Source organism: Camelus ferus, chromosome 31 (assembly GCF_009834535.1).
Source record: "Camelus ferus isolate YT-003-E chromosome 31, BCGSAC_Cfer_1.0, whole genome shotgun sequence".
Lineage (NCBI taxonomy): Eukaryota > Metazoa > Chordata > Mammalia > Artiodactyla > Camelidae > Camelus > Camelus ferus.
The window spans coordinates 4,635,728-4,707,359 of NC_045726.1; the positions used below are offsets into that span (position 1 = coordinate 4,635,728).

Here is a 71,632-nt window from a genome sequence, read left to right on the forward strand (position 1 = left end):
GTTTCCAGGCTTCGAAGGGGGCTGTAAACCAGCCCTGTGTTGGCGACGTAAAACCAAACCCGGCCCTCGTTTGCGTGGTGCGGCCCGCTGGCCGCTGCTGTTGGAAGCTGACTGAGGTACCGGAGGCGGTTTCATCACTCTTTGCGCGGCGTTGCCGCGCTGCTGCTTTCTCCTCCGCAGGGCGGGGTTGCCAGCCTGGTCTCGTCGCGGTGCCTCTCCGGTCCTGCCTCCCGCTGAGGAGGGGGCTGGGGGCCCGCGGCCCTGGTTTGGGCTTCGAGGTGAGACTTCCGCTGGAGGACCCGAGCCGCCGGAAGACGCGGCGTTTCTCGGATGCGGGAGGAGGATAACCTGGACGAGATGCCGCGTGCCGCATGCGCCAGGGCTGGCGGGAGCGACAGGGACGTGCGTTCCCGGGTTCCCTGGAGGACCAGACCGCGGCCGTGCCTGTTCCTGGGTCCCAGGACTGTAGGTATTTACCACAGGGCACGGTGGGGCCGCCTCTTGTCCGGGTCGTGCGACGTCGCGTAGAGACACACCTGGGAGGGCGGTGACACGTGCGGGGAGCACTGGTCACGGGGAGGGGGAGAGCTGGTGGCTTCGTTCCTTACACTCCAGGGATTGTTGGGAAAACTTTAAAAGAGCATATATTACTTTAAAAATCAGATGGGAAAAATAAAGAGCTTAGAAGGTGAGAAAGAAAACCATTAAAAAGTATATCCTACGGCCCTCAAAGGAGTGTAGTAGATTTAAATTATACAACTGGTAAGAATGTGCTTTTCAATATCGTGTAATGTTATAAAAATACCATGTAGCAAATTCTTGCCAGTCCTCGATCGCTCCTCCCTGCTTAGATTGAAGAGGCAGACCTCTGGCTGTGCCTAGTCTCAGAGTTTTATTTTAAACGGATTTCTGTGGCATAACACAAAGTCTGTGATACTCTAACTGAAAGTTGTGCATAATGGTCAAATTTAACAATTTTTGCAACAAAATTTTATGACATTTTCTTAAAAATAGAAAAACTTCACATTTTATATGCTATTTTTGGACTTAATGGCTTGCTTACAAATCATTTACTATGAAATGTCAGTTTCAAAGAAAATCTATGAGAAATTACAATGCAGTTACAGAAATCTAGGATAAATTTTTTTTTTTGTGGGTTGAAAGTTTATTAAAAAGTGTAAGTGGATTTTAAATACATTTTGGCGATCTGATAGGTTTAAAGGCACTTTACATGTTGTCCAGTTAAATTACCACAGATGCAGCTTGTTTGATGAAATCTAGTCTGTTTAATAGCGAGGATCATTTCTTCCTGCTAAAACATAGAAAGAATTTATCTGAAAACTGTGAGTCCTATGAAGTTTAATTTCTTCATAAAGATTCTTTTATGAGCTGGGCTAATCTCTGGAAGGCCTAAAATAGAAGAGATAAGTGAATAAAATCAGGGTGCTATTTAGGAAAAGCCTGTTGAAACTTTAAACATTTACACAAAGAGGGTCGGTCATAGTCTGAGATTAGGCACTGAAAGGTCAGGGTTAGCGTCTGCTCTGTATGGGTGGGAGGTCACCACTGTCCGCTGATATCCATAGACAGAAGCACATCAGAGTCCCAGGATTCTTTTTTTTTTTTTAACTCTTATATTCCTTGAGATCATCACTTCTTCCCACAACGCGAATAATTTTTTTCATTTACTCTTTAAGTTGCATATGCGTTCTGTATAGTTTCAGTTGTACAACTTTTTTCTTCTATAATTTGTGAACAGTGTGTGTAATGACGTGAGAAAGCAGGTAAATCCACAACCCAGAGCCGACCGGTCTTTGAGGATGATAAAGTGCACGCTCTTCTTCTGGTGACTGGACTCTTCCCAGACACACAGTCCTCAGGAACTTGTTTCTCTGCTGCTTCTTACCTGGTTAAAGCTGGACTTTGTGACTAATTGATCCATTATAATAGTATTATTCTGTTTGGCCCTTGCTGATACTTTTTCCTTCAGAGAAAGAGACTGATAGCTTCATGAATTTGTACTTTAGCTCATGTTAATTCTGTGAAGTTGGGAAAGAGCTTTTCTTCGTAACGTACTGATAACCTACCAACACTGTTCAGTACGTCTGAGAACTGTTCATGGAGACAACGAAATTTAGCTCCAGTGTGGTCCTGTGATTTGTCTAGAGAAGTCAAGCCACTTTTAGTGGTAGTTCATAATTTTTCAACTAATACCCATTTTTCAGAAACCCAGGAAGACATCAAACAATGCTGCAACTCACAAAATTAACACAAAAAATAAATCGGTACCTAGTGTTACTCCGAGGATGCCTAGCGTTACTGCACGGAGAATGTTGTACTCACCACATCCATCTGTTCTGGAGAGGCCAAGGAGAAGGATGCTCTGAAGTAGGGGCTGGGAGCTGAGTCATCAACATAAAAACCACATCCAGGAACCAGTAATACCTAAGAGAGTTCATGGGAAACAGGTGATGTGCCATTAAAGAAAAACTAAGAGAAAATACAGATAAATTATATCTCAGAGGAGGAGGACTTTTTAAGCTTAAAAGCAATAAAATCAGAAGAGGAAAAATCAACTTGTAGAAAAATTCTGTGTGTCATATGAGAAACAAAACTAAAAGCATATAAACTGGAAGTGTTTACAATAAATACGGCAGTTCTGCCTCTCATCTCCATGTGCTATAAAGAATGCACAGAAGCAGGAGGAAACACTAATCTCTTAGCTTAAATGGACAAAGGAGAGATTACACAAGAATTTGAAATGGTAACAAACATGAATAAATGTTTAATGTAACCAGAAAAGTAACATACCTTGAAACAGTGAGATACCATTTTTAACTTACCAAATTTATAGCTGACCTTTAAGCTGGAACTTGGAAAATAACTAGGTGTTGGCCAAACAAAAAGAAGGGGAAGATTATTTTAGGGAGAAGATAAAGAGTGTAGAAGCCCTGAGGTGTGAAGGAAGTTGGTTCATGCAAAGAGGTGAAAAAGCTTAATACAGAAAGTGAAGGAATAAAAATGGTAAGTAATTGTGTTGGAATGGTGGGACAGCTGCTCTTGGTGACCTCTGTGGCTGACAGCTACTTGTTGCAAAGCACGTTTCCCCTGCTTCCTGGGCATGAAAATAGACTGTTCTTGGCCTCTTTCTACTTGCGTGTGTCCATGTGACTGAATCCTCACCCAGAGAGGCAAAGACGTGGATGCTGCTTCTAGGCCTGGCCTGTGAAAACCCCCCACGTGTGACCCACCATGCTCCCTCCATGCTACAGTCCTCGTGGAGTCCGTGTGTTGAAGGCTGCAAAGCAACAAGGTGGAAGGCACCAGGGTCTCTGACTCATGGTGGAGCAGAGGTGTCTGCAGACCATGTCTTTGAAGACCTCATGGGAGTAAGAAGTAGACTTGGGTTGTGTTAAGTCAGATTGTCGTCTAGCACAACCATGATACTCAGAGCACTGAGTGCCTCCTTGTTGTAACAGCATAAATCTGGGCCCTGTTTGCTAAGGTTAGATGACTTGGGAATGAAATGATTTGGGGTAATCCGGGGAAAAGATTCCAAGGCAGAAGATGAGTTTTTTTGTGTCCTGATGGACAATGGAATGAAAACCATCATTTCTCCCAATATTGCGGAAGAGTTTGAGGATGTGATGGAAGCAAGTGTCTGTAAGAGAAGGACGGAGTGGTAGTAATCTCTTTGCTAGACAGCCAGAATCTGGGTTAAGGCAGTGGCAATAAAGTTGGAGATTATTTAGAAAAGGTGAAGTTACCTGCAGTGGGTATATGGAGTAAATGAAGGGGGATGGAAAAAACTACAGTAAAATATGAGGCCTGTATCCTTAGCTCCTAGCTCGGGGATACACAGACAGCCACTTACCACATGTTCTGTATGATAATGACATAGATAAAAAGCAAAGAAAATATGATAAAATTTATTATACTAAAATGTATTTCTTTTAAGTGCTGCGTCCAGCGCAGCCCGGGACTGTGTCTGAGGATGGGCGAAGCAAGACTTAAGAAACAAAGAGACAAAGTAAAGAGCAAAGATGGGACCAGGGGACTCAAGATCTCATGGATCTAGAGTGCTGAAAGCCTGGTCGACATCACGTTTATTAGGAGTATACAGCTCAGAAAAAATGGCCATCAAAGGTGGGGGGTGCTTTAGATATTCCATGCCACAAGCACTAAGTTCTGCTTGCTGGTTAACTGATTAATTTCAGGCCCATCCCTTCCAGGAACAATCACCACCCTCGGGGCATGCAAAATTTCTGAGTCTACCCTTTTATTGCCTCTGGGACATCTCGAGATAGCAGATACTCCCCCGGGCTTAACCGCATGCTTTCATGCCAGAACCAAGTTCGGTTAATGGATGATCTGGCTTTCCAGGACCTTCCACTGTTTCAGCCTAAGGAAATATCCGCCCTTCTTTGTGCCCTTATGGTCAATCTCAGGATTGCTCCTCACAAATTTTCTTTAGCATAATACGTGCTATAGGTTATCTACTACGTAAAACATTAAAACAAAGCAAGCATGTGCATTTTAAGCAAGTAAGTGTGAATGTAATGTTTTAAGCTCATGAAAATTTAGGTGCGGCTTGTTTTCTAGTTGCTTGTTTCCCAGTGGCTTGTTTCCCAGCATTTAAGTATTTAGCGCTTACTATGCGTGCTGGTGTTAGAATTAGAACAGTTCGTAAACCATGAGTCCTGTGCTCAAGTAAGTGGTTAGAGAGGATGAGTGACTTCCCCGGGGGAGTGGATTAGCACTCGGGTCCAGCCGGCCAGTTTCCAGTTCTGACCACTAGACTACCTCGTCTCTTATGTCCTGGCATGGGATGCTGCCAACAAGAACGCCATCTGTTCTTTCATACTTACAGCTTCAAGACAAAAGTGATGCTAGACACAGATCTTAGTGTTTACAAAAGAGTCACAAACATGGTAGAGGAATTAATGGGGAAAGGATTATTTGGTAAATTGGGAAGTTACATAGAAAAAATTTGGACTTCTCAGTTTAATTAATGCCTTGAATGAAATCTAAGTAGATGTGATTTAAGTATAGAAAAAAGAAAAAACTTGGGAGAAATCCTTGCAGGCTAATTTTAAGTGAAACAAGCAGGATATAAACTTTTCTGTGATTTTAATCATGTAAGATAGTTGCATAGCTGTATCAGAAAACCAAACAACTGCATTGAAAAATGGGCAAAAGACCTGGATAGACATTTTCCCAAAGAAGACATACAGATGACCAACAGGCACATGAAAATTGGCTCAACATCACTGATTATTGGAGAAATTCAAGTCAGAACCACAGTGAGGTACCACCTCACACCTGTCAGAATGGCTGTCATCAAAAAGACCACAAATAACACATGCTATTGAGGTTGTGGACAAAAGGGAACCCTCCTGCACTGTTGTTGGGAATGTAAATGGGTGCAGCCACTATGGAGAACAGTGTGGAGTTTCCTCAGAAGACTATAAACAGAACTACCATATGATCCAGCAATCACATTCCTGGGTTACATGCACCCCAGGGTTCACAGGAGCATTATTTGCAATTTCCAAGATACAGAAGCAACCTAAGTGCTCATCAACAGATGAATGGATGAAAGAAGATGTGGTATACACGCACGCACAGACAGACAGACACGCAGAGGAATATTGCTTAGCCATAAAAAGGAATGAAATCCTGCCATTTGTGACAACATGGATGGACTTGGAGGGTATTGTGCTTAATGAAGTAAGTCAGAGAAAGACAAATAATGTACATTATCACTTATATGCAAAATGCAAAAAATAAAATGAATAAATATAACAAAAATAAACATAGAGAAACTAGTTACCAATGGGAAGAAGAAATGGGGGAGGGGTGAGATAGGGTAGGAGATTAAGAGGTACAAATTATTACGTATAAAATAAATAAGGTACAAGGATATATTATATGGCACAGGGAATATAGCCAATGTTTTATAATAACTTTAAGTGGAGTATAATCTTTAAACATACTGAATATGTACACTTGAAACTAATGTAATATTGTAAGTCAACTATTCCTTAATAAAAAAAAATTTCATAGCCAGAATACTTGATATATACAAGCTCTAGAAGATACACCACAAATTATCATAAAGCCTGACTGGTGAAATGTGGGCTATTTAAAAAATTTTCATTATGCTTTTATGAAGTATAATGCTATCATGAGTATCCTTCACTTTCATAATCAGGAAAAAAAACCCTTCTATTTTAAACACTAAGGGCTCATACTTACCACACATTTACTATGTGCCAGGGATTACTCTAAATGCTTTAAACATACTGATTCCTTCATCACCATAGCAACCCCAAGAGGGAGGGATTCTTACTTGCATTTTACAGGACACCACTCAGGGCAGGTACGCAGCACCACAGGTGGGGAAAGGCTGGAGCTGGGATTCAGGCCCAAGGAGCGTGGCTCCAGAGAGTGTTCTCAGGCACGAAACTTATCAGTAGCTGAGATGAATGTGTTGCCATTGGTTTAGACCAGAAGACAAAGTACATAACCCCCAAATCTAGTATGATCTTAATAATGAGATAACATATCTAATTATGTGTTGGGGCAGTGGGCAACAATTAAACATCTCTTGCCATTTTTATTAAGAAATTACTTTAAAGAAAAGATACAGCTTTTCCTCCTGTTTTACCTCTTTTTTAAGGGCTTTCTTTTCAGTCAGTTTTCTTGCATCGTCAATACCCTTAATTTTAATCCATAAAAACAATCCCGCAGTCGGAACATGCCATTCTGCCAAACCTGCAAGCGAGAGAAGAGAGCATTTCCCGAGGCCGTCTCTGATGATACCAGGTGAACTGCTCAGTGACACACCTGTGGTAACTGGAAACCAAGATTGCCAGAGAACTTGCTCCAGTGATAGCATTTTTTGAGTCCTGAAAGTTGGCTCTGTGAGTTTTATCTCAAAAGTGAGAGGGGGGCGGTGACAGGGAAGAGGGGGAGACTGGGGTCTAGTCACGGTTTTAGCCTCAGGGTAGTTGGTGCAGGGAATCTAGAGCACGGGGACCTCCCTCCCTGAGAGCTGTTCCTCAGCCATGTGACACAGCTCTTCAGTTTTAGAAGGGGATTCCTCAGCTCTGCTAGTGTCTCAATAAATCCTATTATTTATGCTATAGTTCAGAAGTCCCGCGAATTGAAGTTTATCAGAATGTAATTAATTATGAAACAAGTACTTAAAATTCAGGACTTCCAGGTGCATTTGTAGTCTTCATGTTTCTCTGAATATAAAGTAGAGAAACCAAGAGGGAACAATAATTATTTTGATTTTAATTATTACTGTTTACTGGCTGTTGATTAAAACCTTTTTTTTCCAACTTCACATATGAAATGGTGGAATAGTACGCTTACCAAAAAGATACTAATTGTGTTTTTACCAGGACTTCATAGGGAATAAGATAGGATGGAAATAAGGAATTGATACTTTTTGTTTACTATTATTCATAGAAAGGCATTTTTAGTGGTATAAGTAAAGCCTTGTATAATTTATTTTACTTTCTTCCTTAATGGAAAATTAAATCTAAGCCATTCTGAAATCAAATTAGCAATGGATTATATAAGATAAATGAGGTTAATGATTAAAAGGCCAATTGTGTGTGATGAGAAAATCCGCCTTGGGCTGTACTGTTTGTATTCTTTATTGAGTCTAGTTGGAAAAGGAGTGTGTGGTTTATTTCATAATTTGTCTTCTCTTTGGAGCAAGATTTGAAAACCGTCTGAGTACAGATGTTACTCAGTGTTAAGTGGGTTGTTGCTGGTTGATCATTGGATGAACTGGTCTCTTTTCTTTAAACCACAGGTTCTTTGTGGCAGTCAGGTGAAGCAGAATTGCATAGGAGTGTGCTGGGTTTGTGCTGTTACTTCTGAGATTACTTGTAGGGTCACGTTTTCTTGCCCAGCTACTCCTGGACTCTGGTTTCCTTCCCTGAGGATTATTACCAGTGCTGTGTGGTGCTTCTCACTCCCTTACGTGGTGCTACTGTTCATCACAGGACGGGATGTGTTCCACTCACCATGTAACCACTTGTCTGCAGCCTCCAATAAAGCATCCTTCTGCTTCCTGTAGAAATCAGTAACCCTAGAAGAGGAAAATGACAAGAAGGGTGTGTCTAGAGCGTGGACCGCAGAGAAACGAAAGGGCCCTGGAGTCTCGTCTAAGGATCTGCTTTCTGGCTTGATGGAAATGTCGAATTCTTGATGAGGGAATAGAGCATATATATGTGACCTGTCTGGTGGGAAACTTTTTTTAACTATAGTGGTTTTTCTGTTCTTGTGGAATATTCAAAAATGAACACTAGTAAAGCAAAGTTCATTTTTGTGTAAGGTATCGATCCCAAATACAGCACCTTTCTACATGAGCCAGGAAGCCCTCCTGTCCCCACTGGTGGAGAAGCTGTGACACCAGGACCTAAAAGAGGAGACACAGTCACAAGGTCAGGTTCATCCTCTCAGATGTGTTTTCTGGCCAAATGTAAAAGCAGATCACTCTTGATCATGTGCAGACCACCTTAAGATACAGCAAGCTGAACCAGGCTTTGCAGAGTCAGTGATTTATAATAATAATGTTGATCAGTGACAACGACAATAATAACGGTAAATGTAACAAATATTCACCTGGTACTTGTGTGCTAGAAACTGTTGTAACATGAATGTATTTTGGCTGGTTTAACTCTTCACATGAGGCGGGTTGTCATTTCTGCTCTCCCGACGAAGGGACTGAGGCCCGGGGTCACAGTCACTATCCCGAGGCCACAGCTGGTCGCAGAGCCTGGACTCCAGTCAGACTGTCCAGCCCAGACCCACACCAGTAGTTGCCATGCTGAACTGCCTCTCTCAACATAAGCAACACGTCGTAGATACATAAACTTACATAACATATTCAGCCATTTTCTACCTAAAGTGGAAGTTCTAAATGTTATAAACGGATAGTGAAATTTTGTTGATAACACATACAAAAAATATGGAAGAAGCCCCCACCTTGATAAAACGTGGGGACATCTGCATTTTATGGAAGGTATAATATCAAACCAGCGTCCCGTTCTGTGTAAACTGTTCATTTTGAGTTCTTAGGTAGGAGCAATTCTATCCTTAAGATCTGATCCTCAAGATTGCATTAGGGATGGGGGCCAATAATTTTTCAAAAGCTTGTGAAGAAATTTATACATTCTCCAAAAATAATTTTACTTTATTTTAATTAAATACATTCCAGCCGATGTCTGCAGGGGAGGGTAGCACATGTGCAGTGAAGCCAGGCAACAGGTCCCTGCAGGTGTGGGTCCCTTGCTCTGACTCAGGACAGTGAAGCTACAGCTGTGTTACTTCACCAGACCTGTTCTGTTCTGTCCCACACAGTTTTTACGGGGCTCCCGGCTAGATGCTACAAGATGAGTAAGATCTCGGACTCTCCAGAAGTGTGGTCTACACTGTGAAACAGCACCAGCTTAATTCATATCTCTTTTGCTTTTCACAGCCAACACCTGTGGTGTCTGGTCTCCTAATTCTGACCGTCTGGAACCGGAGACTCAGTCAGTGGTTTCTCTCCCTGCCGCCTTCACTCAGTTGTATTTGCCAACATCTATTTTCCATTATGTTCTGATTATAAAAATTTCTGTTTCCTAAATTGTCCTTACCTGGGAGAAAGTGCTGGGGTGCAGTGTTGAAACTTGTGTGTGTAGAACAAGTCTCTCGATCAGGAACTTTGGGCCAGTTATAAACCCTATTCTCAGCCTGCACACAGAGAGAAAAAGGCACAGGGCCAGTGCTGTCTCAGCAGTGGGTAATGCACGAGGAGGGGACTTGTGACCCGGGGACAGACGGACCTAGACAGTTAAACCCTTCTAATAAAACAGCTTCTTATTTGGAATACACATTTACATTTCAGTGTACACTTAAAATACAATGCGTGACTGACCATGTATTTCTAAATGTGCTCTTTCATATATGCAGCCAAAACCCTGACCAGTCCCTCCACAACTCTAGATCAGTAGCCAAGTACCCATGACTGTCAGAGATGGATAGGGAGAACAGACTTGCATTAATGTTAATAATCAGACGGGCCTGTGTTAAGGCAAGTGGTATACAAGCATCTTAAGTGAAAAGACCCATTTGGACTGCAAGATACTGAGGGGTGGCCTCCATCTCGTTTAGACCCAGCCTGAGGGTGGGGCCGGGGCCTTACCCAGAGGAGAGGACCTTGGAAAAGGAGTCAGCTCTGATGACACGCCCATCAACATCCATGGAAAGAAACGTTGGCTCCCAGGGCTTGAAATGGAAGAAAAATAACGGTTGGTTTGAGAACTGTCAGTGACTGTGCCAGTACCTCCTGCAGAGTGGGGGGGGGAGTGGATTTGGGGAACAGCAGCACAAACATCCTTAACGTGGCCTTACTTTCAGCCCTATGAAGTGGTGTGAGAAACAGGTGCCTGTTCTGTTAGTATCTGCCCGTCTTCATGGCTCTCCTGCAAACCCACACACACGCGGTCTCTGCTTGCTCAAGATGCCATTACTGTGCATTTAGGGAAACCTCAAACAGGACCTCTTTGTCCCAAGGCTTGAAATCCCAGGACTGACAGATGTAGAGGAAGGGTTCAAGAAAAGCTCGTTTGGAAAGGACCGAAACAAAGAGGGCCATCTGCTGTCAGGGCTGTTTAGAAAGAGAAGGCTCATCCTTAGAACCACTAGAAATGCAAAGAAGTTGAGAACGGAGATGAGAAGTGTGGTCAGTGTGGAGTTCTGAAACCTCTCCTTTTACTTCAAGAGATAATGCAAACCAGAAAGGGAGTCAGGCTCGTGTAGAGGGAGGCAGGCAGGCAGGCAGATGTGATATTCAGGCAGACCATACAGCGAAGCCAAGAGTTCTGTTTCTTTTTAGTAGATTTAAAGTAGGGGCTGAATCTGTGTGTATGTTCCCTGCAGCCCTGAGAGCAAATAAAAATAGTGTTGGATTTTGAGGAATCAGGCGTTGGGAGTCTGTACCGCTACTGGTGTTCACTGGGAAGCAGTGCTCGAGGAAAGTGGTGGACATACAGTGAAAAAGAACCTACAGCTCCATTGTTCTGCAGGTCAGTTCCGGCCCTGAAGATGGGGATGCCAGGTACACGGATGGCATGGTGCTGGTGACGCCCCACGTCCACCCACAATGACATCATGACCGAGCTCAGCCCTCTTCCTCCAGCCTGAACAGCTCCCAAGTCCTCCGCCATCAGTCAGCCACTCCCAAGAGCTGGAGGTTGACACCCAGGATGACATTCACGTCACATTCCTGGCACAATGTGCAAGGAGCTACGACCTGGGTTTGGAGCTCAAGAAGGCCCTCAGTCCTGACTCACGCATTCCTCCACGCGCCTGGCACAGAGAACCGGCCGCTATTCTAAAGGTAAGGAACTTCTGGGAAAAGCAGAAGAATATGAGAAATGAAAAGACTCAGGCTGAAGTCAGATCAGTGCGGTGACTTACAGCCGCGCACCCTGTGCCATGTGGCCTGAGTTCACGCCATCGCTCACCTTGTTGAACTGCAGAAAGTAGTAGGGATCGTCTTCTACTATGAGGAAGTCGTATTTTCTTGCCAGCTAAAAAAGGGTAAAGCAGCATATTTATTTCCTAAGAGCTATCTAAGATGAAAATCACCTGGGACCGTAATTCTCTGTACTCATTCATTCTTTCAAGAAGCTGTCGAGTGCCTGCTGTCCTGGGATGAGGAGGAAGCCAGGCTGTAAAGGTCTGTCCTCACGGAACTTATGTTCTGGGGGGAAGACAAAAGCCAGTGGACAGTGAACAGAGGAATAGTCGGTGGGAGGTTTTGAGGGCTGGGCCGACCGTTGAACAGGGTGGCTACTTCAGGTCAAATCACGGGGAGCCCTACCTGCCAAGGTAACATGAGACCTGAGGACGGCAGGAGGGAGCCGGTACCTGTGCAGATGTCAGGGAGGAAGATTTTAGACTGAAGAATGGAGAGGTGAGGGTCCTTGGGTGAAGACATACTTGGCGTGTTTAAGGGCCGACGTTTACAGAAGGAGTAGGTGTTTAAGGGGTGGAAGGAAGACCGTGTGGCTGCAACAAGGATCTAAAAGACGTAGCCTGATGGAGGACCGGCTTGCGTCGCTGTGCACCACAGGTACGGGCCTTGGATCTTATCTGAAGTGTGGGGGAGGCCACTGTGGCTGTAGACGGGGGACCCTGAGACTGGGTGTAGGTCTCCACTCCAGTGGGAGGCACGTGGTGGGTAGGTGTGGAGTCAGCCCGCAAGGGAAGGGGGTGAGGAGGTGGGGTGGTTGTGGTGGTGGGCTTGGGTGTGTCTGGCAGTGGCGTCCATGGGGTGCATTGGAGGCAGGGGTCAGGGGGAGAGAGGAAGGTGGGGATAAGAGGTGGTGGTTCTTGGGGCGCTGTCTGTGGAGACAGTGTGAGGGGCAGTAGGGGGAGGTTTAGGGTGTGACTGGACAGAATCAAAAGTTCTTTCCTGGCCATGTAAGTCGGCAGAGCCTGTTGGACATTTGCGTTGGTGCTGGACGGATGGAGAGGTTGGGTAGAGAAGTCTGGAGTCAGGGGACAGGCGTTTCCATTGTAGAATGAAATTTGCAGCCATGGGACTGGATGGGGCTGTGCAGTGGGAGGTGGGTGTGAATGAGCTGAGAGCTTGGGACGGAGCCCGGGAGCGTGGGAAAAATGAAGGCAAGAGCATGTTGGGAATTAAGAAATGTAGGAGGAACTGTATGAAGTCTTTCTTACGTTTCCACTGCTCATGATTAAATTCTCTGTAGTTTAACATGGGTTTGGTACTGGTTTTAAAAAGCTATTTGCAGTGAAAGCCTCGATAGCCGAGTCAGGTGCATAGAAGAGACATTACAAAAGGCATCTTCTCTTCTTTTTCAAAGATTTCTGGGTGTCTCAAGTTGTGATACTTAGAAAAATGTTTATAGTGAAAATCTTAGGCATCACAGTCAGGGACCTAAAGGAGCCTTCGTGAAAGGAGCATGCCTCCTATTTTTTAAAGAATTCCTTTGTAGCCTGAAATGACAAGTAGGAGAAAAGGGAGGAGGCGAGTTGAAAACACAAACACAAAATAACGAAAATCAAACGGGTCAGTGATTAAACAGCCTCATATAATTTAACATCACACCATTAACACCACCCTATTTCTTTTAATGAAAATACCAATTAAAAGGAAAGAAAAATCTCCTCGTCAGTAAGAGTGTTAATAATCTGTAAATTTATTGGGACCCTTGGCATAGGGTCTCTTACTAAAAATTACCTTCCCGAAGAGCAGGAGGGGAACTTGCCTAGTGCTCTTCTAAAAAGGCCGAAAGAAGATAGCCGCGCCGCACTTGCTTTTAAAATACCTCATAGATTTCCTTTTTGCGGTTGCTTGTTAGTGAGTGTCCAGTAGGGTTGTTGCCATTTGGGATGGTATACAGAAATTTGGGGGTGTTTTTCTCAGGGTTCTTTGAATCTTCTGGTTTCCATTTGGAAAGTATTTCACGGAGGGAGTTTGGAATAATTCCGTATTCATCACTGGCAACGTTAATAATGTTGCAGCCCAGTGGTTGCAGCTGTTGAATAAACAGAAAAGAAAGCCCAAGATTCAGACAGGATTACAAACCCGAAGTGCTGCGGGTTGTTACAGTGTTCTCACTGATCCCCTCAGACACAAGTCTGCACTCAGCTCTACACCCAGAGGGTGGCGGTTGTATATTCTGATTCCATGGTTGCCCTGGGGAAGAGTCCATTATGGTTCAAAAACACCCCCTGTCAATTCCCAGGGGGAAGTTACCCATCCTCGCGCACACCTTTCGGGCTGGACCATGGGGCTGGCCTTGGCCATTAAGTTGTGTGCAGAAGTGGTGCATGTTCCCTCCAAGCAGAACTTTTAAACCCAGCTTGTGGCTGTGTTTCCCTTTTCCCTCTGCTCTAAGACAGCAGTGGTTCTGATGAGGCTGCTTCTGCCAGTCTGGGGCTTGGGGTGAAAGTGACGTGGGACAGAGCTGCAGTGGCCTGGCCGTGGACATGTGAGAGAGAGGGAGGGCGTGGTCTTGGCAGCGGTCACCTGTTATACATCATGACCCAGCCTCCTCCAACTGAATTGTTTTTATAATGTATCAGTAGAACTGTTTTCATAAAATATGTGTTTAGTAATGAATGTTTATGGACAAAGTAACTTAATCTTATAAAGCATCTGTGATGCTCATATTCAGAATAGTTATAAGCAGAGGTGATTTTCAAAATACTGAACAAGTGGCCTTGCATGGGCACGTCAGACACAGAGCAGGCTGCAGTGGGGTCCTGGAGCTCCCCTGGTAGGCCAGCATTCATTTGCTCTGTACCGTGGAGGTTCAGGGTGGTCTTAGAAGAGGAGCCAGGAGCCAGGGTGGTGCTGGGGCCCCGGTGGGGGTGCATCAGGGCAGCGGCTCACCGAGGAATGTGGACGTGCTTTGACTCGTTTTGCAGAGTTGCTCATTTTGAAATCGCAAATAGTGGCCTTGCTTACGGACATAGTTTTACAAAAGTCTTGTGTCTTCAGGTTGTTTTATGTCATGGAAGAACGCAGAGGAAAAAACCCAGACTTAATAAATAACAGTAATTGAGTGAGAGTCTCAGAAAAAGTTTTTAAACGATGAGCAAACACGCCCCTAGCGGTCAAATGTAGAATTACTCAGTAAGTGAGAATGATCCAGAGCCTCCTCATGGCTCATCTGAAAGGTCTCAGACTTAAAAAGCACATCTGCGTGAATAAAAGAGGTCAATTTGGGCCATGAAATAAAGCCACAGGGACTATCAGCACGTCCCTCACAGCCTGGCACGCAGTCTCTGTCTGGGCTGAGAAGACGTGTGCACGTGTGCTGGATACATAGACGCATGTGTATTCTTAAGTCTTAGGGGTTGAGGAAAACAAGGAACAGTATCCAATTGTTAAGAAAAGGTAATCCTTTTACTTTAGTTTTTAAAGTTGTGGTATGTATGTATGTATGTATGTATGTATATATATAAATGAAACAAAAAACTAGCCACTTTAAAGTGCTGGAGTCAGTGGCATTAATTACATTCACAGTGCGTGTATCCATTGTCACTATCAATTTCCAAAATCTTTTCATCTGCCCAAACAGAAACTCTATCGATTAAACAATAATCCCTCACCCCCTGTCCCCCAGGCCCTGGTAACCTCTAATCCACTTTCTGTATCTCTCAGTTTGCCTATTTTAGATTTTTCACATAAGTGGAATCTTATGATAGTTGCCCTTTTGTGTCTGGCTTTTTTCAGTTGGCATCATATTTGCAAGGTTCATCCATGTAGCCTGTTACCAGAACTCTGTTCCTTTTCCTGGCTGAATAGTATTCCACCATATGTATACACTACATTTTATTCATCTGTTGATGGGCACTTGGGCTGCTCCCACCTTTTGGCTGCTGTTAATAATGCTTCTATGAACATTTATGTTTCTACTTGAGCCCCAGTTTTCAGTTCTTTTGGGGTCCATACTAGGAGTGAAATTGGTGAGTCACAGGGTAATTCTATGTTTAAGTTTTTGAGGAACTGACAGTTTTCCACAGTGGCTTCACCTTTTACATTTCCACCCGCAATGGACTAGGGTTCCAATTTCTGCACGTACTCACCATTACTTGCTGTGTTCTATTAAAAAAAAAATAATGGCCATCCCAGTTGGTGTGAAGTCGTATCGCACTGTGTTCTTTTCATTTCTCTAATGACTAATGATGTTGAGTACCTCTTCATGTACATATTGGCCATTTGTATGTCTCCTTTGGAGAAGTGTCTATTCAAGTCCTTTGTCTGTTTTGAATTGGGTTCCTTGTCTTTCGTTGTTGACTGTTAGGAGGTCTTTATACACTCTGAATGTTGAGCCCTCGTCATGGACATGATTTGCAGATACCGTCTCCCATTCCATAGGATGCCTTTTCACTTTCTTCATAATGTCCTTTGATGCTCAAAAGTTTTAATTTTTGATGAAGTCCCAGTTTATCTATATTTTTATCATTGTTGCTTGTGTTTTCATTGTCCTGTCTAAGAATTAGTGCCAAATCCAAGGTCAAGGAGATTTGATGTTATGTTTTCTTCTAAGAGTTTATAGTTTTAGCTCTTAAATTTAGGTCTTTGATCCATTTTGAGGTAAATTTTTATATGGCATGAGGTAAGGGTCCAGTTTCTTTCTTGCGCACGTAGAAATCCAGTTGTCTCAGTACCATTTGTGGAACTGGAAAAGCAGTTTTCATAATATAAATTTTACCTCTACTTAGTCATGTTGAGGAAATATGCCTTTCATCAATTGCTTTATATATTCATTTTTACAAAGATACTAATAAACTTGAGAAAAAAGAGACTCCATGAAGTTAGAATCAGTAGAGCATAAAGATTATCTCATTAAATTCCCTGTACTCTGAGCTAGAATTACGTTTGTAGCATTTGTGTTACCTGGCTATTGAGAGTAACTTGGAGCACCTGCAGTGACAGGCAGCGCTTTGCCTCCTTAGAGAGTTGGGTGAGGCTGATCGTTAGAAAGTTCTTACATAGAGTTGAAATTGTTTCCTTGTACTCTTTGCCCTTTGGTTCCAGTTCCATCAACCCAAGGACACGCACAGACAAATCTAGCTCCTCTGTCACATGGCTGACTTTGATCTACTTGAGGACGATTCTCATGTCCCTGTGGAGTCTTCTCTTTTTGGGCAAACAGTGCAGTCCCCACAACCATTCATTATATAGTATGATTTCCAATTCCCCATTCACTCTGATTACTTTTCTCTGACTGTGAGCCAGTTTGTGTACACATATATCTGAAAGTGTTGTACTCGAACAGTGGTGTGTTCTGACCCGTGCACCACAGAGCCGGTACCGGCTTCCTCACTCTGGATGTTAGAGTCCCATTAGTTAACCCTGGAGTGCAAAGTCCTTATTATACCGTGTTAGTTTACAGTTACATCACATTGACCCATGGTTATACTTAGGCATATGGTAATAAAAGATGGTACTGAAAAAATGTTTTTGTAAACTGAGTCACATTCAAGTGAAATAGTAAGAAAACTGGACATGATTTTGCATAACCCCATTTTAGCACCTGTACACTTAGACTTTGTGAAAAGAATTACATAAATCAGAGTACAATATAATGTATTTTGCATATATTAAAGATTCCCTGTTGACAGTTGAAAGGTGCTGTTTTATTTTCAGTGGACAGATAATTCTAAAGGTGTAATGGTTTCTTTTTACTTCTTATAATAAGAAAGAGAGTTGCCTTTTGTAGAAATGTGTACTCACAGCATGAATTGTTCCTGCATAAATCGGTTCATTTACGAGGATATTATCTCCGGGATTAATGATCATTTCAAACACCTAAGAAAAGAAGCATAGGTTAGTGTGGGGAGTATGGTTTCCAGTCTCAGAACCCCCCTTTTTTTAGTTTGAGCTCTCTTGGATTCTGCAGTAGGAGTTGGCAAGCTTCCTGTAAATGCCAGATGGTTCATATTTTGTGGACAGTTACTCGTCTCTGGGTCAGTAGTGAGAAAGGTGCCGTGGACAGCACATCAGCCCTTGGATGTGGCTGAGATCCAGTAAGACTGTTTACAGAACCAGACAGGGCTCATTTGGCTCTCAAGTCACAGTTTGCCAACCTCTGCTTTACAGTAAGATGGGAAAAAAACCCATAATGATTTGGCTCCTAAAATTCATTTATTCCCTCTTTGAAAATTGATTAAATATTTGCTATAAGCCAGGCTTGTGTAAGATAAGGAGATAAAGTGATGAGAAGAATGACCCAGGCTTTTCCCTCCTGGAAGTACTAGTTCATGGAAAGCTAGACACTAATCAAATAATTACTCAAATCAATATGCATTTAAAAACAATGATGAGCATATTGTCTCCAGATGCACAGTGTTCTGAGAGCTCGTGGTAGGATGACTCGGGCTTTCAGGTAACTTAGGGCATTCAGAGAAGGCTTCCTGGAGGAAGTGATGCGCTGATGTAGGGGGTGACAGTAGGTACAGATTTTGAGAAACTGAAAGAATTCTGTTTTGACATGGAGTGTCAGGAGGAGAGTGGGCAGAGACCACCCCATGGGGGCCATTAAGAAGCTTAAGTAGAAGGTGGAATGGGGGTCACGTGACCAGATACCCATTTAGAGACGAGCATTCTGGCTACAGAATGGACGTATAAAGAGGACAGAGAATATGGGTGGAATTTGGGAAGGTTTTAGACCCATCAGGGATGTTTTCCTGGAAGTCCTAGGGGAAGATAAGGATAGTCTGACCAGGTGGGACTGGAGAACCCTGATGGGTGTCTAGGAAGTCAGAGCCAATGGAACATAAGTGTGGACTGAAGTGAGGGAGGGAGGGAGAAGAGGTGTCAGGAGGGGCTCTGGGGTTTCTGGCTGAGGAGGCAGGTGACAACCCAGCGTTGTCTGTTTCTGAGGGTGAAGGTGGTGAGTGTGTTTCAGTTTGAGGTGCCTTTGAAACAGCCTGGGATGGGTGGGGTCAGGTGGCTAGATGGACATGTGGACGTGAAGGGCACTTGGGAGTTACTGGCGTGTGCGTGATTGCCTGCACGTGACTCCTGGGGAAGGATGTATGTGAGGAGAGAGGAGGTTTGAGGTCCCAGCTTGAGGAGAGCCCATAAATATTGGGGTGCAGCTGGAGGGCAGGGCAAGGGCTGGAGGGGAGCTGCAGGTGTGGTGAGTGTTCTGGAAAGGTTGGGAGGTCAGCCACAGTGAAGGAGACTCCAAGGCCATGAAAGAGGAAGCCCACGAATCTCAGGAGACCTGTGGACGAGAGGATACCTGCTGATACCAACAGCCAGATGGGATTTCTCCAGCCTGAATCAGAGGGGCAGGAGGCTGAGAAGCTGTTTAGAGACAGTCCCTGGGATGCTGTTTTCTGTCCGTCCCAGATGCACCTCGTCCTTCCATGTTGGGCTTCTCTACGTCCTGGTTGTAGCTCTCACTTGTTTACTTTGCCTTTCCCCCCAGTAGTTTCACACTGTGGATTTCCACCAAAACAGAGACTTCTTCCCTAAGTCCCCTCAGACTTACTAGTCTGGTCACTTATAATAAAAAGAGTTTCTGTGAGTGCCACCAAATACATGTTTAAACATAAAAAAAAAAAAGACTTCTAAGTCTCACATGAGTTACAGAAGAATCCTTCCCTACCTTGTGCCGTTTCACTATCCCCAGGTCAAGCCTCTCTGTCCTACATTGTAACAACTAGATCTCGTGACAAACAGCACGGCTGCTGTGGACTGAGACAGAAGATGTGACTTCTGTTTCCTGATTTGGCCCAGGGTGTCCCGTTTACTTTTCCTCATGGATTTTTGGCATTTTATGACAAACAAGATCCTCTGAAAAGTTTCTAATTGATTCAGGATTTACAGGACCTCCTAGAACCGAACAAATTACTTGGGTGGCAGGTGTATTATCAGTGGATCAGATGAAGACCTAAGCACGTACATTTCCCATGTAAGGGCACATGGAAAAGTCACATGTCCTAAATGAGGAAGTAGGGCTGTTTATTATCTGGCAGCCCTGTTTAATAGATGTGGACATAAACACTGCCACCTAAAATAATATCCATCCTGGAGAATGAAGTGGAAGAGATAGTAAACCAGATTCCCAGGACGTCTCTGCAATAAGCATGACTGTAAGCAAGTGAACTACGGATGTGTTTGGCCATCATCTCTATGACTGGTATGCAACAGATAAAGAAGAAACTTTCTTGAGCATCTTTCTGGAAAAAGGGAAAAAAACCTCATAGTGTACCTCCCTAAGAAAATAATTTCACTGAAAAGAACTTTTTTCATACTAGTTTGGAGAATCACAAATGTTTCTCTTCAAGAAAAAACTCAAAAACAGCAGCTAATCCTTCCATTTTTCCAAAAGAAGTACAAAAAGAGGGGAAAAAGTGGTGAAGTTCGATTACTTGAATACATTACTCTGTAATAATAATTTAATTAAACTTCATTAAAGCTAACCAGATGATAGCTTTCATATTTGCAGTAAAAAAGAAGAGACAGAAAGCTACTCTGGTTTGAGATAAACAAGAGTCTGTCTTTAATCTAGATGTGAAAGCTGAATATACAGCCTCTTTATCCAGGACAAATTATTGATGAAAAGGAAGAAAAAAAGCATGAAACTGAGAACCTTATATGCAGTCTCTTTATTGTGGGAACCCCCCAGTGGTGGGTACTTCTGTGGAGTTGCTGGAACCCAGGAGAGGCAGATAGAGTGAGAGACAGAGAGACAGACAGAACTAACCCAGATGAGAAGTCACACACAACCACAGACACACACGGAGATCTGAAGAAGCACAGCCAGGAGGCAGACAAGCTCAGGAGACAGCGGGCACAGACCATGACACAGCAGACATGCGAAGGAATGACATTTCATCTCAGGACTACCAGGATATCCCTCTGAAGAACTGAAAAATCATACTGAAATTTTAGAGCCAGAAGCATAAATCAAACGCAGCCTGAATCTCAGAGCCAGAGGGAATTAAGCAGTGCTCACTAAGCTGCAGGTCAGAGTTGAGCATTCCCTTGATAGAAATGTCCTAATGACTCAGTGCTCTGGGTCATGGACAACAGGATCTCTGGTTAAGAGAAATCAGGTTGGTGAATGTCTTTAAGTTCTGTTTCTAAGTCTAGGTGAAGGCAAGAAAGACTTAGTAACCAGTGAACCTTGATCCTCTTTGTTGGGGAGAGAGGGCTGTATTCATGACCATATTTGATTCTATGCTTTCTTTCCTGCCTTACCTTACAGAGGCCTTCTTGGCTGCCACTCATGACACATATGTCCATTTGTCCTTCGCTGGATGGGTAGTGGATGGTGGGAGGGTTATGCAGGTGTACTTGTAACTGTTTTAGCCAGGATAGCAGCTCTGGGATTCTAAAGCATGAAATATATTTTAAAATTTACAGTAGTGAAAATCATTATCAAAGTAGACAGGTACTAAATGGTGGCTTTATACCAGGCACTTTGTACATTCAATTTAAAAATCCTCCAACACTTTTTGACGACATTGAGACAGGGCAACAGCCTTGGAGATTAAGAAATCCACATGAACTTAATCAGCCAGTGGAGAAATGACATGACGTCGGAATCCACAGCTCTCTTACTGCAAAGCCTGCACTTTTTCTTTTACATTAGAGTACCTACTGCATAACTGAATTTTTGTTTTCTTAGAGTTCCTTGGGCTGCCTAGAAGTTCAGATTTGGTAAGTTCTTTGTATCCTGGAAAGACAGACTTACGTGTACCTTATGTATAATACAACTCGTACGTACACAACATGCCTTCTTCCTCAGTCACAGAGAAAACAAGCCTTTAATAAAGTATAATTTATAGACACTCCAGAAGTTACCCTTTGCCACTGGAAGACAACCAGCTAAGTTGAGTCTTAGGGTATGTGTTCCATTTGCCCTTATGAAATTAAATACATCTGAATGGAGGGCAACATGTTTACATAGCTGCCTGTTTGGAAAGAACATAATTATTGAAAAATTGCCCTGGGACCTACAATTGTTGCTTCCTGGCTCATCCTTTCTCCCCAAACCTGCTTCGTTACCTAGCTGTCTACTCTCTCTCTCTTTTTTGTTCAGTCTCAGCTCAAATGGCACCTCCTTCCAAAAGCCGCCTTTCTCTCTCCTGGTTGGGTGAGGCTGGGGAGCAGTCACGCAGGGGTGTTAAAGCATTCTGTACCATTGCTGCTCTTAATTATTCTTTGAAAACTCTTGCCCAAACCTTCCTAACTGTTGAGTACCCAGCTTCAAACAAAACAAAACAAAACAAAACAAAACGAAACACCAGCCACTTTATGAGTGGGCAGTAGAACACTGCAGTGAAAACGAGCCAACAACTAGACTGCAGGTCACTTACCCAGCGCTCTGAGAATACTGAAGCGCTGTCTTCATCATCTGCTCGTTCAATTGGATGGTCTGTCCGTCTTCTATGGTGATGACAGCAGTCTTGAAAGGGAACGTGTCCGGATTCGGTGCTCCCGTAGCCAAGGGGATGAGAGATTTCGGTGCCTTTTCCATGATGTCAGCTACAACAAAGAGAGAAAAGAAGAAACACTTCGGGTGAAGACCTTCGTGAGCAGAGCTAGTTCAGCCTGTTGCATTATCGTCAATAAAACTTTGAAGTTGAACGATTTCCAGTGATTGATAGGATGCTAGAGAGAAACAGGATAACTCTTTTTGGATCTGTCTCACTGGTGGGGGAACTAAGGAATAGAGGTGTCCAACTAAGAAGGCAGAGTGATCAGGAAGGCAAGTAGAGGGCCACAGTAACAGAAAACCCCGCACCCTGCGGCTTCCCGGCGCTCCTTTCTCTCCCGTGCACGGACCACCCCCCCCCCCGCACGCTCCCGCACGCTGCGCGAAACCCAGACTCCCGTGCAGGGAAGAGCCTCCTGGACTGTAACAAGGACGTGTCCACAGCAGCCTGTCCTCTCTGTCTTGCTGCTTCTGTTGCTGTCCAGCCTGTTGCAGCCTGGTTCTCGGAGAGCGAGCGCCGGGCCCGTGCCAAGTGCGCGCAGAGCCTGGAGCGGCACCGCGGGGACCCCGGGGAGAGTGCGGCCTGGACTCACCCACGACTCGGATGGCACAAGCTTTTCTGGCCGCGCTCGTGGCCGTGAGGAACCGTGCGTAGTTCATGCCTCGGATTCTAGGCACCAAGCCCCTCCTCCAGTGGTGGAAGGCTAGAAAGACCAAAGAGCCGCGTCAGTCTTGTCTCCTAACCCTCGCCCTGGAAACCCGGCCTCTGTTGTCCCCCGCGACTGGGTCCCGCGCGCGGAGCCGGGAGAGCTCTGGCCTGGTCAGGAACTGGCCGGGCGGGGGCAGGACTGGTAAAGTCCACTCACGGGGGCAGAATGCGTGCCCCTTTCTGCCCAGCACCGCCGCCTGCGGCCCCCGGCCGGGTCCCTCCGTCCGCGCCTCCAGCCGGGGCGGATCTCTCACGCCTCCATCCAGGTCCCTGCACCTGGCCGCACCTCCGGTCCTGTCCCCGCCCCCAGTCGCCTCTCCAGCCCAGTCCCTGCTCCTGGCCGCCCATCCAGCCAGGTCACCGCCCTCCGCGCGCCTCCGTCCTGGTCCACCACCCCCATCCCTGCCGTGCCTCCAGCCCCGACCCCGCCCCTGACCGCGCCTCCAACCGGGTCATCAACCCTGGCCACGCGCTTGCAGCTTGGTCATCTTTCTTGGCCCAGGTATGTGCTTGGAGGCTAGCCCCAGGCACTGCAGCCCTGAACCAGGGCCTGAGTCAATTCAAAACCCAATCCGACTCCCGACCTTGCAGCTGGAGTCGCCTCAAGTAAGCGTGGTGGTGGCCAGGGCACGGCCGGGATCTGGTCGAGGGGCTGGTGGAGGGTCCGGAGTCCGCGGTGCTCCGGGCCTCCGGGGCCATCTGCACGGCCTGGCTCCTTGGCCAACCCGACCCAAAACTGTCCTTCGATAAGTATAACTGTAAACGTTGTCCTGGGAAGTCACCAAGACGACTCAGGTGATTCCCAGCGCCGCTCTCCAAGGTCTAAGCGTTTTAGAGAGAGGAGAGGGGAGTTTTGATTCAGATTTTGGAAGAATCACTCCGAGGGTCTCCTCAAATGTTAGTGTCTCCCCTCCCCTTGGGTCTTTTGACCATTGATTACAGGATTAGGTTGGAAGTATAGATCCAAAAAGATTCATCGCTTGGGGGCCGGCAGCCTGCCCCTTTTTCTTACGGAATAATCCTCTCGACCTTTCATCCTTGCCCCCCCCCCCCCCCCCCCGTTTTCTCTGTGACTTCTCCTTCCTGCATATTCAAAATGGAATACACAGGCTTTCACGCATAGAAACTTAGTCTTTAATGAAAGAAGATTGAAACAATCTCTCTTTAAAAATTCTTAAATAGATGTAAAAGAGTCATTTATTTTTACCACATTCCAAACTGAATTCATTCATTCAGTAAATGTTTATTGAATCCTTCCTGGATGAGTGAGTGCCAAATGTGTTCTTCTAAACATAAATAGTTTGGAGACACTTCTGCCCTTATCTCAGTCCTGGATGAGATAACCCATGGGAAGCTTTATGCAGCAGCTAAGCAACACGAGGGAGTGTCATTAGCAAAGCTGCTAGAAACCCAGGAGGCAGTGGAGTTCTGAATTCAGAGGTTGCAAGTGGTTTAAATCCCACCTGATGGCTTCCCAGCTGGGTGTCTTTGGACAAATTACTTAGTCTTTCTATGCATCAGTTTACTCACAGGGCTGTAGGCAGCACTAAATCAGAGCATCTCCAGGAAGCAAGTTGGACAAACACTCAGTGAACGTTAGCTGTTATTATGAGTGGTAACAATGTTTTTAGCCAACCTTAAGGACTCAACCTCCAAGTGGTTTTGGCTCGAGAACCTGTTTGGCAACTTTTAAGGCAAATTAGATCCTTAGTTTATTCTTGTATACAATTAAGGGTCTTTGTGAGATTGCTTATTTTACAAAGTGTTGCCTCTGAGTGTTTCTAGAAATTAGCTCAAGCAGCTCAGAATAACAAGTAGCTATTATTTCTAACGAAGTTATAGATCAGGGTTAATTAAGAAACAAAACTGGAGATACTGGTGTTACTAGAGACTTCAGGATTTCTTTCTCCTCTAGTGTGATTCCCTCAAGTACTTAACACCAACTTAAACTTCTTCCCTTTCGTAGTTGGAAGTTTGGTGAAAGGTATTTGGTGTTCAGGGCCAAGGATATCACTAAAGTTTAGCATTTGCAAACATGCACGCACAAGTCTGTGCTTACGATATTTATTACATGCAGACTTTTTTTTTTAGTGTAGAAGTAACCCCCCCACCTGCAACCTGGCCCCCTAATCTGTGGTAACAAAACTAAACGAACCCAAACTAAAGAGATTTAAGGCCAGCAAGTTGTAAGATGCAGGGTCTCAACCGTAAACAGTTTGTTGAATTTTCTATTTGGCCTGCTGGTGTGGGATGGGTGGGGTGGTTGAGGGTGCTGATTGACTGTGAGTGAGGTGATGGTGGAGGGTAGGTGGAGAGGCAGGGTGTTACGGAAATGACAGGCCAGCCAAGAAACAAGCACCACTCGGAGGATTGGACTACTCAGATTTATTATGCCAGCGGGCTCAGAGGGGCTTCTGCTTCGAAGCTCTGAGCACCTCCAGGACGTGTGCATGAGGTTTTATAGGGTTAATTACAAACTTGGGGCTATTAGCCAATAAAGCTCGAGCAGCAAAACCAAGGAATCAGTACACTGGAACTTATCTGTTAGGAACTGATCACATTACTGACACTTGTTGAGCTTGGATTTACGAGTTAGCTTGTTAGCCCAGTAAACTGACACTAAACTTCAGATTTACGAGTTAGCCCAGCAGAACTTAGATCAGTAAACCATCACTTATTACACTTAGATTTATGAGTTATCTTGTTAGCCCAGCCCGGCTTTTCCTTCACAGGGCAGGGAGCCATCCTGGCAGCTTGGGGGATGCAGGGACCCCCAAGGGTTGTGCTTAGAAAATTCAAGGCAGAAAGTGGCCCCTGTGGTGGGAAAGGGGAGGCAAGCATTAAGTGGGGAACGGCTTACCTGACAGTCGGAAGCTGAAAGCTGAAGAGGTAATTGATTGCCAGAGGAATCAAACAGACCAGGCTTTAAAATCGTTGGGAGCAGAAGGCATTCTCTCGAGGGAGGAGCTGAAGGAGCAAGGTTCACAGCTTGGGCTGCCTTTTAAAGACCTGGCTTGGGACTCCTTGGGACAAAATTAAAGGGCCAGAGCTTCTGGATCCAGGCACTTTCTAAACACTTATCGAATGCTTGCTCTGTGCTGGGAGCGGAAGCACGTTTAAAGAGATGTCTGAGACCAGTCAGAGGACTGGAGGCTGGACAGATAGGATCAGGGTGTTGGCGGGGCAGTTCTGTCTGAGAGCTGGAGCATATGCTCCAGGCCTCTCTGCTGGATGGTGCTGGTTTGCTGGTAATTTTTAACATTCCTTGACCGTAGTTGTGTCACCCAGTCTCTGCTTCCATGTTCACACAGCGTCTCACTGTATGCATGTCTCTTTGTTCAAATTTCCCTTTTTTATAAGGATACCAGTCATAGTAAACCAGGGCCCACCTTAATCAGCCTTGTGTTGACCTGGTTAGCTCTGTAAGGACTCTGTCTTCAAATCAGGTCACATTCTTAGGTGCTAGGGCTGAAGACTCCAACACATCCTTTTTGAGGGGACACAGTTTAACTCATAACACGTACCTGTTGGCAGAAGACTTCTTGCTGGCTCTTGGTAAGAGGCCTCAGTTGCTTTCCGGATATCTCTCTGCAGAGTTGCTGAGGGTCCTGCTGGCGTGGACACATGGGCAGCAGGGGACTTGATGACTGCTGCGACCTTCTTCCCTTACCTTTTTCCTCCCTTCCTTCCTTCCTTCCCTCCTTCTCTCCCTCCCACCTTCCTTCCTTCCTTCCTTCCTTCCCCCATTCCTGTTTGTATTTTGGAAATAACTCATATTTGTTACTGGCAGGAAGTGTGAGTTAGGTAGGTGCATACTTGGTAATATCCAAAGGGGAAAACTATAGCAGTTATTTTATGTATTTATTTATTTTTATTTATTTTTTATTGACAGTTGGTTTACAATGTATTAATTTCTGGTGTACAGTATAGTGATTCAGTAATACACGTACATGTATATATTTCTTTTCATATTATTTTTCCTTATAGGCTATTATAAGGTATTAAATACAGTTCCCTGTGCTATACAGTGGGACCTTGCTGTTTATCTATTTTCTATATAATAGTTAGTGTCTGCTAATCCCAAATCCCAATTTATCCCTCTACTCCTCTTTCCCCCAGTAACCGTAAGTTTGTTTTCTATGTCTGTGAGTACATTTCTGTTTTGTAAATAAGTTCATGTCTCATTTTTTTTTTAGATTCCACATATAAGTGATATCATATGATAATTTTCTTTAAATCTTTCTGGCTTATTCCACTTAGTATGAAAATCTCCAGGTCCATCCATCTTGCTGCAAATGGCATTATTTCATTCTTTTTTTATGGCTGAGTAGTATTCCATCATATAAATATACCACACCTTCTTTATCGATGGACATTTAGGTTGCTTTCACATCTTGGCTATTGTAAACAGTGCTGCTATGAATATTGGGATACATGTATCTTCTCAAATTAGAGTTCCCTCTGGATATATGCCCAGGAGTGGGATTGCTGGATCATGTGGTAGCTCTATTTTTAGTTTTTAAAGGAATCTCCATACTGTTTTCCATAATGGCTGCACCAAACTACATTCCCACCAACAGTGTAAGAGGGTTCCCTTTTCTCCACACCCTATCCAGCATTTATCATTTGTGGACTTCTTAATGACTGGTGTGAGGTGATACCTCATTGTAGTTTTGATTTGCATTTCTCTGATAATCAGTGATAATGAGCATTTTTTTTTTTCATATGCCTATTGGCCATTTGTACATCTTCATTTGAGAAATGTCTGTTTAGGTCTTCTGCCTATTTTTGGATTGGTTTGTTTGTTCTTTTTCTTATTAAGTTGTATGAGCTGTTTGTATATTCTGGAAATTAAGCCCTTGTCAGTCGCATCATTTGCAAATATTTTCTCCCATTCCATAAGTTGTCTTTTTGTTTTACTTATGGTTTCCTTTGCTGTGCAAAAGCTCGTAAGTTTAATGAGGTCCCATTTATTTATTTTTGCTTTTATTTCTGTTGCCTTGCTAGACTGCTCTAGGAGAACATTGTCAAGTTTTATGTTGGGGAATGTTTTTATACATGCCACATCTTCTTATTCATTCATTCATCAGTAGCTACTTAGGTTGCTTCCAGTTTGCCTACACCAATTTACATTCCCACCAGCATTGTAGGAGGGTTCTCTTTTCTCCATATCATCTTCAGCATTTGCTATTTGTAGATTTTCTCTGCCCATTTTAAAAATTGAATTGTTTGTTTTTCTTTGGTATTGAGTTGTATGAGTTCTTTCTGTATTTTTGATTTTGACCCCTTATCAAATATATCATTTGCAAATATCTTGTCCCATTCAATAGGCTGCCTTCTAATTTTGTTGATAGTTTCGTTTACTGTGCAAATCTTTTTAGTCTGTTGTAGTCCCATTTATTTTTGCTTTTGTTTCCCTTACCTGAGGAGACACATCCAAAAAAATATTACTAGGCCTGATTGGTCAAAGTATGTACTTCCTATATTTTCTTCTAGGAATTTAATGGTTTATAGTATTACACTTAAGTCTTTGATCTGTTTTGAATTTATTTTTGTGTTTGGTGTGAGAAGTAGTCCAGTTAGATTGTTTTGCATATAGTGGTCCAATTTTCCCGACACCATTTATTGAAGAAACTTTTCCCCATTGTATATATTCTTTCCTCCTTTGCTATAGATTAACTGTCCAAATAAGTATGGGATTATTTCAGGGCTCTTTATCCTGTTCCATTGATCTATGTGTCTGTTTTCATGCCAGTACCGTACTGTTTTGGTTACTGTAGCTTTGTAGTGTAGCCTGAAGTCAGGGAGCATGATGCCTCGAGCTCTGTTCTTTCTCAAGATTGTTTTGGCTACTTGGGGTCTTTTGTGTTTAGTCCTGGTTACTTTTAATGGAAAGTAGTATTAAGAGACTAGAATTTGGGGATTAGTAGTACTCATGGCCATTGTATCATCTTTGCTTTCAGGCTTGTTCTGAATTCAGTTTTTTTTTTTTTCCCAGCAAATAATATTCTTCATGGTTTATGATTAAATATATATACTCTTTGAAGGAAATTTGAAAAATACAGGTAAGATCAAGAATTTTAAAAATTATCAATAATATTTGGTTATTAAAATATATATTTTTCAAAAAAAAATTAAGAGTTAATACTGATATTTCCATGTGTAATTTATCACCATCTGGCTTTTACTGACATTTTTTGATTTTATACTTGTAGATCTTTTCTTCTTACTTGGGAAATTCTGGTTCCTAAAATATGAGCAAAATTACTCATTTGATTTATCCTATTACATATAAATTAGTTCTGAGAAGGCTATTGAATGAAGTTCAAGATATCTTTGCAGGTCTGCAGCTTTATTTGCCCTTAGGTTATTCTGCTAAGGTTGTACAATCAAAATGTTAAGAGTTATGTCACCAGCTTGACATGACTTAGGTATATTCATTTCTGTTTTCAAAGTTTAGGGATTTTCCTGAAGTTATTATTCTGTTTGTTTAGTATATAAAATATATGTATGACTTCAAATCAAGACTATAAACACAGAATATTCAGAGAATCCTTCCATCTGCCTGTCTCCTCCTCCCCACTTCCTCTTCCTCTCTATAGGTAACCATTTATATTGGTTTATGATACAGTATTTAATTTTGCAAATAGAGTGACTTTACATTTGCATTCACATTTTTGCCCTTATTAAAGCAAACCCATTATCCTATGCACACTCTTTAGCATCTTGCTTTTTCACTGTCACATGTGTAGTTCTTCTTCACCCTATTTTGTAGCTGCACTGCTTCAGCTGTATGGACATCCTGTAGTTTATTCAGTCTTCCTACTAGACAGTTGGGTTATTTCCAGTCTTTTGCTAATGGGAGTAATCCCATGATTAGCCTACTGCTGAAATCAAATCATTTTGTATTTTTGCCATTTTATCTTTGGGATAGATTCCTGGAAATGGGATTCTTGGTCAAAGGATAAATGCCTAAGTAATTCTACTAGACATTGCTAGCTTCCCCTCCACAGAGGTTGTACCAGTTTGCATTTCTGCCTATGAAGTATGGACGTGCCTGTTCCCTGCAGGCTCGCCGGGGAAGTAGCTTGTCAAACTTTTGGAAATTTACTAATACAATGTGTGAGAGATGCTATCTCTCCATAGTTCTAATTTGCTTTTCTCTTTCAAATCCCTCTTTAATACCAGTGTGTAGTGTTTCTGTTGTGATATTGAAAGAGAAAAGCATGATGTCACTCCATGAAATCGAGTAAAGTGGGCTGTGAATGAGCCCATGTGATAATCAGAATTGTGGGGTCAGCTAGGTGCTCTCATTGATGTTAGCAGAGTGCACCTGAAATCTTTCTAGCCAAATTCTTGCTGACAAAACTACAGTTCTGAAAGTTAATGTTTTATATTTTTTCTTATTATATGCAGTGTGAGAAGTTATAATTCCCATTTCCCCCGATGTAAACACAGAATAATTTCAAAATCACCTCATGTAATATTTCAAATTTGGCATTTTTATTGCTCATTCTTAACTGGGTTCTTAATTTTTTACAGTGCCACGTTGTTATGCCTTTATTTTTGGCATTATGGCAAGTAGTTCAAAAAGAATTTTTATAAAGTATTTATATACCTATATTTGCATTTAAATATTTGAGTCAAAGATTTGAAAGGAATCATTGATCCTTACTGAAAAGAAAAAACCCTACCATTTACTTGCCTTTCTGTGAATCAGTACTTACTCTAAGATACGTTATTCAAATATCTCCTAAGGAATTTTACATTAAGAAAATCATGTCATATTTGCTTATGTTTTTAACAGTAATATTTTATATGCCAGATGAAGCACATTTATTAGAGATCTAAGAATTTAATTTGGGTGCAATTTGGAGTTTTCAAAGGAGATGCATAAAAATAGCCATTGATCTCTGTTAAAGACAGAAACTCACTGAAGGCTGTGGAGAAACCGTGATCATCAGAATAGAGAATACTGTACCTGGCAAAGCTGTCCTCCAGAAATGACAGGGTGTCAGATAAAGACTTTCTTGAACAAACAAAAGCTGAGGGAGTTCTTCACCCACTAGACCGACCTTATAAGAAATGGGGAAGGGCCTTCTTCAGGTGGAAATAAAAGGATGCCAATTGACATTGTAAAAATATATGACTGTGTAAAACTCTCTGGTAAAGATAAAAATACTGACAGAGTCAGATTCTCTAATACTGAAATGTGGTTCATAATTCGCTTACAATTCTAGCTTAAAAGTTAAAAACAAATGTATTTTAAAAGCCATAGTAACAATAATTTGTTATTGGATACACAATATAAAAAAGATGTAAAATGTACCATCAATGACAACATGTGAGGAAGAAGTATAAACATAAAGTTCTGCATGCTTTTGAAGTTACCAGCTTAAACTAGGATGTTATAATTGTAAGGTGTTTTGTGTCAGCTTCAGAGTAATGGCAAAGGTAAAGCCTATGTTAGATGCACATAAGATTATTATCAACGAGTCAAAGCAAACTACCATGAAAAGTCATCAGATCACAAAGACAGCAAGACGGGGAGCCAGGAACAGAGGCCCTGCGAGTAGTCAGAAAGCAATGAAAATAGTGGCAGAAAACACATTCTTCTCAAGTGCACATGGACATTTACTTGGAATAGACCATGGTTTTGGCCAAAAAAGAAGTTTCAAATTCAAGAGGATAGACATTATATCAGGTATCTTTTCTGACCACAATGTTATTAAACTAGAAACCAACAACGGAAGGAATGCTGGAACATTTACAGACACGTGAAAGTTAAGCAAAACAGTACTGAACAACCAGTGAATCAAAGAAGAAACCAAAAGGCCATATGTGACAAGCCCAGAGCTACACCATACTCAGTGGTGAAAGGTTAAAATTTTCCTCTAAGTTCAGGAACAAGACAACTGACCCCACTCTCAATATTCCTATTTAACGTGATACTGGAATTCCTAGCCAGAGCAATGAGGCAAGAACAAGAAAGAGAAGGGATCCAAATTAAAAAAAAAAAAAAGAAATAAAATTGTCTGTTTGCAGGTAATGAGATCTCATAGGTAGAAAACCCTAAAGACTCCACCAAAAACTCTTAGGCCTAAAAATGAATTCAGTACATCTGCAGGATACAAAATAAACATACAGAAATCAGTTGCCTTCCTATATGTTAGCAATGAAATAGCCAACAAAGAAATGAAGGAAACAGTCCCATTCATGCTAGCATTGAAAACAAAATATTTAAGAATACATTTCACCAGAGGTGAAGTATCTCTACACTGAAAACTGTAAGACTGTGATGAAAGGAGTTGAAGAAGACACAGATAAGTGGAAAGACGTCCTATGTCCATAGATCAGAAGAATTAATATTGTTAAAATGCCCAGAGTACCCAAAGCCATCTATAGATTCAGTGCAACTCCTATCAAAATTCCAATAGTATTTCTCACAGAAATATAAAAAAAAATCCTAAAATGTGTATGCAACCACAAAAGACCCTGAATAGCCATAGCAATCTTGAGAAAGAAGAACAAAGCTGGAGGCATCACATGACCTGATTTCAAACTACACTACAAAGCTACAGTAGTCAAAACAGTACAGTAGTGGCATCAAAACAGACACAGACCAGTGGAACAGAATCAAGAGCTCAGAAATAAACCCCTCATTTACAGTCAACTAATTTTTGACAAGGTAGACAAAAATACTCAATTGGGAAAGACTAGTCTCTTCCATAAATGGTACTGGGAAATCTGGATAATCACAGGCAGAAGAACGAAACTGGATTCCTTGAACAATATGGCTGTTGATAAGTATTACTTTCTAGGGAAGTTTTAAAATTTGTACTTCCACCTTGGTATATGGGGATTTCTGTCTGGCATCTAGAATCTCCCTGAGCCATCATGTTTTCAGACAGTGAGCAGTTTGAAGGGCATATAACAGAGGGGCAGGAGAGGGAGTGGTTAAACACCCCATCTCGGGAGCAGACTGCCTGGGGCAGGGCTCCTGTTCTCCACTGCTGTTCTCTTGTCTCTGATTGCGTGGTGTCACCTTCAGCAAAATCAACTGCACTTGGGCTCACACACATTTGGGCTCACACATTTTGTGCGCTAACTTCACATCTGCTTTTGCTTACGTTTCCTTTGTCTTGATCATTTATGCTTTAAAAGTTTTATATAGGTATTAAGTTAGAGATGTATTAGTTTCTAAAAGAAGGAAAATGTAAGCTTATTCAGCTAGCCAGTAAAATTGCTCCCAATTTTTGCCTATTTTATATGATGTCACAATGAACATATTCTGTGACTATTTCCCCTCCATTTTAATTAATTCTTGAGGATACTTTTCTACATGTGGGATTACAAGGTCAAAGGGCATGATGCTTAATTTTTTTAGGAAGAAGGGTGGCTCCTAGTAGCTTTTTCAGACCTGTTTTCCAAAATGTTTATATCAATTTGCACCGCCTTCAGCAGTTATGAGCTTACCAGCTTTACCTCACCTTTGGAAGTAATTGGTTTCCATTTGGAAAATAATGGTCTTTTTTCCTAAATAACCAAATCATGATACCTCAGGTTGTTTGATTACTAGCAGAATGGAATATTTTCCTTGTATGTTTATTTATAAGTTCAGTTTTCATCTTGCCTTTGGGGAAAGAATAAATGAAAAGTAAGGAGAAGTCTAGTATGAAAATGTAGAGAGAGACGAGATCAGATGGAAATTCTCAGACTGCCGAATTGTGCTTTGAGTAATGTCAGCTAACTCTAGGGGTGAGAGATTAATTTGTAAATGTGAGGAAAGCTGTGAGATCTGTGATAGGAGACATGTTACCCCCACAGTGGTAGAATCCCCCGCTTTTACAGAATCCAAAGACTGGAGTGCTTCAGGAAGGGAGGCTGAGCACAGAGGGGCCAGCACCGGGAAAACCATGGGGAGGGTTGAGCCCTTTTGAACATCGGGGTCCTCCCTTGCAGTGCTTCAGATCAGGTCTTCAGCATCCTCTTGGGGCTATGGAAGCAGCCTCTAACACAGTCCTTGCTTCATCCCTCACATGCCACTCATGTGTTCTAAGCTGCTTATCTAAGAATGATATTTCTAAGACACAAATGTGCGCATTGTTGACTGTGTCTGCCTCCTTGGGGCTTTAGAATCTTTTGAACTCCACCTGACAAGGACATTTGTGAGCCAACACCAGCCCTCTGAAACTGCTGTGGACACAGGACTGCAGACTGGTGGTTGGCTATAACCATCTTCTCCCTAGAATTTACAGCTCACTTGAGATCTTGGGGTCAAGACCGTCTAGTTATTTATTGGAATGACAGTTTATTGCCTTGACAACGATTTTTAACACCTATTTTATACTGTAAATCTTTGGTAAGGATAGTCCCACCTGTTTTACTACCCAAACGTGGTTCAGAAATTGAAGAGTATAAAAAGGCAGTACTTGTTAACAATTTTAGTGCCCATTTTTAATGATCTAAGTATTTATTAGCAATACACTGTGCTCAGTACAATGTTAGCAATTTTGGGAGTTTTGGGCAAACTAGATATAATGTTGCCTTTGCTTTGTTGGAAAGACCAAGGATACGTATAATGAAATTAAATAGAATATCAGAGTTTAATAATAGCATAAAATAATATACTAATGATAAAAAATCAGAAATAATCATAATGACAGCTAATGCTGAACCTTTCCTATATGCCACAAACTGTGCTAAACAGTTTACATGAGTCATTGTAACCATCGCATTGAATTTTTACAACTGCCGTCTGAGGCACATAATTAAAGGTCGATGTCAGCCACAGAGTCAGATGGGCTCAACCCCCACTTAGATTAAGTCTGTAGGCAGGAGAATCACTTCCACAAATGTCAGATAAGACTTCATTGGGAGACAATTTGAAAGTGGGTTTGAGGGCTGGGTGGGTCTCGGACAGACAAGTAAGCAGGAAGCTGTTAGATGGGGGTGCCAGGAACAGACTGCCAGAGACGAGGATGGCCAGTAACGTGCGTGGGGGAGTGTGGCAGGCTGGAGAGAATTTGCAGAGGATGATCAAAGAAAGTGCACGGAGGTAAGAGGGCTGGGAGCAAACTATGTACATGCGTTGACTGTGACTCACAGGCGGCGGTCCTGTTGTCTCCTCGTGAGTTTGGAGAACAAAGAAGTAGGCTCCTGGGCTTTTCCACTTCTATCCCTCGCCTTTCACCAGTGTGCCATGTGCTGGAATTGCTCTTGGCTGCAGGTTCCGGCTGGGAATAGCCAGGGGTGGTCTCTGTGGCATCGGGGGAGGTCTGGACAACCTGAAGCAGCCCTCAGACATTGCGAGTACTGTTATCTGAAACCTCTCCAGACTGTGGAGTCAGGATTTATGGTTTTGAGCAGCCTTCTCAAGCCATGGCAGTTCATCATGAGTTCAGCTCCTTTGTGTTCCTGATCCCAGATAAATGCTCTGCCCTAGACTGCATGGGCTTAGTACAGATGGACCGTGGAGATTCTGTGGGTCCGGTTCCAGGTGCCGCACGAAAGTGAGTGTCAAAATAAAGACTGAGTCATACAAACTTTCTGGTTCCCCAGTGCGTATAAAACTTACATTTAGAGAATTATATTCAATATCTTTGTAATAACCTTTAATGAAAAAGATGATGAAAATGAATATACGTATGAATATACACATGGCTGGGACATTATGCTGTGCACCAGAAATGGATACGTTGTACTAACTATATTTCAATTAAAAAAAAATAAGTAAGACTTACGTTTACCCTACACTGTAGTCTGTTAAGTGTGCAATAGTGTTACGTCTAAAAAAACAACGTACATACATTAATTACACTTCATTGCTAAAAAATGCTCAACAGTGAGTCATCATAGTCACATCAAAGATCACTCATCACAGATACCATAATACACATACTAATAATGAAAATGTTTAGTAGTTGCAAGAACTACTAAAATGTGACACAGAGACAGGAAGTGAGCAAATGCTGTTGGAAAAGTGATGCTGGTAGACTTTCTCGACATAGGGTTGCTAAAGATCTTCAAATTATCAAAAACCCCCGCAGTATCTGCCAAGTGCAATAAAGCCAAGCACGATACAGCGAAGTCTGCCTGTAATTTCTCTGAAAAAAGAAAACTTCATGGATTTCTGGCATTCTTGACTACGATTCTCTTTGAACTCTGGGTTTTCTAAAATGGCCCTGTGGTCTCACTCTGTTACTGACCAGGCCCTGTATTCCTCTACAGCTCAGGGGAGTGCAGACCCTGGAGCTGAATTGTCTGAGCACAAGTCTCAGGTCTTCTCATTAAAGTCTCCTTATTTTCATTAAAAGAAAATGTTTCTCCTTCTTCTCATTAAAATCTCCTTTGAGTTCCTTGATGAGATTTTTGAGTCTCCGGACAAATACATCTTTCATTTTGTATAAGATGTGCCAAGTCTTTTATCAGAGATGCGTTACCGTTTTATAGACCAGAGTTCGGGAAGCCAGACTCTTCCTTCAGTATCGTGCGTGTGTATGTAGACCATCGCTCCCTTCCCGCCCTGGTTCCTCTTTCCTACAGCCACATCATCAAGTGACAGAGCTGAAAAGACCAGCAGTTGTGCTCTGGGTCCTCCTGTCCTAGGCTGAGCTTCAGAGTGCTTAGAGACGCTCGCTGATTTCCATCGGCAGGTACGGGGAGGCGGGGATGGGTGAATGACGCTTGGGCAGAGTGTCCCATGTGACTGTGTAGCTGTCTCCCGGAGGTGCAGCACGGGGGCCTGGGCTGTCTGGGTCTGCGTCTTACACCCTCCCTCTGGGGAGGCAGCATGTGTTCTCATTTTCTCCTGATTCTCTTTGGGGCAGCCTCGTGCTTCTGTGTGGAATGTAACCAACCAACGTGATGTCCTCTCCTTGGATCTCAGAGGTCCGTGAGCGTGCGACAGCTCCTCGTAGGGAGTCTGGGGCTCTTCCCTGTCACACAGCGCTCCTCCTTCATTCACAGTACCCTGTCCTTTACTTGCCTACTTGGTAATAATTTTTCTTCTCTCTTCAGAATATTCTTTTCTAGCTCCCTCCCGTGTTCGTGTTTCTAATTTTTAAAGAATGCTCAGTCTTGGCCAGCTCAGCCCGTAACAGCTTAGGCAGCTTAGCCAGCTTAGCTGTAACAAAGTGCTGCACGCTGGGTGGCTTGAACAGTGGGAACTTGTGTTTTCACAGTTCTGGAGGCTGCAAGTCCAAGACCAAGGTGCCAGCATGTTGATTTCTGGAGAGGGCTCTCTTCCTGGATTGCAGACGGCTGCCTTCTCCTGTCTCGGGGAGAGGAGGGAGCAAGTCTCTGGGGTCGTTCCTCACCAGGGCGCTACCCGTCACGAGGGCCCCACCCTCCTGACCTCATCCCACCCTGGTCACCTCCCAAAGGACCCTCTCCGGACACCATCCTATTGGAGGTCGGGGCTGCGGCACCTGAGTTTTAGGGGACACTGTCTCCAAACCAGAAGTGGAGGAAGCGTCCCTTGCTGGCTGCAGGGGGTTGTGCACTTGCTCCTGTCTGCCCTGTGTTCACTGTGTCCTCCTCCGTCCTTGACGGTGGGCTCCTGGAGGGCAGGGAGTGTGGCTCGGGTCTGTGGCTCCTGGCACAGCCACCAGGGCATCTGTCAGCATGGTTTAGTCAATGAATTCAGCGTCTCAGTCTTAACACCCCTCGGTGTTGTCGCTGTGGTTTCGTCAGTGCTGGGGCTCCTGGCTGGACATCCGCTCCCCTTGGCTTTCTCATCCTGGTCCTGTGGGGCTGGCTGCCTTCCTGTTCTTTCTGTGACAAGCCCCACAACACAGTTGTTTCCCTAGCTGCTCTGGTAGGTGGGCAGTTATTAGCATTTTTCTTCTTCTGTGTTTTCTCTTTTTTTGCCTGTTAGTGTGTGCATGTGTGTTACCCGAAGGGATGGAGGAGGCAGGACAAAGCTCCCTCTTGTTGTGTGGACTCACCAGGGTTCCTTTCGGTCACTTTCCCCCCAAATATAGGGAGAACAAGTTTCTCCTGTTTCAGAAATAACTGGATCTGTGATTGTTAATCTGAGGTGTTTTAAGACTTTTTTTCATAAGCGTAATTATACAGAAATCATTTTCCTGGTGGGGTGGGATCTCAGTGGTAGAGTATGTGCTTAGCATGTGTGAGGTCCTGGGTTCAATCCCCAGTATCTCCTCTAAAAATAAAATAAATAAACCTAATTACCATCCCCCAATAAACAAACAAGCAAACAAACCACAAATTAAAAAATTAAAAAAAAAATCATTTCCCTGGGAAACCCTGCAAACCCCAAAACTGTCAGAACAACACTCACCAAAATTCAAATTTGAACCCCAAACATAATACACATACCACCCCCACCACACAGCCCTCTCAGTAAATGAAGTTGGCGTTAGTTTTATGCTTCGATATATTTGGAATTGTCATAGTTGGTAAATTTTTGAGGTTAAAAAGAGAATTCCTGGCCTCTGAATTAAGACTAGAGGAAATAAAATAGAAAGCAAAGACACAAATTCTGTTAGAAATGGAAGGGCTCTGTGAATGCAGACGTCAAAAAATGACCAAGTGTGAGCTGCTTTCTTTCCCTGAGCAGACTCATGAAGAAACTCTTGATTCCTCAAGCCTGGGGAGGTCATTAGGGTTGTTTGTTTGTTTGTTTGTTTATTTAAGTGGAGGTACTAGGGGTTGAACCCAGGACCCTGTGCATGCTAGGCACGTCCTGTACCCTTTGCCCCAGAGATCTGTTTCTTTGATGGGAAATTAGGTGAGGCTGGAGGCCCTCAGAGCCGTTTAGCATAGTTTTGAGGGAACAGTTGAAACATGTCTCTCATCTGGGTGAGTCACAGACAGCTTGGCCAGTGGAGGCTAACAGAAAGGTGGGCGCTGAAGCAGAGTTAACGCCCTGCATTGCAGCACCAGGACGGGGGGCACAGAGGACGGTCCAGGGATACAGCCCTGCCCTCTCTGCACCTTGGCAGCATGATTTGTTTGGTTATAGCTTTTTTTTTTTTTCCCAAAAGAATGGTTTTGCTTTTTTTAAAGCAGTGTAACTGCCACAATGGTCTCCACCAGGCATCAAATAATAGCTTTTTTTTTTTCAATTTTTTAGCTTTTTTTTTTTTTTTAACAATTTCACATTAAAAAGTTTTTCTGTTTATTTTTTATTCTTTTTTGGGGGGAGGTAATTAGTTTCTTATTTATTTATTTTAATGGAAGTACTGGGGATTGAACCCAGGACCTCGTGCATGCTAGACATGCACTCTGTCATGGAGCTGTGCCAGCCTCCCCCCAGATAATAGCATTTTTTACCACTTCAGTTTCATTGATTTTTCTTAGGTTCCACTTGGCTTTTCATTGAGAGAAGAACCCCTTTCCTTTTACAGTTTTATTTTACTGGATTATGTAATATTTAATAAAATGTTAGTTATAACAAGGGCTAGTGACACTGACAATTTTGTGAACAAATGGAACTGGTAAGCAGTGGTGGGTGAGAGGAAAAGTATAGGGGACACAGCTGAGAAACGTCCCCTGTCGTGGGCAGTCAGCGTGCTTTAACAAGAAAGTACAGCTCAGGTATTTAAGTAAGCGGGTGGAGCAGAAGACAGTTGAGAGATTACGTTTTGTATATGAAAAGAAAATAAGTATTTAATCATTTTTCTTCAATGTATCTACTATTTGAATGTGGATTAATTTGTACAGACATCATTGTACTGCAATTTTCTTCAAAGGTTGGTTTTATTTTGTGTCAGAGTTTCGTCTGCCCTTAACGGAGTCAGGTCTTCCTGCACTTAACACCCTACTGTATTTAGCATTTCTGTAATGATGTCTCAGCTGACCTCCCAATCTTTTTTTTTTCCCCCTTCGATTAGTCTGGGGCATGATTCCGAATATTCCATCAGAACCAGCTCTAGCCACGTTCTTTTTTATGATCCTGTTTTGTGACACACACTTGATTTTTTTCATACTTCAGCAAGTTTAAAACACGATAAAGAGTTATGCAGGTCTGTCGAGGTATCGAGAGGAAGCAGTTGCTTCTTTGCCGAGAATGGTGACATGGACTCTACCCTAAAGTCTACAAGCAGCATTCTGATGGCAACTCCTGTTCATCAACGGGTTTAATCTTTGCCCCTGGCTTTGTTTGTGCTCAGCTGTCTTAAAAGTTAGACATTTACAACAGCTTTCAAGGGCAGAGCCCTAAGGAATGGTGGTATTTACAGTTCAGCTGGCAAACTCATGGCTGTCGGCTGGATGACACCACAAACACCGCTTTAAACTTTGCGCAGGACTAGTAGCAGGCCATCTTAGATGCAAACTAGGCAGTACTTGGGTTCTTGCAGGAGTCAACGTGAGAAGCCCAGAGGCTGTCATTTCAGAGTGGTCAGCTGGATCTGCGCCACAAGGAAACGCCCAGATGCGAAGGGAAGGAGAGTGCCAGGTGCTGCTCCATGGTGCCAGGTTTCGGGAGAGAATTTACAAAGAAAAGACAGTAGCTTATGCTTTGCTGCTGACTTCAGCAGGTACTTGTGTGCCTTTGAGAATTAAAAGATAAGTGATAACACACAGAAAACTTGTTTTTAACCAAGTCACCTCTTAGGAGCATTTTTGTAAGAGAGATTTGTGGGATAGTACCTGTTGTGAAGACAAAGTGGATACAGGTGGGAGCGGTAAAGGGGTCCTAGGCAGTGGAGAGTCACTGCATGTTACAGTGCAGTCCTCTGAAGAGTGTGTGTGCGTGTGTGTGTGTGTGTGTGTGTGTGAGACTTGCAGAGAAATCTACGTGGCATTGTGAAAGAAGCCCTTGGATGAGGGTTGGAAGGGCCTGGAAGCTGAGACCCCCATTAGGAAACCCAAGTAGAGTAGACAGAGTGGGTAAGTGTGTGGACTGCAGTACTGGCAAAGGAAAGAGAGAATAAAAAAACGTGGAACAGACTAAATATTTACTCATTCATTGACCAAACGTTCAGTCATTCATTTAATATTTATTAAATGCACTCAATTTTCAAAGCATTGTTCTTTGAGGACTGGAAAGAGCAGGGTTGCTTTTGAGGGGCTTGCAGTCCAGTGGGGAAGTCAGACGTCGTGCTGCACTGGTTAGGGTTCTTCAGAGAAGCAGAAGCAGGAGAGTGTACGCACATGCACTGTGTGTGTGCGTGCGCGTGTTTACATCTGCTTCTCGTGTTGTATACGTACAGCTGTCTGTCTACCTATCATCCACCTATCTGCTTGGACAGGGAGATTTATTTTACGGAATTGGCTCACATGATTGTGGCGGCTGGCAGGTGTGAAGTCTGCAGACAGGCCAGTGTCTCGGAGACCCAGGGAAGACCTTGAACTGATTGGATGAGGGCCGCCTACACTATGAGGGGGGTGGGTAATGTGCTTTATCCCAAGTCTGCCGATCTAAATGTTAATCTAGAAACACCTTGGCAGCAATATCTGGACTGGTGTTTGAGCTTAAAGTGGGTACCATGGCCTAGACGAGTTTGCATATAAATTTAACCATCACACATGAAAAGAGCTGAGAGAAACCTCTGTGTGAGTGTCTCTGTGTGTGTGTGTGTGTGTGTGTGTGTGAGACTGTATTTGAGCTGAGCTTTGAAGAACGAGTTGAGGATGAACATTTGAAGTGGAAGACACTGCACGAGAAGAGGACGGAAGTGAGAAGAGGCAGGGTGTGCGTGGAAGACTACGGCTTCCTTCTGGTTGGCCTGGAGGGAGTGAGGGAGGGAGTAATGGGAACTGAATTCAAGTGAGGGACTACCATATCCCATGGAGACAGATGAGTGTCTGACTTCATTTTGCAGGAAGCAGAAATCCAGCTAAGCTTTTTGCTCAGAGGGTTGTATTCTTGGAACCACTGTTGAGTTTACTCTGACAGCAAACCCCAGGCATCGTGGAATCTTGTTGGTACCAAGAGCAAGTTCATGTGCCACACGTATCGTGAGGCCAAAAACTACCAACACGGCGGAGTTTGGAGCAGAGGAAGGTTTATTGCAGGCCTGAGCAAGGAGGATGGGGTGGCTCACGCCCAAGAAAACCCCAAACTCCCCAAAGGGTTTCAGCAAAGCATATTAAAGACCAGGTGAGGGAGGGGGTTGCAGGGTGCGTGATCTGCTGTGCACAGTTCTCTGGCTTATGTCAAGGTAACAGGGTGGTCAACACTGTCAGCCCCTGGGCTCCGGAAGGTCTGGGGGCCGCGTGCTCTCCATCATCAAGTAGTGAATTTCCTCTCTTTGGTGGTGCTTTTTAGCACCTGAAAAACTCAGGAAATATGCACGAGAGACTATGATCTGGGTCCTTCAAGGAGGAGCTACAGCAGAGGACATGGGGGAGGGGCCTAACCCTGGAAGTTTCCGGAATGTCCTGCTCGGTTACAGTGTGGCTTCGGTAGGTCAGCTGTCCTTCCTTCTTGCTGTGTGACCACGCAGAATACGATTCACTTGGAAGATGCTTGTGAGCAAGACCAAAGCTATCATTTCAGGCTTTAAGGTCATCCAAGATCGTTGTTGGCGGAACATTGCTTGCAATTGCTTTATCAAAAGATACTCCCTGTTACAAAGAGAGGGCAGGAATGGAAAAAGAACCTGCAGGTAACGTGTAGCTCTTCCCACGTGATTAAGTTTGGAAATTGATTCTATTGTACTGCCAGAGTCCTTCCTTCAGACCCTTGGCAGACTTGCTGATAAAAATTTATGTAGCTCTAGTTAACAAGCCTGACTGAAGAAGGCAGACACAGCATTCTCCACAACTTACTCTTTTGTGCTAATGATGCTGAAAACATTTTTTATGGTTGCTGACTAACTGATCTGAGTTAAGGCCTTTGGTTAATCGTTACCCTCTCAGTTCAGATGTTCCTTGTATTGCTGAAGAAGGAGTTTCCTTCTTTTTGTGGTTTTGGTTAATTTCTTATGTTTCAAGGACACGGAGGTGTACTTTTTCTATTACGTCGAATCATGGATTAACGTAAAGCAACACAGACATCTGACCATGCTTCTTTAGAACCAAATACGCACAGGCTTTGGGGGAAAATGTGTGTGTGTGTGTGTGTGTTCTTAGTCTTTACAGTAGCGACTTTCCCCTGCCACTCGCTCCCAGTTCTCTCTTTACAGAACCAGGTTAGAGAGATGTTCCGTCTAGCTAAGTTGCTGTTTTTCTGTTTTAGGATGTGAGTAGGTTATACTAAACTGGTTTCTAAAAATCTAAATACTAGCCATCCCCAGCAGCCTGCCCGAGAACAGAGTGTTAAGGGCGTGAACTTTGGAGCCAGGCTGTCCCGGTTAGAATCTGGCTCTGTGAGCAGTTGTGTGACCTTCGGTGAGCTGCTTACCCGTTGTGGCCCAGCCTCCACATCTGCGCAGGAGGGTAGTGATATAACCTCACTGTTGTGGGGGCTGGATGACACGCAGAGGGCTTAAAACAGTGCCTGACACGTGGACACACATCGTGTTAGCTTTCTTTATTTCAGATGAGAGCGGGGCGGATGTGTCAGAGCTGTTTGGAAGAATCCTGTGCCGTCGACAAATATTGGATGAATGTTTGGGCTGAATGGGTGGAATCTCACTTCTCTGGACCAGTCGCTGCTCCTAAACACAGTTGTCAGTGGATAAAGCTGTAATTTCCCCTTTCTTAGTTCCTCTCTCTTTTTAGACATCTAGTTATCGTCCAGTCTGGGAGGATTCATTAGTGAAGGAACGGGTAGTTAGTTTGTAAATGATGGAAGGGGATGGGGTTTCGCCGAGCTGTCAGCTATTCCCTGCACAGTGACCAAGAGATATGACTGGGAGATGAGGAGGGAGTGTGGGAGTAGTGAGGGTTTCTGCCCAGCTAGAGTGGAGACTTTTCATCTATCTACATAACTATCCTGACCAACACAGTGATCTTTCAGACTGGATGCAATGATATTTCCTTGCTGATAAATAAATTCGCTTTTGCAAATGTCTGCTGACTTTTATGGCCAGGCTAATAGCTTATCAGGGATATGGTGCAGCGTGCCTTATACAAGGTCTGTGAGTCGATTAACATGATCAGAACGCTACTGTAGGACAGCTTGCCTGACTGTTGTGCTGAAATTCTAGAAAATCATATGCACCAGGATACCCAGAGGGACCAGTAGTTACGCATCATGAGGAAAATTCCAGTGTTAAAGTAACTCTTACAAATTTAAACCTCAGTCAGCATGACTCCTGTGTCTTACAGAGCTACAGAAGCCAAGAGAAGGACACAAACCTGCAGCTTCTGTCCCCTAGAGCCAGAACGACGCAGAACAAAGGAGAAATTTGTTTCATTGGTCTCTTTTTCTACAGCCTTTTGGTAGTTCATGAATCCCATTTTATTTTCATTGGCATCTAGATGCTCTGTTCATGTTCCCCATAGCTAGTGATTTTTTTTTTTTTTTTTAACATCCTCGCTTCTCTGTCTCAGTTTCTGATCCTCGAAGCCGTTAAATAACTGCTGGGTCCTCTTTGTACTGTTATGCCCCACAGATCATTTGTTAGTTCAGTTTCCTCTTCTGATCAAAGCTCCTTCACCTGGACGACTCCAGATTGGTCACATCCAACCCTGGTGATTCCCGAGTGATGTTTACATGCAGTTTTCATCAGACAGTACTCTGTGTGGTTAAAAGCCTCACAGCTGGAAGCCTGTTTGGATGGGAAGACGCTGTCCCGGGCAGTGCTGAGCAGCGACTAAATTTGATCGAAGAATCAGGATGGGAGTCCCAGGAGTTCACAAGAGCAATAAAACCTCGCGACAAAGCCCCTTGTTTTCCCTCCCTTGGGATAACGTGGTGGGTGGAGAGAGCTGTCCTGACCGCCATCTCCTTCCTGCATCCCGCACCTGTGCCTCCTCGTTCCCCTGCAGATGCCTGAGTGCCTGTTTGACGTGCAGCACACAGTGCTATGAGGGGGCTCTGCTGGTTTTGAATTTATGCGATGCTTCCCTTTCACAGCTGAGAGAGTACCTTCGGCTCATCCTCACAGCAAGATCTTCAGTAACAAAGGAAAACCTGTGAGAACCCACTGCTTGTTCAAGACACACGTGTGAAGCACCTACTCTGAGTCTAATCTAGCGGCAGGTCCCGCAGAGCTGGGACGCGAGAAATCGGTTCCCGACTTGGGCAACCTGTGTCTCAGAGGAGGGGCTGGGGGAGAGAGAAGGGATGAACTGACATTTATTGAGCCGTGTGCAAGACCTTTCACAGATATTCTGTTTTCAGTATTCCTTGTGTTCTCTCTTTTTATTAAGATTAAAAAAAAAAATTGGGGGGGAGGTAAGTAGGTTTGTTTATTTATTTATTTATGTATGTATGTATGTATGTATGTATGTATGTATGTATGTATGTATGTATGTATGTATGTATTTGTTTGATGGAGGTACTGGGGACTGAACCAGGACATGCCAAGCACAGGCTCTGCCATTGAGCTCTGCCCTCCCCCTCCTCACGTTACCTCTTTGGGGAAAACTGGGTCTCAGAGCAGTTAAGCGGCACCCCCGTGGCCAGTGTGAGTAGACACAGTGATTTCCACTCAGGTCTGTCCTCCTTGCAGTCTGTGCTCTGTCTGTGCCCTCCCGGGCCTCTCACAGGCGGAAGGAGAAAAGGACCACGGAAGGGAGGGGCTGTGGGAGGTGACAGTCATGTGCTTTCGTGGGCAAGGAGGTAATAATGGAAAGAGTTCTCCAAAAAAATGGAGGTGAAACTGATGACCTGTCACACTGGAGATAAAGTGTTCTCCTGGAGCGGTAAAACTGATGGAAAAAACTGAGAACACGTTCGTGTTGAATTAAAGCAGGACCTCTCAGACTCTTCATGATGTCTGGCCCCCCGCAGCCTGCCCCTCGAATGCGCTCTGCTGAACACCGATGGGTGCGAGGACAGGGAGTTAACACGGAGATTCCGAGGGGCAGTCACTTCAGTATTTGGATTTTTATGGCCAGGCCTTTTTCCTGTGGCCGTGACTTGTGGGAGAATGCCAGTCGTGAAGGAGATGCTGCGTCTTAAAGTGAAGAGCGTCTGATGGTTCCTGTAGCGTCCTGTCCTAGGGCAGTGTGGCAGCCTAGAACAGGCTGCGGGGGAAAAAGAAAAGAGAAAGCAGGCTGTGAGGCACACGTGGATGCATGCATGTCTGCCTACCCCCAGTTTTCGCTTCTCTTTCACCTTCTGCTTCCATTACTGATCTGAGAAGACCATTGTGTGTGTGTGTGTGTGTGTGTTGAATTCTCCACTGTCTGAGAAGAAGCTGTTTCTCCTGAGAGTGTTTTAAGTTGGGTACTTTAGAAGATGTGCCAGATGTACTGGGTCCAGGAGGCTGGAGCTGGCATCCCCTGCATCCAGCTCCAACGTGGAGTTTGACTCCTTGTGCACCGGAGTGGCTGATTCCAGACGCCACCCGCTGACCACGGTTTACTTTGGGCAAACCTGACCCGACGCCGGGCGGGCCTGTTTTGATAAGTGGAGCTTTACGGGGACACGCCCACACTCATTTGCTGGCGTCCTGTCGGTCGATGGCAGCTCTCCTGCTACAGCAGCAGTTATTAGATGTGACCGTCTGGTCTGGAAGGTAAAAAATGTTTAGTGCCAGAACCTTTGAGAAAAAGTTGGCTGCCTTGTTGGGAGCACCGCGTGTTCGTCGACGTTTACCCCAACTCAGCCCTGAAATCCGCTGTTCTGCACTGGGGCTTTACAAAACCAGCATTGCATTAGTGACACTTTGCTTTAATCATTAAAAAAAAAAAAAAACCAAAGTCCTTTGAATGTAGAAGACTAGGAATGGAATGGGCATACTTTCTGGATTTTCTCTTGTCCCAAGTTTGCATCCATAGGTTTCTAAATGTACCTTCTCTTTCAGAGAAACTAAGTTGGTCTCAGTTTTTAAATCTGAGATCTTCCAAGAGGATGCAGTGCACAAAAAAATGTGGTACCTGACAACAAAAGATGGAACAAAATTTAGTCCATGCTGTTTAAAGGAATGCTCCGTGGACGACTCCTGATTCTTTCCTCTTTGCTTCAGTGTATGTGTAGCCTTAAGATGTGCGTCATTCACTGTAATTCATCCTATTAATTTCAGTTTGCCAACTTCCTGAATTTAACACTCTCAACGCCATTATTTGCAAACTGACAAATAAAAATCTTGTTGTAAAAGTGGTTGAGAATTTGAATAAGCTCAAGCGCTGACTTCTTGGTGCTAGAGTAACAGATACTTCCTGTGTAACATGGAGGAACATGACCACCACCAGTTCATCTGGATTTCTAGGTAGTAGAAGCCTGCAGACAATCAACAGATTTGTTGTATAGGAACAGAGGGAACCTTGGCAAAATCATTCCTTAATTCCCCATATCTTTAAGTTTTATTCAAGCCACTTCATGATACAGTTGCTAAAAACACATTTCACAAAGCTGGATGCGTTTTTTGTCCAGTGACACCAGTGTTAATGTGATAAGAGCAGCACAGAGAGGTTCTAAAGTCTGTTTTAAGGTGAAAACTCATATCCCAGTGGGAAATAAACCACAAACAGTCTGGAGTATTTACTGGGAACAGCCCCCCAGTCTTAATTACAGCATCACAATGTGTGGGTATAATAATTACATTACTTTGATGTCTATTTTCACAAGGAATCCATGAAATAAATTCAGAGGCAAGCAGATGGTTATCCCTAATGGTGTCATTTCTCCCTGGGAACGACAGAGTTGCTGCCTGTAGTTTTATAAAAAACAGATTAATGACACCATCCCAAGCCACAACGAAACATTTAAATATTTTCTGCATTTCTTGCTTAAAATGCTTTTCCTTACGGCTTTTTTGCCAAAGGGTTAGAGAACAGGAAACCCATCAAGATACTATATTGTCTTGTTTAATTCCAGTGTCTCTGGCCGTCTCTAGATGGCACTCGAGTCACAGGGTTTTTAGGCGACTCTTGTTGAAAGTCACATTCAGAAAGGTCTCCTGCTTCCACTGCAGAGTTGTTTGTTTGTTTGTTTGTCACCATTCTCAAACAATGGTGATGCGTATGTTAAAGTCGGGAAATGGACGTAGCTGACACATGGTAGGATGCATACAGAAATGATGCCTGTCTTGGGGCTGCACGTTGAAACAGGAGGGAGAGGGTTGTGACGGTCCTGTAGAGGGAAATAAGACCCCTGGGCAAATATGATCCCATTCTGTGTTTCCTGGTGTCATATTTTTTTGTGCACTGCATCTTCTTCGAAGATCTCAGATTTAAAAACTGAGGCCAGCTGAGCTTCCGTGAAAGAGAATACATATCTGGAAGACTGTGGATGCAAATTTGGGGCGAGAGAAAATCCAGAAAGTGTGACTGTTCCATTCCTAGTCTTCTATTGCCAAAGGACTTTGACTCTGTTTTAAAATATGATTAAAACAATGTGTCACTAATGCAAGATTGGTTTTAGAAACCTCTAGTGAGAGATGCCTTATTTTAGGACTGAGTCCAGGTGAATCTGGATGCAGTCTGTACCCTTTAGTAGCAAAAGTCATCAGTGTTTTAGGAGGGGAGTCTTTAACTTGCTCATTTTAAATGACTGTCTGGTTGAGAATCCTGAGGAAAACTGATCATGCAACATGAATTCAACATGCAACACGTATTTCTAACTGTTTAGTCTGCACCAAACACTCTGCTAAGTGCCCAGAATTTAGCTGGGCACCGGCCCTCCTATCCCGAAGGCCCCGTGAATGCACATTCTTCTAGGACAGATAAAGCTGGAGTGAAGTGAGGACCTCTGTGTTTTTGTCTCAAGATTCCAATATGGGATGGAAAAGAATTGAGAACACAGTCAGATTTTCCAGCAAGGTCTTTGTCCAGGGCTAGGATTTCATAAAGTAATAATGAAAATATCAGCAAAACCACCTTCACTTGCTGTGCCTCTAAAAGGGCCACGCGTGTTAAATACTTAATACGCATTGCATGAACCCAGCAAGGCGGGTTTTAGCATCTTTATTTATAGTAACGACACTCAAGAGAAGTAAAAGGGCTTTCCCAGGGGCGCATGGCAGGAGTCCCTGTGTCTCCAAGGCTTAGGCTCCCCGACTGGTGCATCTCTTCTATCTGAGATGGACTCATCCACACGGAGGTGCTGAGGACGACCTGCGTGGCCTTTCCCAGTGGCTATGCGTTTGGAAGTGCTGAGCCTGCGGGGCTCACTGTCTAATGACGAGCTGTCAGGGACAGGAAGGAGACGCTTTGGCATCAAGGATATTTTTCTGACCCCTTAAAATCAGATGCTATGATGACTCCTGCTCCTCTGGTCCTCACGGGACTTGAAATGTTTGCTGCTTTTTGCATTTAGTGTCTGAAAGTGAGTGTGCAGGTATGGGGACAGTGGCTGGGGAGGCAGGGTGGTTTCTGTGGTTTCCGTGACCCTAAAGACAGGATGGTCTGCTGGGAAGCAGCCCCTTGGAAGGCGTCCGCCTGATCCTCGCCGGGGCTCGGTGGGAGCCGGCTGGTGGGAACGTGCGTTCTTCTGGGTGTGCCAGGCTCCCAGGGGTGCGGTAACCAAGTGCCACAAACTGGGTGGCTTAAAGCGACAGAAATTCATTGTCTCTTGGTTCTGGAGGCTGGCAGTATGAGATCATGGTGTTGGTAGGACCACGCCCCACCTGAAGCTTCAGGAGAGCCCTTCCTTGCCTCTTTCCGGCTCTGGAGAAAGCTCCCAGTGTGGGCCAGGGGTCCTCGGAGTCCCTGGTCTTACAGCTGCACCACTGCAGTCCCTGCCTCTGTCTGCACATGCTGCTTTCCCCTGTGTCTCTGTCTTCACACGAGGACACCGGTCACATTGATGAGGGGCCCACCCCACTCCAGGATGACCTCAACTAATTACATTTGTGATCACCCAGTTTCCACATAAGGTCTCATTTGACATACTAGGGGCTTGGAACTTCAGCATGTCCCCCTTTTTTGGGGAGACACAGTTCGACCCATAACTGTGTGTTAAGCAAAGAGCAGACTCTAGTACTATCTCTGTTACTAAGGAGCTATGTAGCCAGCATTTACATCTCCCTGGGCCTTGGCTTCCTCATTTATGAGATGTATGAATTGGAAAAGCTGACCTCTAAGGTCTTATGCTGTTGGCCTGATAGTGGGACCGTAGCCTCTGGACATGCACCTCTGGCCGCCGGACAGACAGACATCTCCAGGCCAGACCTGAAGACGCATCCCCATCCTGCCCCGACTCCGGTCTCCTTCTTCAGTCACTTGTAGGCTTTGAGAATCTGCAGGATCTGAGGTTTTACTTATTCCGCTTCGGTGCTGAGCTGTCTGCCCTGATGCGACAAGGAAGGTATAAGGGAGGAAGGGGAAGTGCGTAAACAAGCCAGAGCAAGGTGGTTCCCACAGGACTTCAGGGAAGACAAAGAAAGTGACCGCAACTCCAGCAGGTCAGCGGTGACCACATCTCTGCCGCTGGCTAAGGGGCCAGGCAGAACACGTGTCCCTGTGCTGAATGCCGACTTGTCATGTGACCAGGCTTTTCTGGGAGATTATTTCATTACATTGAGACCGATGTGCTTATGATCAGTCATCCAAAAGCATGTTCAAAACTAGCTGATTTCACAGATGAAGTTGCCAGGGGCCTCAATTGCATACAGACCATTTCCTTCAGAAATGCTGTCATTCAGGGCATCCTGGCTGTCCACTGTCACTGTCCCACCACTTCTGTGGTCTCTCCAGTCCTCCCACCTGTGGGAGTGGGGTGAGGGGCTCTCTCCCCTCTCTAGACGACTTCAGTGTTGTGCATGTGAGCTCAAGAGTAACAACATGTGAGGGTTCACGAACCATCAGCACTGTCACTCGGGAGGGGGACCCAGTCCGTGACCAGGTTTCTTGTGCCCAGAAATAGCTCCCCTGTTTCACTGGGTCTCACTCTCTGGGGTGACCTCAGCTTGGTCCCCTGCCGGCTGACTGTTAGTGAAATAGCCAGACATAGACAGACAAGTTGCCTTCCCGTGGGCCCACCGTCTCCCCTTAGAAGGCTTCCTCTGGAAGGGGCATTGCAGACACAGGTGCGAGCAGGAGAAGCGGCATGCAGGACACAGGGCTGCCAACTTGCTCACCTGCCTCAGAGGATTTTTTTTAATTGAAGTATAGTTTGTTTATAATGTTGTGTTAGTTTCTGGTGTACAGCATAGTGACTCAGTTACGTATGTATATATTCTTTTTCAAATTCTTTATAGGTTATTACAAGCTATTGAATATAGTTCTCTGTGCTGTACAGTAGAAATGTTTATTTTATATATAGTAGTTAGTATCTGTAAACTTGAACTCCCAATTTATCCCTTCCCAACTCCTTCCCCTGGGTAATCATGTTTGTTTTCTATGTTGTGAGTCTGTTTCTGTTCTGTAAATAAGTTCATGTGTGTCTTTTTTCTTTTTTTAGATTCCACTTGTAAGTGATATGTGGCATTTTTCTTTCTCTTTTTGGCTTGTGTCACTTAGAATGACAATCTCCAGGTCCATCCATGTTCCTGTAAATGGCATTACTTTATTCTTTTTATGGCTGAGTAGTATTCCATTGTATAAGTATACCACATCTTCTTTATCCAATCATCTGTCGATAGACATTTAGGTTGCTTCCCATCCAAAAGTTTTGAGTGGTGTGTGTGAATGAAGAATATTGCCTGCCATATTAGTAAACAAAGGATGTCGTGGCCATCAAGCCATCACATTGCAGTCCCCCGCCACCCCTTCTTCCCTCCATGGTCCCACCATCAAGCCATCAGCCTCTGAAGACACCACCGGTGCTGCCCCCTGAGGGGACTCAGGATGGGAAAGCACAGGACACTGGTCCTAGAGAGCTGAGATGCATATCAAAGGAATGATTTCATTGAGCCCAGGCTCTTGCGTCTTCCCATACATAGAAAAGTGCTAAATTCCTTAACTTGAGATGTCTGGTTTTCTTTAATTAACAGTAATCTTCGGAAGTTCCGACTACCTGGTCTTTGTTGCAAAAACTCCTATATATCCTGGCTCCTCCCTTACCTCTTCGGAGCAGTTCCTCAGAGCGATCTGAGAGGCTGTCTCCCAGGCGTAAGTCCTCAGAAAGTCTGCTGAACAAAACATAACTCAGCTTTTACGCTGTGTGTTTTTCCATTGACAAATGCAACATTCTTAAGTCTCTTTAAACGTGTGGTAGGCTTCTCTCTTGCTCTAAAACAGCTTATGCCTGAATTCTGTGATTGAGAACCACTATTTCATTTGTCCATGATTTTGTGGGCCAGGAATTCTGGAGGGGCCAGGCTGGGTGATTCATTTCTGATCAACCTGGCAGCTGCTGGGGCTCAAAGTCGGCTTCTCCATTCATGTCTGGGGCCTTGGTCCCCCGACCTCTCTTTCCTAGGGCCTTGTGCGTGTGGTCCCAGGGCTCCAGAACCCCAGTGCAGAAGCTGCTGTCTGGACTGAGCCGGGAGCTAGAGGCCTGTCATCCCCAGTGCCCCTGATGGTGAGAGCAGCCCCGTTCAGTTTGGGTTCAAGGGGAGGGGAGGTAGAGCCCACTTCCCCACGGGAGGGGGCGAGCGGCTTGGCAGCGTCCTCTGATCCTCCACGCAGCGATTCTTAGCTGCTTCAGTTTCCGGGGCCTTCTGAGAATCCGGCGAAGGTTATGGACAACATGTCCTCACCACAGTTTACATGCACTTACCCTGAGGACTCAAGTGTCTGAACTAAAGCTGCTGGATGAATGGAATGATAGGAATAGTGATAATGATTGCCTCCAGGTCAGATCCGTTGGTCCCCTCATGAATCCCCATCTCCTTGGCCCTTTTCTTTCCTCTGTAAGCACTGTTTTTTTTTTTTTTTATTGCTGTATAGTTGATTTACGACATTGTGTAAGTTTCTGGTGTACAGCATAGTGATTCATTTATACATATAGACATTCTTTTCATTATAGGTTATTATAAGCTGCTAAATATAGTTCCCTGTGCTCCATAGTAGGACCTTGTTGTTTACCTAGTCCGTGTATAGTGGTGTGGATGTGCTCATCCCAAGCTCCTAGTTCATCCCTCCCCTCCTTTGGGAACTGTAAGTTTTTCTGTATCTGTGAGTCTCTTTCTGTTTTGTATCATATTTTAGATTCCACATATAAGTGTTATCACATGGTGGTGTCTTTCTCTGTCTGGCTGACTACTCTTAATGTGACCATCTCCTGGTCTGTCCTCCTCCGTAAGCACTCTGGATTCCCCCTCCCCACCCTTAACCTTTTCCTCCGTCCCCTGGAGGCCCGCCTCTGGAAGGGTCTTGGTTGTAGATCAGCAGTTATAATTTCACAAGGTTCATTTCTCTCAAGGTAGTAATAAACCTATGAAGTATGACTGGGTCAATATTTCTCCAAATGAGTTCTTTTGTCCATAATTTATATCCAGCAGCAGACGTTCTGCGACTGGAAAGGCAGGAAGGAAATAACCCTCTGGGACATACTTTAATAGCCAGGTGTCATTGCCACCAACGAGCTTTTCGGCGGGGCGCAAGGACAACCTTGGCAGCCGACTTCCTGCTCCTGTGCAAACTGTCCGCCTGGATTTTGTGTTTTATCCGCTGCAGTCAATACGAAGGCTGCTTCTCGGTTTCATCCTGTAAACATCCCACTGCTGCATCCCCGGGGAAACAAATGAAGCAACCCCCACTTGGGAATGGCTTTTGGAGACAATAAAAAGCATCTTCAGTTCTGTCTGTTTATGGGGATGCTTTGCCTCCTGCTCCCGTGCCTTGTCCTGTAACCTCAGGACACAGCTGTTGTTTCCTGGAGCTCATTCCTGCCAAGCAGCAATTAAAAAGCCCTCTGTTTGCCAAACATGCTTCCCGGCCTGCCTTGGAGGGCGTTGCAAACCGTGACTCCGGCCCCTCCAGGGAAGGAACTGCTGTTGAGTGTGGCAGGAAGGGCACGCCCCCTCCTCCCCGTCCTGTTCCCTGATTTACAGCAGGTGCACCTGTGCGTCTTCTTGACAACAAGTTTTAAGTACAGAAAATATGCAGTCTTCGCTTTGCCACTTTGAGACATGGCCTCTTGTCTCAATGAGTTAAAACATGCCTCCGAGATGAGAGGAGCCTCAAACCACATTCTTGGAATCGCTGGGTTACCCTGCTTCTTGGTTATTTTTCATCTTACGTATCATAATGAATGATGCATCCTTGGGACAGGCGTTTGCCTCTCTCCAGGGCTCCCTGGGAATGCTTTGTGCTCCAGGTTGTGAGCACCTGGAGTGTGAGAATGGAAGGGATTTCAGAGCATCGAGAAGCAGGGTCTTCTCCTTTCAGTGCTGTGACCCTCTCTCAAGAGTGAATGAAACAGACTCACAAACATAGTAGGTTCTTGTCTGTCGCAAGAAGAATTCAGAGATGGGACACAGAGGTCAAGAAAGTAAGGCAAGGATTTATTAAAGGAGGGACAGCACCCTCTCAAGGGGGGAGCAGGCAGGCTCAGGGGAGCGGCTGCCCTGAGTTTCTTTGGCTCGTTGGTTGCACAGGGTGTAGAATGAATGGGTGGGATATTCACAGGGGAGGGAGGGGCTTGGGGTCGTATTCCCTGATTATCATCCCAGCTCTACCTTCCCGTGGGGAGGAGGGATTTTTGTCCTTATTTAGTGTGGATTGGAAGTGTCCTGGTGTCGGTGCATGATGGGGACTTCTAATCTGCAAGGCTGGTTTTATTGTAATGAGGGCATAATGAGCAAAAGGTTACAGCTGGACACTGGAGATTCCTGCCTTTTCCCACCTTTCTTTGTTGGTCTCCAGGCCACTTGTCACCTCCAAAGGTGTGACCACTTATTAGCCCAGAGGTTCCTGCTTTTCTCTGTCTGCCCAAGCACCTCTGTTTTTCACAAGATGTTTGGTTTCCTGCCATTTGGCCCCTGCCCCTCCTTCACTACTCACATCTTGCTCTCTGCCGGCTCTAATGAAAGGGGAATGGGTTGGAGAGGGATAAATTAGGAGTTTAGGATTAAGAAATACACACTACTACATATAAAAACGATAAACAACAAGGATTGGCTGTACAGCACAGGGAACCACATTCAGGATCTTGTAAAAACTTTTAATGGAAAAGAGCCTGAAAAAAATTGTGTATATCACTGAATCACTTTGCCATACACCTGAAACTAACACAACGTTGTAAATCAACTATAGTTCAACTTAAAAAACAGCGAATAACAGGATTAGAGAAAGTACACATAGCATTGTTTCCTGTCTCATCTCACTCTTCCCCCTGTGGAGGGTCTCCTGCGTAGTAAGATGAACGCCTGCTGTGAGTATTTACAAATATCATGTCATTAGTACACATGCGCCTCTTCCAGACTGTGTGCGTGTACTTCCTCTCATTTTAACTGTGTGTGTGTGGTGGTGGTGGTGGCTAGAGGTGGTCAAGTAAGAAGCTCTGCTGGTCTAGACGTCTTTTTGCTTTTGGGGGAAGGGATAGAGGTGGAGGTGGGTGGGTGGAGGGGAACCAAAGAAACGACTTATTTGCAATAAGCTGAAAGCCAGGTTGTGGCACAGTCAGGGGAAATGTTTTCTCCTCATTTTAAAAATAATCAGAACAAGCTGCTGGCATCTCAGGTGAAATACTGGTTCACCTACTTACTATATATTGTTATATTCTTGCAAATATATATACGTGTGTGTGTGTGTGTGTGTGTGTGTATTCAATTATATCCAGTTCGTACCCCATAGACCAGGGAACACATAAAGGTAAAATAGGACAAAATTCCAACTCAGGTTTCACATGTTGACAGATTCTCTAAAGTCTGATGACATTATAGTAAGGAGTGTCAGGCCCCTTTTTTTCTAACCCTTTATGACGTGTAATGGCAGGAATGCCAAGACCTGTGTCCTGTTCCAGGCTCTCCCACCACCCCGGGACCTCACTCTGTATCTGGGACCCATCTTCCTCTGTAGAATAGGAGTAACTGCCCCCCTACCCACTTGCAGGGTGGGGGCGACGGGGGAGAGATGAGGGGCGGCACGCAGTACTGTGTGAGCTGCTGGGTTCTGAGAGGAAAGGCGTTGACACTGGCCAGGAGAACGTGTTCTCACTGTGGACCTTCAGAGGGATATTTAAACGCTCAGAGCATGACAGACAATCTTGTCTCCATGCCTACGTGTGACTGATGGCCAGTGCCATGTGAAGCCCCGAAAAACACATTTCCAAGCTAATAAGCACAAATGCAAGTACAAAATTGGGAAGAACTGACAGATTTCCTTAGATCATGCATCGAACAATACTTCCTTGGCATATAGGAAAAGCATGGAGTACAGAAATCATGGGAAAATGGAATTTATATTTTGCACAGTTTCAGACTGCAGACAACTTACTTCTTACCTCTCATCTCCTACAGACGCGTGAAGTCCACGTGTTCCTAACCCTGCCTCTTGGAGCTCTTTCTGTATTTTTGCCGACAAAAGCAGACGTGAGTCTTCTGAGACAGTTTTTTTTTTTTTTTGAATCAGCCTTTATCGAAATAGATTTTATTTATTTAGGAATAAATTCTTTCTTGTTTTCCCAGTTGTAGGGAATCTACTGGTGATTCAGGAAATCAGTTTAGTGGGTTCTGGTATTTTTTTAATTTATTTTTTAAAATTTTAAGCGTAGTTGATTTACAGTGTTAGTTTCAGGTGTATAGCAAAGTGATTCAGTTATTCATATACATATGTCTTTTCTGTTGTAGGTTATTACAAGATATTGAATGTAGTTCCCTGTGCTGTACAGTAGGTCCTTCTTGTTTATCTATTTTATATATAGTAGTGTGTGTCTGTTAATCCCAAACTCCTAATTTATACCCCCCCTGCCCTTTCCCCTTGGTAACCATAGTTTGTTTTCTATGTCCGTGAGTCTGTTTTTGGTTTGTAAATAGAATTTGTATCTTTTTTTTTTTATGTTCCACATATAAGTGATATCATATGATATTTCTCTTTTTCTGTTTGACTTACTTCACTTAGTGTGATCATCTCTAGGTCCATCCATGTTGCTGCAAATGGCAAAATTTCACTCTTTTTATGGCTGAGTGTTATTCCATTGTATAAATATACCACATCTTCTTTATCCAGTCATCTGTCAATGGACATTTAGGTTGTTTCCATGTCTTGGCTATTGTAAATAGTGCTGCTGTGAACATTGGGGTGCAGGTGTCTTTTCAGATTATATTTTTCTCCAGATACATGCTTAGGAGTGGGATTGCTGGGTCATATAGTAACTCTATTTTTAGTTTTTTAAGGAACCTCCACACTGTCCTCCATAGTGGCTGCACCAAACTACATTCCCACCAGCAGTGTAGGAGGGTTCTCTTTTCTCCGCACCCTATCCAGCATTTGTTATTTGTAGACTTTTTAATGATGGCCATTCTGACTGGTGTGAGGTGATACCTCATCATAGTTTTGATTTGTGTGTGTGACTATTTTAAGTAAAATATATGTAATTTGTTTCCTTTGCTAATCCTCTTGCACCACTAATACCAAATGAGCTGTTTTCCTAAAACAGTTTTTACAAGTTCCATTAATAAAATAAGAAACATGAGAGAAGGAGTTCCTGCAAAACAGCATCGACCAGCGTGTTCAAAACAATGCTGGGAATCTGGCCCCACAGTGCTTTCTTGTTTCCCTTAGCAATTATAATTATAGTTTCACTATTATTTGGGATTAAAAGTATTCTCAAAGTAAACATTTACCCTAGAACATTACATTAAAAACTTAGAAAAAGGGCTACATGCTTTTCCTTGATTGAAGATTGCTGACAGAAGACAAGGCGAATTGTAGGATGTTTTAGTAAGGAAGTCGCCAGAAAAAAAACATTAGCATCTTGTTGAGAATGGTAAATTTTGCTGCTGCCACATTTCACGAGTAGCAGCTGCTCTGACACTTAGTTCCCAAGCATCGCTGTCTTAAGACAGCACAGAGCTTGTGTTTTGGTATTTTTCCCCACCCAAGACGAGAGGACAAGGCGTTCCGCAGGTGCTGCTTCTGAGGAAGAATGCCCTGCGTTATGAACATCTTCAGTTATGTGTCTTGCTTCATGTAACTTCCTCTTTCCTCCCTCCGAGTTCTAGTTATTTAAAACTCATTTATCACTAAATTATAGAAAAATCGTTGCTCCTAGAGCAGAAGTGAAGTGAGTCAATAAACAATTATGAGGCTCTCAAATCATCAACAAGATGCCACGGTGACACACGACCCGTTCTGGTCTCCAGACGCCCGGCGCCTGTTTATGGAGCCTCTAGATGGGTTATATTTTCTCTTCTCTGGAACTGATGGTCCCTGTCATTTCAACTTAGAGAGAATTTTTCTCTGGAAGAATAAAAATATGTGAGTGTTCTGAGGATGCCGTGGAGAGACACATGAGCATTGTTGCCTGAGAAGCAGGCTGAAGCTCTGGGCAAACAGAGCCTCATGTCACGGCCCCTCCAGCCACAGGGACCCGGCCCCTCGCCATCCTCTGGGTGCGGCTGTATCAGGGAGGCACGGCTTGAAGAGAGGCTTCTCCGTTCAGGGCCGCTTGCTTGCAAGCAGTGTGACTTGGGCAAATCATTGGATTTCCTCAAGGCTCAGTTTCTAAATTGATGAAGAATTAGAATGTGCACAATGGTTTTCTTTTAAAAAGATTTAAAAAAATTTGGAGATTGTGTAGCACACGTTGTGTGTGGCAGACACCTTCGGGTTTCCTGACTCTGTCCTTGCCAAAAGGACCCTGAGGCCGAGTGCGGGTGTGGCCGGACCAGGGCTTAGTTGTGGTTGTCCCAGTGCCATCGTGGCAACCGCATTGTCCTTCTCCACGTTGGCTGGTTTGGGGGCATGAAATCCAGTTCTGGCCAATGATGTGTAAGGGGTAGACTTCCGGGGCTCCCAGGAGGGACTGTCCACCCCGAAAGGATCGAGGGGATGGGAAGCGTTCTCTCTGGTGCAGGAGGTCGTTATGTGTGGCAGAGCTGAGATGATAAATCAAGGCCGAGGGTGCGAGCTCAGTGGGGGAGCCGGGTCCTCGCTTCATCAGGGGCCGACCATGGCTTCCTCGTCCAGCCACTGTGACCATACAGGGAGCACCCTGCGGTTAAGTCGCTCCGGGTCAGATTTTCCATTACTTGTGACCCAAAGTATCCACCTCAAGGAGTAGATAGTTACTGATACATGTTCTTGAGTAAATTTGAAAGGGGTGAAGTGGTATTTCATGAACTGTTCTCCTTGAATATTAATGAGAAAATAATCCCCAACTTAATTCCAGCTGTAATTCTTTAATACTCTTTTTATTTTGAAATTGAGAAATTAAAAAAATTAAAATATTTTCTTTCAGGGAAGGTCTAATAAAATTCAGCTGACGTTAGTCAGTTATATTTTATTTTAAAACAAAGCAGGAAGTCATGTGATCATACATTGGTAATTATTTTAAGGTCCAAAGTTCAGATTTTCCTGCCTATAATTAGAGGGCACATTAAAACAATCTCAAGAGATAGAGCTGGGGTTTTAGAATCTCTAAAAAAATTATAAAATGGCAAAATTTCTAGATAATCCTAGGCTAGGTTCATGTATACAGTAAGTGGTGGGGTTAATAATTCTGGATGTAGGAGGAAAGATTCATCCTGGAGCATCCATAAAACTGATCTTTTATTCTCACAATTCACATGGAAGAAGGCGTTTCATGTTCCCTCTCTTAAATACACAGGTAGGATTCTCCGCAGAGGAGAAGCCGGATTTCTGCTGTATTTCCATTTCTCTGCAGGAGATCTGTCTTGTTCCTTTGTTCCACTTGTATCTGACAGACCACAAAGCTGAGAGAAATAGAGAATTTCTGAGCCTACCAGTCCTAGAAATCTGAGCTCTTTTTGGATTTTATTAGACCTTGTGGTATCAGCCAGGGATGTGAATCTTTTGTCTCTCTCCTGAAAGCTGCGGACAGAGACCTTCTGTCCTGTTCTCTGAAAGAACTGGTGAGAAATGGAACATAGCTTGGAAATTATATGTACGCATATATGTATATAGGTAATTTATATATAATTATATGAATTAATAATCAGCATATAATTCCTATATAATTATATATGTTAGGTAATCAGATATATATATATTTTATATATAATTATATATGAATTAGGTAATCAGATGTGTGTGTGTGTGTGTTTTTCTTTTAAGTACCAGCAACTCTAGCAGTAGGTTGTTTGGATTTGTTTAAGAGAGGCACACTTTTGTATATCAAAGTAAGAGGTATGAATCTCTTCTATGAAGTAAAGCCTGTACGTTCATCACTCATCATTCAAAAAATAGTTATGTCCCCACTGCCACGTTCCGGGCTGCTCTACATTCAGACTGGTGGAAGCCTCGGGGGCCTTGGGTCCTCGTGGACAGTAAGATGCTCCCACCCCCTGCTCTCCTGGCTACACGTCTGCTCTTCCTAACTGTGTTCTGTTCTATGCGTGTACATATGTGTGGTTAGAAGAAGCCGTGTGCAGGCACGAGTGCATCTCCTGCTCACCTGACCGCAGGTGTGCTGGACCGTGGACTAGGAGATGCTGGGATGCAGATTAGACCAGAACTGTGGGGGCGGGGCTGTTGGGAGGGGGCAGACGATGTCACTTCTGCTTTGTCATGGCCAGAACTGTCAGCCTGCGTGAATTCTCAGTTTGTTTAAGGCCTCTGATGAACAGTCTAATTTTTGGGCATTAAAGCTGTGAGCAAAGATGTATGTAATTAGAAATGGGTTTCCAAGATTACAGAATAGGTTGTTGTGAGCCATTCCTCTGTCCAGGGACCACCACGGGGAGTGGGGCTGGAGTGGCCTTGCGGTGGAATTGATTTCCTCTGTGATTTGCTCATTTTATGTTAATACATTTTTAAAACATGGTTTGAAGATGGGCCCATAGACTTCCCCCGATGCCCAATGGGTCTATGAGACAAGAAAGCTTAAGAGCCTCTGAGAGGAAACAGGGGCATTTTGTTAACAGCGTGCAAAATAATACAGTAACTAAGATAACCCAGAACAAGGAGAGCAGTCAGGGTTTAGCACTGACCCACTGTCTTTCCCCAGCGCCTGGGGCTGAGGGTGGAGCTGCTGACGTCTGCATGAGAGGGAGCCTTCACTACCCCCTCCTCCATGGGGACGGGTGGCGGGCTCCACAGGACCCCGAGTGCAGGCTCAGGCTCCCTAGCCCCCCAAACTGGAGCCTTCCCACCCAACCTTTTGTAAGTGGAAGTGGGCTCAAGCAGAGAAGCAGGTAATGTAGGACACGTATTTGCTCACAGATGCACAGAATAAATGGAGATGGCCACAGATGCCCAGAGACAGATCAGAGTTGCAGCGGCTGGCTGATGCTCAGATGCCCAGGGGGGTTCCAGGAAGGAGCTTCGCGGGGCCTCTCTCTGCTCCGGGCGGCACTGCCTCTGTAACACAGCTGAATGCTATTTTCACGTTTCACTTTTTTTTTTTAATTTGAAAATCTTTGGATTTCTTTTGTTTATCGAAAATGGGTTCTAGTTCGGTCTTTTGTAAAAGCCAAGGGGTCTGAAGTGAACTTTGGAAAAGTGAGAGATCCCTTTTCAATCCTCTTAAGGCTGTTGGATTTAATCATGGCTGAAAACGACCATATTTCTCTAAAAGGAAGCCAGTCCTAGTGCTAGCTTTTTTAAAGCAGTCACTTTTTTTTTCCTGACCACATTTCACTTCTATTGCTTAGTAAAAGGACACGCCAAACATTGGAAATACTGAAGTGCTTTCCTTAAGTGCTTTTATTTGAAAAGTAAGACATTTCCGCACATCAGTCCTGTGATGCGTTTTTCACGTTAAGTTTACAAACTGGAAAACGGGCCCAGAGATGACTGTGTCTTGGGTGACCTTGCACAGCCAAAACCAACTCTAACAACCCGTTTCCAGTTCTCTCCCTCCCCTTCTGGTCCCTCCTCCAGAATTAATGCAGGATCAGGCTTACAGTCACGAGTTCAGAGCCACCTTAATCATCATTGCAAGGAACTTGTAAATTTGAACAGACCATTTGTAAGTAAAGGCAGTCTTTTTTTCCAAATGAGGAAATTGCAAATAATGAAAATCTGCTCAAAAGTTATTTAAAAATCAAAACAAGATGTTAGTTATACCTAATGAAAACAGTCATGAAGTGTTATCACCTGGAATTCAAGTACTATTAACACCGTTGAGCCCTCACTCTTGGCAGTCTAGGAACGGGGAAAGCTGGCCTTTCTTTTGATTTCAGGATGAGAAGGGAGGAGGAGGCAGACTTACTGTGGCTGAAATGACCTTGCGTGTTCTGTCACTGTTGGTCTCAGTTCTGTCTCTCCTTAGAGTTTAAAGGCAGAGTAAAAAGTCCCTGATGTGGGAATCTGTATTGACTTCCATTTTTGCAGCCACTCAGCCTGAAAACCTTAGACTCTTCCCTGAATTTTCTGTCTCCCTTGCACCCTACAGTATGTCAGCAAGTCCTGTCCTCTTTACCCTCAAAATATATCCACACGCCCTCGTTTCTCGCCACCTCCTCTGCGAACACCTCTCCTGCTGCCATGTCTCCCTGGAGGACTCTACCTGCCTCCCTGTTTCCTCCCTTGTTCCACTAAGACTATTTTAGGCACCTTGGACAGCAGTCTGGTAAACTATAAGTCAAGCTGTGTTCTTCCGTTCAAAACACTCCAGTGGCTAATTTGAAAAGACACATGCACCCCAGTGTTCACAACAGCACTATTTACACTAGTCAAGACATGGAAGCAACCTAAATGTCCATCCACAGATGACTGGATAAAGAAGTTGTAGTATGTACGTGTACACACACACACACACACACACACACACACACACACACACACACACACACACACACACACACAAAATGGAATACTATTCAGCCATAAAAAAGAATGAAATCCTGCCATTTGGGACAACATGGATGGACCCTGAGGGTATTATGCTAAGTGAAAGAAGTCACACAGAGAAACACAAGTATGCATGATAGCACCTAAATGTAGAATCTGAAACATACAAACCCTAGTGACTATAACAAAACAGAAGCAGACTCACAGATACAGGGAAAAAACTAGTGGTTATTAGTGGGGAGAGAGAAGAGGGGAGTGGCAGTGTACGGGTGGGGGATTGAGAGGTACAAACTATTACATATAAACTAAGCTACAAGGACACATTGTAGCCTAGGAAATAGAGCCAATATTTTATAATAACTGTAAGTGGGCTATAACCTTAAAATATTGTTAATCGCTATATTGTACACCTGTAGCTTATATAACACTTTATGTCAACTGTACTTTAATTAAAAAAAAAAAACCTCTCTGGTGGCTTCTCGTCTCACTCAGAGACTCCCATCTCTCTAACCAAGCACCCCGGTGGTGCAGTCAGCTCCGACAGTCATCTTGAGATTGGTCACGTGTGGTCTGATCAGCGTCATCTTGATTGTTTTAAGCACAGTGTATCCCCAAGTCCAGGGCTGAAACTGTCCTGAAGCTGTTCTCAGAATTGCAGCAGCCTATGTCATGGCTCCAGTCTGGCCACCGTTCAGTTAACTTCTTCCACTTTGTGGGGGTTTCAGTGTCTGCAAAAAAGCTCAAGGGATGTGGCTCAGAACATTGTCTATAGTCCTTGAGGAGGAACTCGAGGTCCTTGACTTTGTTTAATGGCTAATAGTCATGTTTGACTGTTTTTCTTTGCTTCTGCATTTTTTTACTTCTCTGATTAAACTTAGTCTTTGGCTAAAGTTTTTCTACAAAAGTTTTTCACAAAAGGCTGGTGTAGGACATGGAGGCGGGGCTTGTCTGGGAAGGTCCCATAGGGTCCTGCTCCATTACACTTCATTTTTGAGTCAAATCCATCTCATGTAACTTTTACCCATTTGTGGATAACATTATTTTCCTAATCTGTGAGTTCCCTTTAGAACAAACAGCATTTCCAGGGTCACTCTGTCTTCTAGAACTCTATTTAAAATCTGAGTGTACTTGACTAAGTATATAGTTTTCTTAAAAATAAAAGCATTCTTCCATTTGGGAAGTTGTATTTATTTTGGAAAAAATACATATTGATTAGGCTTATAACATAAGCTCTTGACCATGTTCCTAAGTTTTTTGATACATACCAACTTTTAAAAAACACTTCCATAACTGCTCTCTTGATATGGTGAAGACTTTGACTAGCTTTTAATAGTCCAATGTGTATTTTATGAAAGATAAAAATACTGTGTATGATATTCAAATTTATGCTTTATTGCTAAAACTTAGAAAAGTTACCAATAAGCTACATGAAACACTGCATTTTGTTGAAAGAAACTTTTTGTGAGTCTGAACGTGCAGTTAGAGAGCCTGCACAAGACTGGCCTCCCCGTGTAGGACCAGCTATTCATTTGTGTGCATCTTGAAGAGAAACGGCAGTCAGACAGTGCAGGCGGCTTCCCGCCAGTTCTTGGCATTAAGCATCCCTGATGATTAATGGTTTGCAGTGGTAATTGGCTCTTGGTTACAGATGACTCGGACATTCATGGAATGAGGCTGTAATGAATGGGAAATTCATAGCCATTCGCCTAGCGCTTTCTCACGAGGGATTAGGTGACCTGACGTGCTGCGATAAACCTGGTTACATAAAATTCCAGATGCTGTTTTTAGCCTTCCTGGCATGGCAGTAATTTCTTTTTAACTAAAATAATAATAAAAAAAACCTTAGCTCTAGGAAGTGTGCCAAAGAAAGAACATTATGAGATAAATGCTACCAAAAACATTTGAAACCAACCTGTTAAGTCAACTGAAGACAAAAGAGGTTTCTTACTTTCTAAAGGAACAACATTTCCTAATGTTCTCCTGCTAGGAATGGGCCCAGTGTTACCTTCTGTCGGACTCCAGCCTTACAGAGGTCTGTGCTTCCGTGAAAACCTTTGGGAGTGGATTCCTGGGTCCTCCAAAGAAGCCTCCAGCCAAGAGTCACTGTCCATGACCGTGCTGCAGACAGACCGACACCTGCTAGAGGAAGCATGCCTTTTTCTTCATCAACTTTTGCCAGCTTTGCCCTTGGATTTGCTGCCTCCCCGTTTTAAGGTCCTTGCACATTCGGATTTGTCATGAGTCTCAAAATTTGCCAGCATCTGATTACATCCTGCCCACCCAGCTGCTCTTGCTTCAAGGATGAATTTCCCTCAAGTCCCTGCCCCCCTGGCTTCCCAGAGTTCAGGCCTGCGTCGTCTGGTATGTGGTGGGAGCCGAAGAGCATCTCTGAGTATAGTCCGGTGAGAGGAAGCTCCGGGAGTTTAAACGTATAGGTTGCTTGTGGAAGGAGAGGGTGTAGCTCAGTGTAGCATGAGGTGTGTGGGTGAACCCACTGCAGTGGTGCCTGAATGTTAAGCCGCCACAGCTTACAGGGGGCTCGAATGCCACTCAAGTGAGCGTGGCAGTATTTCTCAGTTGAGATTTTCAGGTAGGATAGCAAGACACGACCATATCTTCATCTGTTTTAGGAAGACATCTCTTGTGTTGGTGCAGAGGGCCGAAGGGGCAGGGAGGAGACCAGAAGAGGCACTGGATGTTTGCGTTCCTTCGCCACCAAGATCCTGGGGACTTAAATTAGGGAGAGGCAGTAAGACGGATGAGACGAACTTAAGAGCCATTTCTGTGGTGGAACAGGCAGGGCTCAGCACGTAAGGAAGGTGAGAGAGAACATGTGAAGAGCTGGAGAGAGCCTGGGTCTCCTAGTCTGTGGGACTGGGGACCATGGTTCTGTCTGGTGAGGTGTGCAGCGCCGGCTTTGTAGGGGGCGGTTGAGGTTTCGATGCCTTGAGTCTGAAGGACTGCTGAGCTGTTTTTTTGCTGCCAATTAGTATCTACCTAGCCGGTAGCATGTAGGGGTGTGACCAGGGATGAAAGGCACAGAGGAGACGGTCATCCCCTTACTAGGAAGTGTTTTGTCCAACACGAGCAAACGCTTACCCCCTGGAAGGCAGGTCAGTGTTTAGTTCACACCTGTGTCCCCGCCCGAGCACGCAGCGATGGGTGTGAGCATCGCATGGACATGTGTTGAGTGGAATGTTGTGTCATTTTACCATTCCTTCTCTTATTTTATTTATTTATTTATTATTTATTTGTTTTTTTAAATCGAAGTATAGTCAGTTTACAATGTTGTGTCAATTTCTGGTGTACAGCATCATGTTTCACTTATACATACACACATCTATTCCTTTTCACATTTCTTTTTCATTATAGGTTACTATAAGTTACTGAGTGCAGTGCAGTTCCCTGGGCTCTACAGTATAAACTTGTTTATCTGCATTATATTTAGTAGTTAGTATCTGCAGATCTCCAGCTCTGCCATCCCCCCTCTTATTTCTTCTTCCTGGTTCTCTACCAGTTACTTCAAAGACAAATATTAACCTCAGATATTTGATCAGTATTTTCCCTCCTTAATTTGGAAGATAAATTTGCATATTAGGGAAAGAAGACATTCGATATTTCCAGCACGATGGTTATGTATTTTAGATCTCTAATTTTCAGTCTTTCTAAAGCTAGCTTTTGTTTTTCTACATACTATGATTAACCACTTTTGCAAAGGCTCAGAGCTTATCACAGGTCCATCAACTGAAATTAATTGGACTGTTTTGTTGAATGCCATAGCAACACACTGAAAAAAAGATACTCAGTTACATAATATTAGGAGAAAGATTGATTTTCAACAAAACATATAGCATATGGTTATGATAGTAACCTTAGGAGAGGGGAGGGTATAGCTCAGTGGTAGAGCCATGTACTTAGCATGCACAAGGTCCTGGGTTCAATCCCCAGCACCTCCGTTAAAAAAAAAAACTAATAAATAGGCCTAATGACCGCCCCCCCAACTCCCCCACAAAAAAAGATAGTAACCTTAGGTTATACATAGAACCAGTTCTGCCAGTAAGTAGAGTAGTTAGACATTTTTGGAATTATAATTGTCTTTTTTTTAAACATGGTGGTTGTGGTATGATTCCTGCACAGTAAACTGCACATATTTCAGATGTACACTTGGATGAATTTTGATAGACGTAGACACCCATGAAACCACCACCACAATCAAGACAACTAACATTGCCATCCCTCCCCAAGAGGTGCAGATTTCAAATTCCCAGCTTATCCCTTCCCACTCCCTGTACCCCCTGGTAACCATAAGTTTGTTCTCTGCATCTGTGAGTCTGTTTTTTTTTTGTAGAAAAGTTCATTTGTGTCCTTTTTTTTTTTTTTAAAGATTCCTGGAGATTGTCATCCTAAGTGAAGTAAGTCAGAAAGAGAAAGAAAAATACAGTATGATACCGCTTCTGTGATTGTCTTTTGATAACTGAAATGATTTGGCGGAAGAGTGTGGCTTCCTCATGGCATTCGGTCTAGCCTTTCTGCAGCCCAGGCTGACCATCTGAAGGCTTGTGGAGGTGATGAGAAGAGGTCAGTGAAGGTCTGGGACTTCTCTTTCTCCCCGATTCCTTTATGTTATCTGTATAGTATCTCTCTGTGTTCTTAGGAATTTCCAATGGTTTTTTTTTTTTCCTGAGAAGGAATTTTTGTCTCTAAAATTACCTTTTAAGGGATTTGACTGAAAAAATACCTTTGGAAGCTGTATCTGATACAACATGGTACTGAACAGTTAGGATAGTAATTGCCAGTAGTTATCACCAACCACCTGTAAACTCCTTGAAGAAGAGAGCTGAGTGTTTGTACGTGTGTGTTTATGTCCAGAGTTTATGTCCAATGAGACTTTCTGTAATACACATGCTCCAAATGAGGATGAGGAAATGGTGGTCATTGAATGGTGATCATATCCTGCGTATTTTCAGGGACAAAAACTGCATTAAGCTGGTGTCAGGGAATCTCATTATTCCTTTTTTTTTTTTTAACACGTATACTTGATTTACAGTGCGGTGTTACTTTCTGGTGCACGGTTATTGACTTAGTCCTACATACATATATGTATTCTTTTTCATATTCCCTTTCATTATGGGTCATCACAGGACACTGAATACAGTTCCCTGGGCTCTACAGTAGGACCTTGTGGTTTATCTGCTTCCTACATAGTAGTTTGTATCCGCGGATCCCAAACTCCTTAATACAGCTCTTGCGCCAGTGGTTCGGAAGGATGCCATTGGGAATGCCCGTTCGCTCCCTGGCGTTTCAGTCCAAGGACACCGTGGTGAACCCTAACCGTCAGACAAGGTGCAGGGAGCACCCAATGACGGTTCCCTGTTGCCTCTAGTGGGTGAGCCAGACGCTCAGGAGACTCTCAGTGACTTTCCTGTTGCATTTTGTTTCCTATTTCGAGCCAAATGCCGCATGTATAGTGGGGGACTCTGGCACTGACAGTCCGGGCGGGACTGTCCCATCCCCAGGGCCCTGACCTCCAAGAACATGTCCCTGTGAGCAGGAGGCACATGTAGTGAGGCCCAGGGGCTCTGCACGCCACACGTTGCAGAGGCTGGAGCTGCGTCCCCGTGGGTCGGCCTCTGTCCTGAGCTTCTGGTCCCGTGGTTGCTTCGGAGAAAAGCCCAGAGCCTCCCAGGCTGAGTCCAGTGCCCGGTCTGGGTGGGCAGACACGCGCCCTCCTTCTGGCCGGCGGTGGGTCTGGGATCTCGGAAGGAGGCTGGCTGGTCTCGGTGCAGACGCTGCGTTCACTTGGTAGGGTCCAGAGCGCTGCCTCCCTGGGGCCCCAGGAACCGACCTCAGACTTGTACAGTTCCCTGAGGACCTATGCGGGTGGCTTTTCTTTCTTTTCTCCCTCCGAGCAGGGTTATCCTGAATTATTTACAGAGTTCGAATTAATATACCTGCCCAGCACTTCTCACCTCGCCTCCCTGTGGTCTCAATGTCCCTGGGGGCAGCGCTTCCCAGGGGTCAGGGTAGACTCAGTCAGAGCTCACCTCCCCTCCGAGCTCACCTCCCCTCAGGTGGGTGGCGGTCCCGAGCTCTCCCACGCTCGCTGCTTGCCTGAGGTCCCTGCTGGCATCTGCATAGATGCTCTGTTTCTTCTGCCCCTTCCTCGGTTCCTGAGTTGGCAAATTCTGGCCCCGACCCACAGGCTGGCCTTGTGCTGGGAATGGACGCTATGTTTTTATGGAAAAAAGTTAGAAGGACAATATTTTGTGAAAACAGGAAAAGTACGTGAAATTCAAATGTTGGTGTCTGAAATAACGTTCTATGAGCGCGGTCATGAGCCACGCCCCTCGCAGGCAGGCTGCCCTGGCAAACGCAAGGGCAGTGCTTGGGAGCTGGGACACAGACCATGTGACCCGCAGAACCAGAAACGCTTGCTGTTTGGCCCTTTTAGGAGGATGTGTGTGGCCTCTGGCTGGAGGCAGAGGCCAGCTCTCGGGGTTCATGTCCCTCTCGCCCAGCCTTTAGTAAGTGTGGTCACTGTGTGTGAGAGTGCGGAGGTCACACCGCTGCCCCTCTCTTACTGCTCTCCACACCCCGTTCTCTTCCACCTTCTGTCTGACCCTCACTCTGTCTTCAGTGCCTGGCGGATTTCTCTCTCATCCATCACAGCTCAGTTTTGCCTAAAATGATGTCTCTCAGAGTCTCACCAGTATTCTCAGGGCCGCCCCCGATGAGGAATTTTGGTCCCAGCTGTTAAGAGAATTGCATTTCCCATTTTATTGTATATTTTTTTCCAGTGATGTTTAAACAAAAAGTATCGTCTCATCAATGATATTTCAGCTGATTTAGTATAATTTTTGTTCTAAGGTTTATTAAAATATTTGAGAAACAATGTATCTGCTAACTAGAGCTCAAGGTGAAATCTGTATAATAAGGCTTCTGAGAACCGTGGGGGACGGCGTTGGGTAGGGGTGACAGGAATTGTTCTTTGTCTTAAAGTAAGACAGAGGTCATCCTAAATTTTAAATAGTTGTGCCAGTGGCTTTTTAAAGGTACAGAGATGACTGTTCATTAAAATCCTGATGTGTCTTTGTAACAGCAAAGCAATAGGTGGAAGTCCTGAGTATTAGTCGACATGGTTGAAATGAAGACATCTTCACAAAGACCCAAGAAAAGCGCAGGTGACCTCCCTGAAAGGTCATGTAAGTAATGGACATCCATGGTGACTAAATGAGACCCTCTGTTCTGTAAACCTTAATTAAAGATCACAATTCTCAGATCATTATATAGATGAACAAGGTTTCTGAAAAAAACAAAAAAACCAACGACGTAATTGAGGCCCCGAGAGGTAACAGTTCACTTAAGGCCCCACCAGAGGTGAGCAGAGGTCACTGTCCACCTGAGACCGGGACCCAGGTTCCCTGACCCCTGTGGTACCACCCACGCCCCATGTTTCTTTTAACTTTCCTCCTAGTAGTGAATAATAAAAGTAACTAAACACATAAACAATTTCACATCTTTAACCTGGTGAAGCAAAATTATCCCAAATAGCAGTCATGATACGGTGCTGAGAGTAGAAGGGTATTCAGGAGAGACCGACAGGCCGGCTGCTCGAGACGGGGTCCGTGCTTCCAGGACGCCCGCAAGTAGGCAGGGGGCCCTCCTGCTTCCTTTGTTAAACGGCTCGTAGGCAGAGGCTGCCAGCTGCAGCGAACTGCAAAAGCAGTAATTACTTTATCTCCTAGAATATTCCATGCTTCCCATTGTCCCGCCTCATCACTAATTTAAGATAACTTGATGGCATTTAAGTGGGAGAAAAGAATTTGTATGTAAATGAGGGAAAGGACAAAAATTGGCTATTAAAGTCCATTGGATGCAAGAAAGCTTCAAGTTTGATTAAGAAGCCATGACGCTACCAAAGTGTTTAAGAATATCTGGAGAATTTTTTTCTATTAAATTATTTTATTTTGGGACGAATAATGTGATTTTTATTCTGGAGTAAAATGAGTTCTGTAGCGGCTTTGTAATAAAAAAAAGCAACAAGGTAAAAAAAAAAAACCTGAAAACTTTGCTTGCTGGAGCTATAGGATTGCAGCCACTTCTATCAGGGAGCGGAGACGTTTCTGCCAATTTGTTCTTTTTGAAAAAAGTACCTGACTTTTTGACATGATTTATATGTATATGACATGTGTTTGTAAACACACGTGTAATAATAAAATACTATTATTACAAAAGAGGAAAACCAGGATCTCCTTCACATAAGTAAGATAATTAGATAATTTAGAGCTTTAAAATCATGTAAACAGATTACATGGTTAAAATAATTCATGTTAATAGTTATTTTTTTGAAGGTAGTCACTACTGATTTTTAAGAGGGTAGAAGGTACCTTGTAGGTGTAAACACACTGCAGAATCAGATATTTACTAAAGAACACAGCAGGGAGCATCAGGTCAAGGGTGAAGAAATAAGAACTGCTTCTTGCCATCAAGCCAGGCAGGCTCTTGGAAGCTCACTGACACCCTAATCTCTCTTCTTAGCTGGTACAAGGGAAAAGGTGTGCGGGAAGACGCCGAGGTGTAGCTTAAATCAGTCAGTCACAGACTCTTGGGACTGTTCTTACATGTTTTGTTTTAGTTTTTTAAACACCTAAGAATATCAAAGACATTTATCAATATTTGGCAAAGAAGAGAGAGGAAGAGCGTGAGTGCGTGTGAGGGAATGACCATTGCATAGATTCCCAGCCTCACGGGGCAAGTTGGCAGAAATAAAATGATGTAATAAAGGAAAAAGAAGCAGAATGTACCCCTCTTAACTACTTTTCGTAGTGCTGCTACTGCCAGTCAGCTTTGATCTTGGTTTAAGGACAGAATGTCCAGGTGTCCATTTCTTAGGGAAAAGAAAAGACTCCTGAATTTGTTCATGGAGCTTTTCCATTGCGATCTCAGAGGAACAGAAGACACATGTGCTCCTTGAAATCATTTTGCTTTATTCAATACATGGTATAAATCACAGACTTTTCAATCTCTTAGATCTGTGTATATTTTCATTTTCCATTGATTTTTTTCACTTGTTATGTCACAGATCTTGTGATTACAATGCCACCCTGTTCTCTAGAAGGTGACTGTAATTCTTAAGAGT

General features: G+C 44.0%; 1 protein-coding gene across 2 annotated transcripts; it reads right to left on the minus strand.

The window, feature by feature from the left end:
* Positions 1-1,023: 1,023 nt before the first annotated feature.
* On the minus strand, positions 1,024-25,907 carry AADAT (aminoadipate aminotransferase). Of its 2 annotated transcripts, none has more exons than XM_006181368.3 (14): positions 25,580-25,907; positions 22,604-22,714; positions 21,892-22,060; positions 20,771-20,903; positions 17,291-17,365; positions 13,368-13,577; positions 11,535-11,600; positions 10,211-10,293; positions 9,663-9,759; positions 8,379-8,440; positions 8,046-8,110; positions 6,671-6,777; positions 2,344-2,445; positions 1,024-1,410 (listed from the first exon to the last, which is right to left on the minus strand). In XM_006181368.3, the coding sequence occupies exons 2-14, from the start codon at positions 22,668-22,670 to the stop codon at positions 1,369-1,371; spliced, it is 1,278 nt and encodes a 425-aa protein (XP_006181430.2). In that variant the 5' UTR covers positions 22,671-22,714; positions 25,580-25,907; the 3' UTR covers positions 1,024-1,368. The 2 variants fall into 2 exon arrangements, with proteins under 2 accessions (XP_006181430.2, XP_032326738.1); XM_032470847.1 differs by lacking the exon at positions 25,580-25,907 and adding an exon at positions 22,877-23,018.
* Between the last annotated feature and the right edge of the window lie 45,725 nt (positions 25,908-71,632).

Excerpts from the sequence above, each read along its gene's own strand:
- AADAT (XM_006181368.3), bottom strand. The coding sequence starts at position 22,670 with ATGAACTACGCACGGTTCCTCACGGCCACGAGCGCGGCCAGAAAAGCT. Across the intron at positions 20,904-21,891 it reads CAGTATTCTCAGAGCGCTGG|AATCCCAGAGCTGCTATCCT; the intron begins GTAAGTGACCTG and ends TTCATGCTTTAG. Across the intron at positions 6,778-8,045 it reads TGCAGACAAGTGGTTACATG|GTTTGGCAGAATGGCATGTT; the intron begins GTGAGTGGAACA and ends TCTCGCTTGCAG.